Raw genomic sequence first — 66524 nt, forward strand, 5'->3', positions numbered from 1 at the left:
TGTCTCAGGTCAGTGGATCACTTATACAACCGTAACTTGAACCAACCAATCAGGTTGGTTCATACGGATCAATTCAGTGAACTCTTTCTCCAAAGAGCACCCACTATCTATCCTTAGTGTCGCCACACTAATAGCCACAAGATCTGCTATACTTATCAAATAAGTATGATCAGCTAGTGTTATTCTATTCGGCTAATTCGATGTCTGTCTCGACTATCCATCGAATAGGAATATTTAGAATACATGTTTAAAAACTAGTGATCACCGTATTATGATCTCATCATAATTCACTAAGTCATTGCACGTATTCATGGACTTCATTATAAACATCACACGAAATAATAATGAATGTAAATGTTTTATTCAATGGACTTAAATAAATATGGTAGTGTGATTGGCTTGACAGCCACATAATATCCATCGAGGGGCTGGGTCGAAGGACTCCAGCACATAACATCACGGTGAGCGTCAACGGTAGTGACAATTTCTTTCTCTCTTCCTCTACCAGTCAAGATTCTGTGTGATCCGCAGCGTGGGAAAGATTCAATTCCGTCGTGTCCTTTCGTTCGGCCGATCAAAGTCCTAGAAGGACTCAATTCCCCGGCCCCACAATTCCTTGACAGCCTTTGAGGTCGTCGATCGCGGTTCAACGGCTTGGCCACCAAGCGCGAGGACGTCGGCTGATTTCACGACACCCTTTTGACCTTGACGAGTCAAGGAGGCTGATCAATCGTGCTGCTAGGCATGACGCTTGCTCAGATTGGCCGCCGCCGATGTACGGTGACAATAGGAATTTGAGCCAGGCCTGAGGAAACTCCTTGTTCTTGTGACAACCGTTCATCAAATTGGGGCTCAAATTTTGCCCAGTGAGGAGCCAGCACATCCCCTGCGACTAGGAAGCAGAATAACCTGCAAGCAGGTAAGATCTCCTCCTATCCCTTCTCGATCTTCCTCTTCTCCCCTCCCTTTCTGATATTTCTTCTCTGAACGAAGGGGTGAGACCAAGAATCTGTTGAACAAAACACTTCTTGAAAATTCCTGGTCTGAGTCTTAGGCACCCCCCCCCCCCCTTATCCCCTTATAAAGGGGGAGGTCAAATGAACCCCTAAATGGGTCAACAAAGGGGAATAGGGTCCATTAGGTGGGGCCCTTATATAATGGGCTCCCCCATTACAAAATAAAAGAAAAATGAAAACATAGAAAGAAAAGGGGAAAGGACTAGGGCCCCTCCCCATGACAACGAAAACAGAGGTACGGGACGCGTCGCAATGCGATGAAAACAAAATGACGAGTGCAAAAATCACAAAATACGACTAAGAAGACGACAAAAATCAAAATGCGATAACGAGCATGATTTCACCCCACGGTCGACGAAGTTGGCAGGCGGCGCCGATGACATCATCAACGGGTTGAGATGGTGTGAGCTATCAGTGAATTACGTTCAACTTTGTATCTAAAAAAATGAATAATTACGCTCACAATTCGTTAAGAGAAGGTTAATGTATAATGGAGAGGGTCACCATTTCAGTATGTTACGATGATCCACTCAACACAACATCGTCACCCCGAATGGACGCCAAAAGAAAAATGCAAAATGGCAGAGAAAATGACTGTATGACACTTTAATGATTGGTATGGAGCCAAGGGAAAAGATAGCAAGTCAAACACCCCAAAAAAACTCTCTACAATAGTCGCTTCATCGATTATGGCATCTGCGCAAACTCACATTAAAAGCTACAACAAAACATTATATCAACAAGATATATACTGCCCTAGGTTGTGCAGAATGGATTAGAAGAACATGGAAAATATTCAAGAAAATTCCTCTCAACATGAAAAGTTCGGGTAATGAAGTATGCTATGGAAAAACAATCTTCAACATGCTCTAATGCCATAAGAGCTTAAGGATAGTCAGACATCGTGGTGGATCAACTGACGTTTCATGAAATTGTTATACTATGGCTTAGATCATGAAATTGATGATAAATATGATGAAGAGAAATACTTAACACATTTAAATTAGCAAAAAACAGTGCCATATCACGACTAGATTCAACTGGACTGGGCAACTGAAGAATTTGAATGTAAGATATAATAAATTAGAACTCAAATGCTAAATAGAAAAAGTTATTATATTTAAGTGAAAATCAGTCAATACAAACATGTGCATTATAGATGCAAGGATTATCAAGACACAGAAAATAGTCTTACTCTTGAATATCGGCAAAAGCTAATACTTATAAGTTCAAAATAAACTAATAGTAGAAATGAGTAAGAAAGCAAAATTTACCCCTGATAAACCAGAATTTGGGTTAAATAAGTCGTTTAAGGCTCTGATTTATACAACAATATGTATACAATTTCTCTTACATATAATAGGGTAAGTAAGGGTCGAATCCTCAAGGAGCAGGTAATGAGAGAGTAAATTCTAATTCAAATATATTTTGAAATAAATTTCTTTGGTGATTTTATTTTTTTTGGATTTTTAACTACTTTGTAAAGAGAAAATCAACCAAATGATAGAAAACTAGTTAAATAGATAAAATAAGTATTTATATTGTTTATTATAACATTTAGTAATGTATTATGATTTTTACGAATTTTTATAGGGCAAGAAAAACTTTAAAGATAAATAGAACCTTAGCTGGCATTTCCCGCGGTGAAATTGCGGTAGAAATGAGTAGTGGACGAAAATCGTTGTATCTTCTACTACAGGAGGAATTTTTTTATAGCATTGATGTGTTGGAAAGCTTGAAGTATAAGCTATTTTTTAGAATGTTTATCTAGAAAAATGGTGGGAAAATTAAAAGTCAAACATTTAGGAGATCACACGCACCTTGTTGTCACTTCCCCCAAGGGCCAAGTGATGTTGTTTCTCCAAGAATCTTGATCACCCTTGAACTCTCTCTCCAACACTCTTGTAAAACAAGAATGGATCAAAGATAAGATACAAAGAAGTTGGGAGCAGAAATCCAAGATAAGATAAAAAGAGAGGGGAGAAGAGAATAAATAGAAGTGGCCTAACTCTTCCAGCCATTGGATTTAATTCCAAGGTATTGGAGGGCTATAATTTCTTAATTTCCAGCCTGGACCCACATGCCCTCCTCAGATTTGAAAACATACAATTCAAATTCAAATTGTGGGTTAGTTCCACAATTCTTGCCTTTGGTTGACCTGATATTCAAGGAGGTTTGAATGGACTTCTAGAATGGGCTTCTTGTGTATTGGGCCTCCTCTCATTCTCCATTTGATTTCTAATTTCCTCCCATTTGTATCTCAAATTCACCATTATATTTACCTAAGTCTTGTCTATCAAATAAAACTCCAAGAAGATGTGAGAAATCCACTTGACTCTTTAGAGTCAAGTGGGGTTAGTCTCAAAAATCTATAAAAAAATAAAAATAGAGCTTAGGAAGATAAATCATAAATTTCTCATTTTATCCTTAAATGGTGAATAATGCTAGTGCAAATCTAAAAATATGAGGTAACATTAAGTATAAAACCATTGTTTTACTAATCTAATTTGACAGTATCAACCCCCGAGCTAGAAGCTTAAGGACAACGTCATCTATTACACTCTTGAAAATCTCAACCTGTTTTTCTTCCAAACGTAATTAGTTCCCGAGTTTGAGAATAGTGTCAAAATAATTGTGAGCAAAGATTAATACTGTCGTTAAACTTTTAGTCATGACGGTAAACATTTTAGAAATCACATAACTTATTTTTTTGAGAAAATATAAGATATTTCTCGCTGAATTAAAGTTCCGTATTCTGATTGCATTTCCCATATCAATATGATGATGATAGAATTATTCTTCTTAACTGATGTCCATTGTGGAGAAGAAGGATGTCCACGTCACATAAGAAGCTGAGTAGAGATGCTGCGGAGAAGAAGTTGGGTCAGAGACGAGCGACGACGACGATCTGCAGTAGAATGAGGGATTTTGGATTTAGGATTGACGTATTTGTGATTTTGATTTTCGAATGGGGATTTAGCCTGAATCATAAATTTCTACTTTCTAGTAATATGTTTATAAAAGGTTCTATTCTGTCATCCACACGTCTGTTATTCGTTCCATTTTCTGTAACAGATGAATGACGGAACGGGACTGATGACGGACTTGTGACGATGACGAAACCTAGAAGAATGATGAATCTTGCGAACAAAAAAGCCCTAGATGGATAACTGAATGGAAGTCCGTTCAATCTCGTTCTGTCCGTCCAAGATAGTCATCTGTCCATGTCCAGTAGCTCTAGGCTCGGTTGGATGGTTTGAAAAAGTTCTCGTCCTGTCCCACCTCCCATTTTTTAATTTTCTTGAAACTGTCCCGTCCAGGAACCTTCCTGTCTGAAACCAACCAGTCTGGGGCCAGCCCACCTCGTTGGGAAACTGGCACCTGTCATGCCAATTATCCGACGCCGAGAACAGAAAATGATAAATATTCTGGATCATGGAGACACAACACAATCATTCCGTCTGCCATCCAAAGCTCGCAGACGGCAAGGTTTTTTTCATCTTATAATGGAAAAAATGTCTTGTCCTTCTATCATACATAAATTTTTCTGTCTCATCAAATTTTTGAGGCCATGGATAGAATGTTTTTCATCCTGAGACGAAAAATATTTTGTTCGTCCATGAACCTTACCTGTAGCTTCGGTACACCATCTATTTCGTCTCTTACTGTTATCTGCCATCCGTCATGGCTTTCATGCCTTACATCCTGCCCATTGGGTGTTAGTACTTAGGGAAAGCCAGGGGGGACAATTACCAGGGGCAACCCTCGGAATTGAACTTTTATGTTTTTTGCCACGGACTTACTAGATTTTATAATATACTATGCCTCGTATTGGAATATCATATCAAAATAATATTGCATCAATTCCGTGACCAAACATATAATTGTATCTTCTAATGTCAACACTTAATTTATCTTATTTACTTTGACATTGACCACTAGACCTGGATGAACCAAGACTACACCAAATCTACACCAGACCAAACTTTACAAAGCTCGGATGCGACTTTAAGAGTAGGTTTAGTTTTTTCCTAAAACTGAGACATAGACCTATGATTCCCTAATAGTGATACATTATAGTTTTATAACGTCCTCGGCCCAATCAGTCATCCATTCTGTCTAAGCTCCTCCGAGTCATTCCTCTCCATCCACATCTTCTAATGTAATTGCTGACTGAACAGATAAGTCATTCCATCCCCCTTGTTCATCCAAATTTAACATCCCTCGTTGTCCTCACATCCAAAAGCTGTCATCCCTCATCAGACATCCATCATCCATAATCATCTTTGCCATTTGTGATCCGTCACAACAACCCCTTCCATTGTTGGCCATCATCAACGTCATCCATCTTCATCAACACCATATGTCATCATCACTGTCATCCGTCATCAATAACATTATCAATACATTAGCAGCATCCATCATCAGCAATCATCAACGTATCAACTGTATCATTCATCAATGCCATCCATCATCAGTGTCATCAGTCATCCATCTTCAGCGGCATCCATCATCCATTATCAACATCATCCATCATCCTTCATACATCAAACTTCCATCATCAATGTCATCCATCATCAGTAGTGTCATCAGTCATCCATCTTCAGCTTCATCCATCATCCATCATCCATCATCTATCATCCATCAAACCTCCATCATCAATGTCATCCATCATCAGTAGTGTCATCAGTCATCCATCTTCAGCAGCATCCATCATCCATCATCCATCATCAGTAGTGTCATCAGTCATCCATCTTCAGCAGCATCCATCATCCATCATCCTTCATCCATCAAACCTCCATCTTCAATGTCATCCATCATCACTCATCAGCGTCATCCGTCATTAGTCATCAGTGTCATCCATCAGCAGTCATCAACGCCATCCGTCATCTATGATCCATCAGCACTCGTCAACATCATTCGTCATCAGCATTAAACGTCATCCGGCATCCGTCACAGGTCATCAGCGTCATCCGTCCTGATAAAAACCGGAGTAGATCCGGTCCTACGGAGGATGAATCTAAGCCGTCGATTTTCGGCAGGCCAGGTGAGCCGTTGGATCGATCCTCACGTTACTATAAATATTCAAGACAATCCTCTCCTGCCCTGTAATAATTCTTGAAGAACACGCCGTTGTCGATCTTCTAGATTGTTCTTCCCCAATTTTAGGGCAGGGCCGTCGCAATGGGAGCTGGCGGGAATCTCTTCGGTAGAGCCATTTCCTACGTCGTCAACGAGCTTGTAGTCGAGGGTCTCGCCAATAAGTCCGTATCTCTCTAGCGATTTTCATAATTGGTTCTCTCGATTTCTTTGTTTTTTCTTTGTTTGCCGTATGATTTCTGCTTCGCGATCCAATATCGTTCCTTCGTGCTTCTGATGGGTAGGTGCTTTTTTTGTTGAATCTCTAATAAAATCATCGCTATCAATGTTAGGGTTTTTTTTGTTGAAAGGGCGATTTTGGTGCTGATGTACAGAAAGCTTCTTAATCTGGTCGACGGGTAAATTTTATTCCCGTTTCGATTCGTTCCCTTGAAGCGATAATCAGATTACTGAATATTGCGTTAGTCATCTGCACATCACATTCAGGATGATGCATTCATCTGCAGGATTCAGAAATCTTAGAGATCAAGTTGAAATACATCTTTTAAATGGAATTATGTTATGCTTCATCATCTAGTCTTTGTGAATTATCAGTTTCCAATAGACTCGTTCCCTTGAAGCAAAATTAATCGTTGTAGCTGCATATCTAGAACTTGGGTGCAATTTTCTCCCTTTTTCTCATATTCTGCCGCTACATAAATTATTCGATAGTACTTCATTACGTAATTTTAACCAACGCTAGCGATGATGATCCTACAGACCTGTAATGATGTTTGCGAGCATGATCGCGAAATTTTTGAACATCTAAGGGACTGAGCTGCCAAGAAAAAAATCAATCTACCCATCATGTTTTCTTGATCTCAATACTGAATGATATTATATATTTCTCATAATCAATTATCGAATGATGACTCCATAGACCTGTACTGATTGCGAAGAAGACCGCAAAGTTCAATACATCTAAGGGGCTGATCGAACACATTTTCACTCTTAAAATATCGTTTTTGTCGTTAAACTTCGGAAGATTATCATTGGGTCCATGGATTTTTATCCTTTCCAAATGGGCAATTCAAAATCCGAAGTCAGATCAATAATCAGTTCCCTCGCTATCCATGGCCAACAAGTTTTAGTGTTACCATGGACGTTGGGAATCTACATTTCATCCAAACTGAAACAGCAAATTTCTTGTATAATGAAATAAAGAATTTCAATTTGATAACACTTAATTTTGATTTCAGCCAAGCATTTCAGAGATTTGCAGTCAAGACGAACCGTACCCTTCAGGACCTTACTGTAAAGGGTATATTTCTCATAACTCATATATAATTTAAGATTCGTATCTAGGCTGAGTCTTATTATTTTGAAACCTGCTACGCAGCGGAGGCGTCCAAGCGTGTGCTCATGGAGCAGGTTAAGAACACCGTTGAATCTTCCTCCAGGAACCAGCGGAGTTGATTGATCAAAGTGTAAAATTACATTACCAGCCACTTGTAATTGCCGACCACAACAGCAAAATGACATTAAAAACCTACTGATCATACTTCGGTTTCATCAACATTTGAATAGCCTTATGACATGGAAGTGGTGTAAATAATGATGGTGACGGTAATCGTGTATACCCTTTGTCATAAAAAAAACGGTGATGAAGAGAGAAACAAATGAAATGAACTCGCAAGAAGATACTGCGAAGAACTTATGAAGGATCGCTCCTGTCTAATCACAATGGAGCACGTTAGTAGCTCAATTAACTAATAGGTTTGGCATCTGGTAAAACACATGATTTTTTAACAATTTATAGGCCACATATATATGTATTTATGCCACCGTAAACTGATATCCGGATATTGGATATCTTTATCTAGATATAGTTTTTTGGTACTAATTTCGATGTTCAATCTTCTGATCTCCAATATCCAATAGCAGAAACTGGCCTGATTTCTACCAGATATCTGTTATTGGTTGTCTGATATTGGATATCGGACGAATACCAGACGGGCAACCACTATTTAGGGATGGTGATTGGTTTCTTGATTTAAATTTAGGAAAAAAGTAAGAAATATAAAAGGATGATGGCATGGCGAAAGATGAAGTAGGAGGATAATCATCATTCATTAACAATAATTATATTCCAGAATCAAGAATTTGATTTTGAATTTTGGAAGCAATTTTTTATTTTGATCATTACATAATAAAAAAGCGAGTGATACTTCTGTATCTTTATTTAGACGTTGAAGATAAAATTTGGGGATGTTATAGATCTAGGAGTTCAATTCTGTAGAAAAAGTTTGCCGAAATCAAGGCATTTTGCTTCTTCAAGAGGACATATCCAGTAATCAATCTTAAACCATATATATCTATATGAATTGTGTGAAAACCTTGCCTTGCTGCCAACCTCTACCATTGACATCTTGAAAATGAGTAGCGAGAGAGAGAGAGAGAGGAGGGAAACTTTACAATGTATTTGGAAATATTAACAAACAATACCACCTCCTTCCCTGATTTCTTCTTATTTCATTTCCTCCTTGTCTTGCATTGGTCGGCTGTCCCTAGAAATTTAAAATTTAATGCCCTCTGTATAGAAGTGAGTTTGACAGGTCACTGCCCCATTGCCCTCTGAGAAAATTAGTGCCCCATTACTTTTATCATATAAACTGTCATTTGATCGCAAATTCTACATCTAGTTAAAATACCTTGATACAAATCATTCATTATTCACTATTGTGTAAGTGCTCCTTAGAACTAAGACATCAACAAAAGCTCACAGATCTTCTGACTAAGATATAAGAGTCCCTAACTTGGGGGCTCCAAAAGACCATAGCCCAAATGCAACAATAAGTTTATGATTGTAATGTGATCAATATGGGATTGTTTGCTCTAAGAATAAGTACAAACATACTCTAAAATGAATATGCAACAAAGTTCTTTTCCAAAGTAATAGAACATTTTAAAAATGTGTTTTTAATGATATTCTAATGCAATTGTCCCAACTAGAATGAACAATAAGGTTTTCGCAATTGACCACTCACAAAGTCATTATTGGAGTCTCGGTAAAGTCTGGGATTACATTTAGGTGGTAAATACTGAAAAATAATTCCCACGAAAGGGATTATTAAATTCATTGTGCCTTTTGTTCCATACTTTTTAGCTTGGCATCTTGTGTTGGCTATTAAACTTATCAGCTGGCTTAAAATTGATATGATATTATTCCTTTATATTTAGATATAATTAATTGATTAAAAAGTTAATAAAGGGTCGTCAATATATTGGAATCATTTACTATAAATGTAAACAGGTAGAGAGGATCAAACTCACAAAATTCTTTAGGTGTCTAATTATATACCTAAATAATTGGGTTTTTTGTTTAAAAACTCAATTGAATATGAAATTAAACTAAGACCTACTTAAAATAACCAGTGAATGTTTCTTCCTTGGACATCATGATGGATTTGGTTTTCAAGTTGATGTCACATCCAGGTCTGGTTAAAATTCAATGATAAAAATCGTATTTATTATTATTCATGTGTGACGTTTATAATGAAGTACATGAGTTGTGTAATGATGAGATCATACTAGAGTGATCAATTATTTTTAAACACCCATCTTAAACATCCCGATTCATCAGACATATATAATGTCATCAAAAGAGTTAGACAAAACAGTACTATCTACTCATACACAGGTGATGAGGATGATTGATCACTGAGAAAGAAAAAATGGGGTGTTAATTTCATCATTGTATTGTTTTTACCTCAATTAAATAAATGTTTAATTTGTAAAATGGAGAAATAAAAATCGTATTTGTACTTACTCAGAAATGTATAGGGCAGAGTAAGGTTGTATCCACAGGGATTTGTTCTTTGAGGTAGAATTACTAATGAGTTGGGAGATGATGACATGATAAATGAACATATAGTTTCATATATTTTAGATGTTTTTAGTATTATTAATTTATAATTTATCATGTTATTATTTGAATTAACCAAATATTTATGCATTAGCTAGAAATTCCAACTTTTGCACATTATGATTATTTTTCACTAACTTCATTGACTTCTATGAAGTCAATCAGTTTGATTGCTGATGAGTATTTTATAGTTCTAAATGTGAAGAAATTTACAGGAATTAGAAGATACAATTCTTTGGAAATTGGAGGATTTTTGGGAGCTTAGTGATTATCAAAATGGGCTGCAAATGATGAAACGGTGTTGAAGGCTTTTAAAGGAGAGATCAGAAGGTCTTGGGCCACGACCTGACCTATCCATTGGGCCTTCAAACACCTTACAAAAGAAACAAACTGGAAATTACGAGGCAAAGCTCTCAATCAATGGAGAAAAAAGAGGCAAAATGGCAAGAAAAGAGAATAGATAATGCCCAAAGGGGTATTTTAGTAATTCTCCCCAATGCATAAATAGAATTTTTCTCCCTCATTTTCCCTCATTCAGGACGTGCTCTAGCAAGTGGATGGCCAGCAGGACAAGGCATTTTTCAGAATCCAGGTTCAATCTTCTTAATGTGAGTTTATTGAAGTTTTCTCTTAATCTCGTCTCTTGTTTGCATTGAAAAATGCCTAATCCTAGCAAAATATAAGGATCCATACTTGAGAGGAAGCATTGAGGGTTCAGTAAACTTGCATTGAGGCTTTAGGATCTTAGATTTCTACTTTCTCCATCACTTCCCATCCATTTACCCTTAAAATCCATCACTCTCCTACTCTAAACACTCATTTCCTCAACTTTCTCTCTCTAAAATAGGTTTTTCCTCTCACTAGACCTTCATCTATATCCATAGTTACTCCCCTAAAAATTTCATAAAAAATCTTCTTCATTTGCACATCCAAATTCTATCTCAAACTCCTTCTACACTCTCTCTTCATTTTCTCTCTCTATCTCCTCATTTCGGCACTTTATCTCTCTAGAATATGTTATTTCTATCTCTAGACCTTAATCCATATCCATAGTTTACCCCCTAAAAATTCCATAAAAAATCTCCTTCATCTACACCTTCAAATTCCCTCTCAAACTCTCCCTACACCATCTCTACATTTTCTCTCTCTATCCTCTCATTTCAACATTTTATCTCTTTAAAAACATTTTTTTCTCCCTCCAAAACATCTCCCTATATCTCTCTAGATCCTCAAGCCTGCCCTAATTCGAACCCCAAAAAAATTGCATTAAGATATCACTTTTTATCATTTCAAAACTCAAATTTTCTGTCTTCTAGCCGCCATCGTGCAATGCCGTGCGGTGCCTGTGCAGCAGGGACAGCCCTCTGCCTGCCGGTCCGCGCGCAGCCAGCGCACATGACCACAGGGCACAGGGTAGCCCTGTGCAGGACTTAGCCAAATCGGCTAAGTCCTGACCATTGGGTTAAGCCCAATATGGCTTAAGCCCAATTTGGCTAAGTCTTCACTTAGCCAAATTGGGCTAACCTTAGTGGGCTGACCCATTAAGGCCAGCCCTATACAGCCCACACCAGGCCCACCGGCCCATCTGGCCTGCCGCCGGCGCCGCCACTTCGCTTCCACCACCGCCACTCCGCTGCTGCTGCCGCCGCCGCAGCCGCCCCACCGCCACCGCCGTTGCCGCCGCTTCGGCGATCGCTGGAGTAGTTAACACCATATTTTTAGTATTTAAAAATTATTAAAAATAGAAAAAAAATCAGAAAAATTATTTTCTGCATTGAAAAAAATCCAAAAAAATTAGGAAAAAATCTAGAAAATTCATATAATCTATTTAAAGTCATTTTAACACCTAAAAAATTCTTTGAAAATCTCTATATCTCATTTTTAATATTTATAGTTGTTTTTTATTAATGTAAATTAATTCTAGAAAATTCTAAAAATATTTTTTTCCGATTAATTTGCTAAGAGAAAATAGAAAAATTAGTTTACAAAAATGATTTTGTGTTTATCCTTGTATTTTGGCTTAACTTAAATCATAGGGAATTAGGAAAATTACCTAAAAATCTAGAAAAATCCCAAAAATTGTATTTTTCACATTTAAAATCATTTTCATCATCCCAAGCTTGAGAAAAAATTCTAAAATTAAATTTCTGCCTCTCTGTGGATCAACCCCTTACTTGCCCTATATTAATTATAGAGTATTTAAGCCAAAAAATTTCATAAATATTGTTGGCTAAGTCTGAATCAAAACAAAGACATGAAACCCCTAAATTTGGACCTATCAGGAGAGTATAGAGGAAGGATCTTAGAAGGATAATACTACTAGGGAATTCAATGATTATTTTTATTTGCATTCAAAATAAGTAAGTGTGGTGAATTTTGAGAAGAAGATTAAGTTGAGCTTTAATATATGTTGAAGGAACTTTCCACAATAGTGATAAACAAACACCACTAAGAGTTCGTCGTAATGTCTAAGGGAGAAAAAGAAAGAATTTATAAATGATTTTATAAAGGAAGTTCCATATAAAAATTTTATTTAGACCTCAAATTTTATATATCGGTAGTGGAGGTATATTAGTGATTATTGATTTTTTAAAAAAATATATAATTAAATTTATAGGAGAATTTTGAAAATCAAATCTTGTACATGAGTGTTTGATAAAATGCCTAGAAGAAGAAAACGGATTTATAGGTATTTTTATAATGATCAAAATCGATTTTCAATGTATTTTTATCGAGAAGTTATGTGGAATATGAAGTATTACTTCATATATTTTACTAAGTATTTTTAGAGAGTCTTAATTGGTTCAAAATTATTTCAAAAGAGTGGTTAAAAATCATTTTAAGTCTTTGCACTACTGATGCTTGTTGAAATGCCTTAAAGGCTCTTTTTAGATTTTTATCCTTGCTCGAAATCAAATCATTTTGATTTCGAGGAAATGGATTGAGGATGATTCCTCAATCCTTATTTATACTATATAATCGTATGTAAAATTTAACTATGTACTTACCAAATTTCTACAGTAGGTGGAGGTCACCGACGGCTCCTGACCCCACTCTGTCCGCGTCATCCTTCAGGTAGGCATTTCACTTTCTCTTCTCTTCTAACCCTCTCCTATTGTTCTTCCTTCCGGTCACGGGCCTGTCACACCCGTTGGTTGAGAGAATCAAGAGAAAGGGCAAGAGAACGAGGATCTTCCCCCAAAATTTTATTTCAAAAAGATGGATTCAAATTTGGAGACAAAGATGACATTTTTGGCAAGCTAAAACTGTTTCTATAGGTCAGGAACAATCCAAAGACCTTCCTGACCGATATGGGACCTTTACACTGCAGTCTCTGGTAATGAATTGGCAGAAATCCATCCCCTCATCACTAGAATGACGTCTCTGCTGATGGAGACGGCGGCAACAGGAAGAAGTCATTTCTGCCAATGGACCGTCAACTCCACACCTTGGGGTTCAATGGCTATGATTAAATCATAGCCGTGTACCCCCTTTAGTTCCGGTGGACTTTGCACAATCAGCAGCACCACGTAAAATCCCAATGCCACATGTCCACAAGTGACTCATCCACATCGGCGCTCCTTGTTGAATTTTCGCGAATATGGGCCTGGGGTCGGGCCATGTGAAGCCCACATGACTGTCCATGTACAAAATTTATAAACGGCAGCCCAGGGGCCTGGTGAAGGCTTATCAACCTGCCCTGGCCTGAATCGTAACTTCTCTGAAAAATCAAGTTAGATTGATCCCATATTGGTTTACTCAGAAATCATAAAAAATATATAAATTCTGAAATAAGTGATAATTGGATCAAAAGAAACATAGACTTTCGTTAAGTGCGACTTTGTCACCTTAGGGCTGCTTTTAGGAGTTGTGGCCTTGACTTTGGCTGCGACTATGGCCTTGGCTTCGCGTGTGGCCCCCTTAGGAGCACTTTTTATTTTTTATTTTCTTTATTATTATTATTTATTTTTTATTTTGCTACTTTCTCAACGACTTACTTATTATATTGTAGTCATGCAAAAATATGGTTAAAAATAGGAAATTTTCATAATGAATGAATAATTGCATAAACTGGAATTTAACATGAAATATGAATGTTAATTCCATTATATAAACTTCATAAACCCTTGAAAATATTAAATTACAAGCACGATTTTGGATACATCAATCACAGAAACTTTTTTTGGAGACACGGAGGATAAATGATTCGTGCTCTTTAGTGTAATACTTCCATAATTTATTAGTATAAATACCTAGATGGGAAAAACTTTTATGGTAGTCTTATGCAAGTCTTACACTAGCCTCTCTATGGTTTCTGTCTACCATTAGTAATTCTAAATAAGTAGTCTTGCCCTGGAAAATTAATTTCTTCATGAATCTAAAGTTTCAAAAATCTGTAAAAATACCATGAAATCTTAAAAAATCATAAATTTACAATAAATGCAATTTTAATCAGTTTAAATCATGGTAACTTTTCAAATATTGACCTTTAGATGCAGATATTTATGATTATGCATGCTATTTCTACAATAATTTGCATGTTATCAGGTAGCTTGCTGTTTCATCATCCACGAATGAGAGTATTGGTGTGGGTATAAATTACAGAAAAAATCTAAACCTATACCTAATTTTTTCAGTATCATCTCTATTAAATACAATTCTTGGAGAGAATAGCTGGACAAAAAAATATGATGGGTATTCTGGTTATAATCAAATTTAAATACATGAACATGATCAAGAGAAAACCAGGTTCACTTGTCCAGTCGATATGTTTGCATTTAAAAGAATGCCATTTGGTCAATTCAACGCCCTTGTGACCTTTCAAAGGTGCATGAAAACTATGTATTCTGATTTAGTGGGTGATTTTTTAGAAATATTCATGGATGACTAATAACACACAAATTCAGTTGTAAAAGGATATAAATATGTGTTATCTGGGGGTATCAAAGTGATCTAAATGCACATTCTCATATGGAATTATCATTTATCTGCATTAGAACCACTTATTGAGCACTAAATCAAAATGAAGTTAATTTGGTGAGTATATGATTTTCTGATTTTCTTTGGGTATTCTTCCAGGACTTTTTGTTATCAGAATATATTTATATATTTGTCAAAAGGCTTATTTGGGACTAAATATTTTAGATGATAGGTTTCAGCAGGAGATTGGATGATTTTGGAGGGAAACATTTGGAGAAATAAGAACCAAAACGAGCACAGAACACGAGGAGGCGGAGGAGAGAGAAAACGGTAAAATGGGGAGACAGCCCACTTCGAACCCTCATATCTCGCAACTCCACCATTGGATCACGCTCAAATTTTGATTGTGGGTTGTTCACTTAATCTACTTTCAATCCCATGGTGGAAATTACCAGAAAATCTCTAGAACTCTTGTAATGAAGGGACAACCAAGGGCAAAAGGGGAAGTGACTTTACCCTTTCACCCAAGGTACTTGAACCCTTTTTTTCTTTTCTCTATGCCCATTCTGGAGTCTTCCATCCATAGCTGAGCAGACAGAGGAGGAAGTTCTTGGATCAAACAAGGTTCTGAGTTTATTTTATTACATTTTCTGGTCTTGATTTCTAGATTGTACTCTTCTAAATCCCCTTGGCTTGGGCGAAATGTTTTGGCCCTCTCTAGGAATTGAATCTGATTTTACTTGAGATGATTATTGAGCTATGAAAAAAAAATTAACTAAAATTTAGATAGATTTCATTTCCTTTTAGTTTAAAAATTAGACAGCTCCTAAAAACTCTTGAGAAAATTGAATCATTTCCTGTATAGATTATCATTCCCACGTACATTATCTTATTCCCTACTCTATTTCTGATTTCTTGATCTTGATTTCAAGATCAAGAAGCCTAAATAGAAATCTCACAAATACTATCCTCATTTCTTTCCTCCTATCCTGAGGCTCTTGATCTTCTTGACAAGATCAATAAATCCAGATAGGAATCACTCATCCTATTATCTCCTCTATATTCCTCTCCCAAATTCAGTTTAAAATCTACCAATCAGATTGAACATCTTATTTACCTACTAAGCCTCTCTTGGATGATCCCCGATATTCACACTATACATATAAGTATTGGGGTAAATTTATAAATTGGATTGGATAATCTGAATTGTACAATGACAGTAATTAAGGCATCTTAATCACCCAAAAATTCATTTTATCAATGACTTTTCAATTTTTGGATATTCTTTTGATGACATTTCAACTTGGTGAAAGTTTTGCAATGATATATCGAGAACAATCTGGTGTTCAGGTGGGAGGAATCCCACTTCATGGTGGAAAAAAGGACAGCTCTGGGGCACCAAATAAGCAAAGGTGGGCTTGAGGTGGCCATGGCAAAAGGGGAAGTCATCACGAATCTTTCCTTGACCATCATCCTAAAACAACTTAGGGGTTTCCTTGGCCAAGCCAGCTTCTACAGGAGATTCATCAATGACTTTGCATGAATCTCCAAATCTTTGACCCATTTACTTTCTAAAGACACGGATTTTATTTTGGATCATGATGCTGAAGTGTTTTTCATGAAGATTAATGAGACATTAATTCAAGCTCCTATTTTTCAGGCTCCTAATTGATGTCTCCTTTTTGAAGTGATGTTTGATGCTTCTGAATTTCTAGTGGGAGTTGTTTTAGGTCAAAGTAAAGATAAGAAGCTAGTGGCCATCTACAATGCCAGCAAAACCATAAATGAAGCTCAGGTTCATTAGTCTAAAATTGAAATGGAATTTTTAGTTATAGTTTTTGCTTTAGAAATTTTATTATTATTATCTATTAGATAGTAAAGGAGTAATTTTTTCTGATCATGCTGCTTTAAAATTTTTGCTTACAAAAAGGGAAAAAAAATTAAGACTCATTAGGTGGATCTTAATCTTTTAAGAATTTGATATAGAGATCAGAGATAGGAGAGGAGTGGACAATGTTGTAGCGGATCATCTTTCTAGATTATCTATTGTGGGATCCACACTAATCCCTGATGAATTTGCAGATGAACAGATCTTGGAACTTCAGAGGAAAAAAATGGGGACCACCTAGCTCCTAATACTGGATCTCAACCAACTCGAGGAGCCAGGGCTTAGGCGAAAGACCCGACCTTTAAGAATTTGGTCTTATCAACGGGTTCACAGAGGTTGAGGTTTTCTTCATTTGTATTTTTGGAACTTCTTCTCATTTTTTGGGCCTACGTGTTTGATGTCGAAGGTCGTCTAGGACGTTGTCCGGTCAGTACTGAGACGATGCTCGGTTACCTAGATAGTGACATCGGGCATCTTCAACGACGTCGTCCAACAAATAAACCCTAAAGGTTATGTAACTACTAAAATATGCGTGCCCTACGTGGACGTACTAAGTAGGCCCCGGCTCGAGGAGGTTGCCAAACTTCGAGCTCCATGGGAAATTGGGTGACAGTAACGATGGCTCCTGACCCTCGTCGGAGGGACGACGGCGTCTACTACCTTGAACAGAATAAATCCGTAGGGGCTCTCTCGGAACAGACGGGCTCGACCTGTATCAATACGACACACAAAATTGTAGTTTTTCTCTCAATCCTCTCTCACCTATCTCTAGCCCGAGCATGGTGGAGGGAACCGAAAAATATATTGCAAAAGATAATGTAATTGGCGGGTGGGAGGATGACATACCTCGTTAGTGAACAGCTTGGCGACACGTTAGTTGTTGATGTAGCGGTCGGTGCGGAATCGCAGGCAGAGATGAGCTGGAGAGGGGACCCTGCATAGCTTGTCTAACGTCAAGCGACTCAGAGGGCGCAATTGAGGACAAGGCGGCGCAAACAGGAATTTGACGTAGGCAATAACCAGTAGGTGGTCGGCTATGATGGCTCTAGTCGGACGGTGCTGCGACCTGCCGTTGAACGTGGCACCTAGCTGATCAGGGATCGCACGACACCAATGCACCTGGAATTGGAGCAGCGCCCTTCTATCATGGGGCAATTCCCTGATGGTAAAAGGAGCGTGTCTGGGTCATGTGACCAGCTGAATGGAGTCAGAGTGCACCTCCGGTGGCATGAGCACCGTCAATAGATACAGAGAGGATGCCATTTGCTGTCGAGACGGGATGGTGAGATCACGCTAACCAGTGATAGGGGGAGGTCCGAGACGTCAAATAACTCGTCGGGGCCCACCTCCCTTGAGGCTAGTCGTGGGGGAGGAACTGGTTGTCCCCTCACACTAGCGATCAAGCTTGACTGCGGTACACTTTGCTGAAACCAAAGAGTTGCGGAGATCTTGCTTTCTGGTGGGCATCGCGTGTGAGGTCGGATGACGCTGAGACAGTTCTGGCTCGAGCCAACGGAGGGTGACGTCTTTTGAGCAGGCGATGTTGACAGAGAAACCTCGGGCGACGTGGTCTTCTTGATCGAGTAATGGTGAGCCTCTTTGGCCGATGGACCGGTGTAACCTTCGGGCGATCGACGGTGGTCAAACCCGACGAGAAGGGGGGGGGGGCAGATGGCAAAGATAGCTTCCCTACAGCCTTCACCGGCGTCTTCTTCCTCTTGAGCATTGGCCCCTCTCCCCTTCTCTCCCACTCCTCCTTCCCCTTTTCCTCTTTGGTGAGACCTGAGCACTAAACCAACAATTCAATATGATAAAAACACAGGTACGTCCTTCTTAGGGTGCCATCCCTTCCTTTATAAATGTAAATTGAGATGGGCCCTAAGGGGGTACATTAAGGGGGCCGGGGAAGGGTCCATTAAGGGGCTCTTATATAAGGAGCCCCTATTACAACCAAATAAAAGAAAAGAAAACATAAAAGGGGTAGGGGGGGTCCAAATAACTAAGGACCCCTTTACAAAATAAAATACACTCACAAACAATAGTTGAAACGACAGACGACCGGCAGAATAAAAGAAGCAAAGAAAGACACAAAATAGACGATGACATAACAAACAAAACGACCGACAAACACACAAATGGAATGATACTAAAACACTGAACGATCACGAATGTACTTTCACCCGGGGTATTTGAACCTGGGCGCGTTCACGGTCACCTTGGTGTGCTGGTTGGGTTGAACTTGAACTTGCGGAGGCACTAATGACAATGACGGCATCTCCGAAGATGTCTCTAGGGACTCTGGCTGTTGCAAGCCATCCGTGTTTGGCATATGTGTTTGTGTGTTTGCATTTGGGTATGTGGACTCAAGAGTGGGCCTCTCTCTTCTAGAGGGCACATAAAGTGAATGGCCATCTCTCTTCTACAGGCCCATTAGTACCCCTATGCAGGGGGTTACCCCTCACTTGTTAGAGAAAAACTAATAAAAGAAAAAGTAATATTTATTTTTTAATTTTATTATCATTTTCCAATTTGATCATTTTTTTAACGTTCTGGCCCCTTATATTGGGAAAACCCTAAAGCCACTAAGGCCGCTGCCACAATCGTCGCCCTGATTGTTGAAAGTAGTTGCCATCATTTGCGTCGCCTCCACTCGGGGCCGCTCTCGCTGTCAAATACCCCGCCACTACCATCGTGCATTGTGCATCGCCAGTATTGCATGTCACCTTGTTGTTTGAACCCTTCTCATTCGTGCCATCGGGAAGGACCGACTTCCATCAACTCCCATCAAGGAAGGTCAACTGCCATCGTCCCCTCCCACCTGCCCGTTGTGTCCGGCTGCCCTGCTACTCAAAACCCCGTCGCCCAACACTGGAGATCATCGCCTGCCACAGAGCCCTGACTTTGTAAATGGTGCGGGAAAGAGGATGATTGTCCACCAAAAGCCACCCCTGCCAATGCCCTTTGCCATCTGCGCCCTTCTAGTTCACGCAGATTGTATGACACCATTGCCGCTGTTGGGGGCGTTGCATCGCTGCCCCTTGCACTTTCAATCATACTAGCCCGCTAATGCTTGGAGAAGACTGACATCATGCCACCATTGTTAGACACTGGCCGCGCGCTGCCAGCTTCTGCCACCTGTGATCACTGGACCTACACGATGGAGCGCACCCAAACGACATCGACGAGATGTCATCAGAGCCATCCTCGCCGTCATCAACATCACTGCCGGTCTGTGTCCAGCCAGACCGGCACGCCAAAGCATCTGTGAAGACGCCCGGGTTTAAGTACCTAGGGTAGAGCACGTCCGTGCACGTGTTTACATTTTAATTATCTGTTTTCATTCGTCCAATTTCATGTTTCATGTTCGTCATGACGAGTTCACTATACTCATCATGATGCCTATATCATATCATTTTAGCTATTTTTTAATTTTGAATCGTTTAAAAATTTATCCTATGTTTTCTAATTTTAAATGTTGTAAAAGGGGACCCTTAGTGGGCCCCTTATGTGAACTTTGTAATGGGCTCATCATGGCCTTATATAAGGCCATGATGGGACAAGTTATGTTCAGATCTGGATTTTCATTTTGTGGAAGTTACACGTCCTTTGTTCAGATCTCATCCAAGGAGAGGAAGAGGAGGAAGAAGGAGAGGAGGAGAAGAAGAATAAAGGGAAGAGGAAGAACGAGAAGAAAAGGAGGCCAGTGCCGCTTACCTACCACTGAAGTCCAACCCATTCTCGTCCCCCTCGCTATTCGCAGCTGATGGTGTTTTCCCCCATCGTGAGACACACTTGCTCTCGCCGTCAACGCCCAGCCAGAGACGTCATAATGAGTTGAACCAACAACATCGTCAACACATTATTGCATCACCACGCTGGGAGTCGGTGCCCCACAACAGGATCGCGAACGTTGAACGACTAGCAGTGCTTCTACCGCGATGCAGTGCTGTTCGCCTGATCCCACGGTGACTATTCGCATGTTGCTCGATCGTGCCAAGCGAGTGTAACTTTGGCGATGCCAACAAAACTTGCCGTCTGCAGCCACTAAATGCCATTACAAGTTTCTAGAATTGGGTACACGCCATCACGCTGACCCGTAACAGTCTGTCAGTCCACTCAATGGAGTATGACGGGTCACCCTTGCGAGTTCTGTGATTTGGCAGCCACTATCGAGTTGACACAGTTGGGTTCTAGAGGCCTTGACGTGGATAAATAAATGAAAGTGATTCGTAGCGAAAGACTTGAACAAATCGAACGATATCAACAAAACATGAAACAACGTACCTTTCCACAGATTGCATCCGTGATTCTTGGATCCTAGAGTGAGCCGAGTCGAACTGCTCACGTGTGCAGCCTCTAGACATATCCACGCGGTCCTTAGTACATTGGATCTCCTCCTTCTCATTGACGAGCCCAGTTTTCTCTCCGTCGGCGTTGTTACATCGTCCCAATCATATCAGGGAGGGAGATGGAGTGTTGGGAGATGGGAGAAGAAGGGGAAAGGCTCTTGAACAATTCTGGCCTGGGTGAATTTTGTTCAAAGCCTTCCCCTATTTATACTAAGTGGGTATTTTTCATAAAACCCCCAAAACTTAAGTATATCTTCCGACGTCCAAAAGACCATTTGCGTGTGACCCTCTAGGCCCATGTATCAGTCTAGTTAACTACTCCAGCAGCCCAATAACCTTTATTGGCCTTCCAAATTAATTAACTATATCATCATATAGATTAATTAATATCGGATCTACTTAACCCAATCAATAGGTTGAGTCTCCGACACGTGGGTGCCAAGCTACACCTTGTGTCCTAGAAGATACAAAGGAGTGTGTATCGACTCACCCATGGAACCTGTTCGTTAGCAGTTACCGTGTATGTATAATCCATCATCCACTTGATGCTCCTAGGACGACTTAGGGTATGGTTAACTGTGAAACCTTAATCGGTCATCCGAGTTAGTACTGATGCATTCAGAAATCATCAGAGAAATTTTCTCCGATATTTCACTGCCTTGGCCAAGGACTTCATCGCATCATCTTCCTTGAGTTGTCACCTCTTATACCGAGGGTGGACAATCCCATCTTGACCACTCCATCGTCTTTGTGAACTTCTTGATGTACCCGAACTAAGACCGTTTAAAATCCCATGATTAGAGACTCGTTGGCCATAGCCAAAATACAACCGTCTATCCAAAAGATGTCTTTGGTGTCTTAGGTCTAAGGACCACTTACACAACCATGATGTGAATCAGCCTGATTGACAGTTCAGTATAATAGCATTCAAGGATTTGTACGGATCAATTCAGTGAACTCTTTCCACTAAAGAGTACCCACTATATATCCTTAGTGTCTCCACACTAATGGCTACGGGAACGGTCATACTCATCATATGAGTGAGACTAGATAGTGCTATTCTATCCAGATACTTTGATGTTCTTCTCGCGTATCCTTCGAATAGTGATCTCCGCATTACAATCTCATCATAATTCACTAAGTCCAATCATGTATTCATGAACTTCATTATAAGCATCACACGTGCACTATAATGAATATTTTTCATGAACGAACATGGAGAAATATGTGGAATGTGTGATTGGCTTACGGGCCACATATATTTCCATCAGACACTGCGTGGTCAAACAACATCCCACCCCCGCTAGGTGATTGCCATGTAGTCTCATGACTTCTCACCGAAGACCATTGAGTCACCAGGCTATTCCCTGTGACCGCAAGACCTGTGTTGGTGTTTTGGGCCAAGGTTGCGACCGCACGATGTTGTTGCTGATGGTGTTGGTGCAATCATTTGCGCTTGTGCCGTGTTGTAATGACGCCGCTCCAGACGCCGGTGACAACCTTTGCGGTTGTCACTACTACTACTTGCGCCCAATGTTGGCGACACCCCCGCATCTGCTAGGCTGGCTCCACACACTCATGTTGGCACGAATGATCATCTCTTGGCAATTGGCCCCTGCGATTGGCATATTGCATGAAGCACAGGAGGCGGAAGCGCTCGCTCTCTCGTCTGACTGATGTCCTTGCCACGCACCTCATCGATCCCACCTTTCGACGACGGGGAGGTCTCCGCACACTCTATGCATCATCACCGCCGCGGGGGATCTGAAGAGACGTCGATAGGAACGACCTTCTCCGAGCACCTACCAGGGATCTGAGTGTAATTGGGATATTTATGCTTGCCCCACGCCTATAAACGTTTTTTATCAATCTACTTATCTATAAAATCCCCCTAGGTGGCATCCAGAGCATGGCTGAATTGGTCTACGGGCAAACTGATAGGTTGGATGTACTTGTCACCGTGTTTTTTGCCAAAAAAAATGTTGGCGACACCCATGCCTACGCTGCCACGATAAGAGAGTTTCTGCCGGCCCGTGATCACTTGCACCACACCTACTGTTGTACCTTCGAGTTGACGAGGCCAGCCATCATACTCCGCTCACGCCGTTCTCTCGTGACGGTCGTGGCCACCGAGCCCGGCCATTTGTCCAAGCCGCCTTGCCTCTGGATCTCTCTCTCTCTCTCTCTCTCTTCTTCATCCTCGCCTCCGTTCCGTCTACTGCTCTTGCGCCGTGACGCTGCCGCAAGTTGAGCCTCGTCTTGCCCCCCAACGGTATGCACTCATTTACCTGCCCGCACCGACTGATGCCCGACGAAGACGGGGACGATGAACGCTGCCACCGAAGAGGTACGTCGTTCCCTTGCTCGTTAGTTACATTATGTCTTCCAGTATATTTTTTAGCTGCACTCCACCGCACTCGGGTTAGTCTAGGTGAGAGAAGCTATCGAGAAAAACTTCATCACGAGTGATTTCCTAGGTGCGGGTCGAGCCTGTTCATTACGTGCGAGCGCTAACGGGAGTATTCCGTTAGATGTCGTAGTCGCCATTATTGCTCCAACGAGGGTCAGAAGGTCACCGTCATCGTCACTAGTCGCCCATCCTGGAGCTCGGAGCTCAGGGAACCCTACGAGTCGGGGCCTACACGTACATCCACCTTGGACTCATTGCATCACGTAGTTTCATTTCTGTTAGGAAACTACCCCTCGGAAGATGTCATCGACGACATCTGGCATCACTACGTCCCTGTAGAAGCCGAGGAAGCACCCCGAATTGTGACCCACACACACACCCTCTTGTATCATTAATTTCCATGTGCCCGTGGCTGACACTGATATTGGTGAATGGGAATATCCCACATGCCAATGCCCCCAGCCCCCCAAGCATGGCTTGTATCCCCGACAATTGAGAGTCACTAAGCCTGATCCTTGGATCGCTAACAGATCACCACCATTCATCGATATTGTTGAGGTTTACGGAGCACACGCTGGACACACATCACTGTTGTCATGACTAACCAGAATTTGGCCTCGCGGGTATGCACATAGTTTCCCCTTTGAACATTCATTTATTTTTGTTTGTACCTCTTGATTGCATCTCCATCGTTGGGGTTATGATAGAAGTAGATAGCATTATTGATCTAAGAGGTAGGTTTTCTTATGGTACATCCCTGGTCGGACTTGTCGAGGGTGCATGCACTAGCAACAGTAGCTGTGCTTGCACTGTCAGCCTTCAACCCAACGTTCGGATCATTGGGATCCTAGTGGCATTTCTAAGTACCTCTTACCATGGCATAGAGGTCATCAGTATCCATCAATGTCAGGTCTGTCCATCAACGTCAAGTCTGCATCTTGCACTTGCATTCGAATCACATTTACCAGCGTACTTGATGTCAGAATGGTCGTTTGATCCCCGACCCATCGTTCCGCATAAAAAAGACGTCCCATGGTATGCACACATCGTAAATTATTTAGTCATTGTTTTACTTCCAGGAAATTGGGATTACAATGACAGGAATAAAATTTTAAAAGACATTCATTTTTATTTCTATGATTATCCTGAACATTCTAAACTTGGAGTCGACCATGTGTTTAGAAGATGTGTGCCTAAAGAAGAACAAACACTCATTGTAGCTGCTTGTATTTATTCTCTATGATGAGGACACTATGCTCCTCGAATTATTGCATTTAAAGTTTTAAATTATGGTTTTTTTTTGGCCCAAGCTATTCTCATATGCATTTGAGTTCTGCTCAAGCTGTCTCAGCCCAACTGAATGAGATTATTTAGGTAGAGATCTTTGATGTGAGGGGAATCAACTTTATGGGTCCTTTGCCTAAATCTGATGTGCATGAGTACGTCCTCATGAGGGTGGATTACATGTCTAGATGGGTAGAAGCAATTCCCAACAGATCAAGTAGTCATAGATTCGTTCTTAAATTTATTCAAAAACATATCTTTTACAGGTATGGATGCCCACAAGCATTATGAGTGATGGGGGTAATCATTTTAGTAATTCTCAATTCTGTTTCAATTTAAGAGACATAGGGTGCAGCATCGTGTTACAACTCCATATCACCCTCAAGATAATGGGAAGATTGAGAATTCAAATAGAGAGATAAATAAGATTATTAAAAAGTTTATTAGGCTAGATGGGAAGGATTGATCAAGCCAATTATATGACACTTTATGGGCTTAACCCTCTTTTTATAAGACATCCTTAGGAATGTCTTCATATAGGATGGTTTTTGGTAAAGCTTGCCATCTTTCCATCACAATTGAGCATAGAGCTTATTGGGCCATCAAGAAACTTAACCTCTCTTTAGATGCAGCTGGCATGAAATGTCTTTCGCAGGTGCACGCGCTCCAAGAGTTGAGGGAGGAGGCGTATGAGAACTCAAGAATTTATAAAGCCAAGACGAAAATATTTCATGAAAAGCTTATAAATAGGGTTTGATGGTCTGAGTCTGGTCTGAGTTTTTGGCATGGATCTAAACCTTGTCTAAAGTGGGGTCCGGTCCAGCCTTGTCCAGTCCTGTTCAGTCTCGTTCCAATCATGTTGATTTGTCAAAGTCAAAGACAAAGATGAAATTTTGGCAAGAACTTAAGGTAAAAGAATATGGCATTACAAGGAAATTTAGAATGCCCATCTCAGAAAATCTAAAACATCATTTAGATGTCACTTCCTATGTCACTTCAGTTCAATCGTAGTACGACATCTCAACATAACATTGAGATAGGTTTCATAGTGGTAGGAGGCTTTAATTCATTGTGTTCCTTGATATGCCATGCTTTTAGGTGCATCCATAAATTTGATGTGCTCTCTTTCTTATCCCTAGTCACTATTCTATTTTTTCTTTTGCAAAGTTTGCATTTCCAATTACCTTCACTATTTTTAATGTAGCACAACAAGACAGGCGATGAATTTTGACGACGGGAAGCTGGGGTGTCATCTATTATCTCTAAATCCGTTCTTGCAGTGTAGATTACATAGTCTTCACCCAAATCCCTGAAGGCACAGCTGATTAAACTTGGAACTTAAAGAGGAAATAGTAGAAAAACTAGTCAAGATGACACAATGCAAGAGTATAAACCAAAATAATAAGAAAATAGAATACCAAAACAAAACCAAGAGGAACAGGAAGAAAAAGATAATAATAGTAAGAATACAATAAAGGAAGAATAAAAGAACAAGAAAATAAAATGAAAATGAAAAGAAGAAGAAGAGAACAAGAGAGGAAGATGAAGAGAATAGGAAAAAAGGAAGATGAATAAACAAGAATAAATAAGAAGAAGAGAACAATAAGAAAAGGAATATCAAGATAAGATGAACACAAAAAGAAGAGAACAAGAAGAAGAATAAAAAGAGAATAAAAGGATAAGAGAAAAAAATAAGAAAACAAAAAAATAAAAAATGAAAATGAAAAAAGAGGAAAATGAAAATAAAAGAAGAATAAGATAGGAGGAAGACCCAAAGGGAAGATAAGAAGAAAGCAACTTGAAAATTAGAAGAAAAGAAGAATAAAATAAGAAATGAAGAACAAAAGAGAAGAAAAAATAAAAGAAGAATGCAACGAAGAACAGAAGAACACAGAAGAATAGTAAAAAGAAGAAGAAGAAGAACAAGAAGAACAAGAAGAAGAAGAAGAAGAAAAAAAAACAAAGAAAGATGAAAACAAGAAGAGAAGAAGAGAAGAAGAGAAGAAGAGAAGAAGAGAAGAAGAGAAGAAGAAGAGAATAAGAATGGATCAAAAGAAAAAGAGATGGGCAAGAAAGGAAGATTAAATGTTTAATAGAAGGAGAAGATATCATGAAGGAAGAATAGAAGAAGAAAACAACAATATAGGAATATGAATAATAACTTACCACCGAGCATCCCAATGGGGATGCGGGCTTGTCTGCGGGGGAAGAAAGGGAGGGGTGGTGGTACAATCATGCAGCTGGCCAGCGGCGAGAGAGTAGGGTGATGGCCATCACGCTGGGATCCGCAATCACGCCAGGGGTTGCGAATTATCCGAGTTGGCAGTGATCGTGTGGGCCGGTGGCGAGCACGTGGGTGAGGAAACCATATGATGAAGAATGCACCTTGCCAGGTTCAACCTGGCCAAGGCCAGGATGCAGCTCGCCCACGTGTATGGTCGTGCCTCACGCGGGTGACCGCTGGGAGCACCTTGGGTGCAGGGTTGGGAGCGTAGGCCCGCGGGAGGCCTTTGGTACCCCATGGGTTCCTTTTGGGTGGCTGTGGGTGCCCTTGGGGGGTTGGAAAATGTCCTTAGGGATGTCCAAAATTTGGATTTTGAACGTCCTTTTGGACGATTTTCCATTCTGTTTTAACAAAGGCACTCAGAACCCGTCTACAATACCACTGTTGGGTTGTGCCTTGGTTCATCCATGGAACACACGATTCAATGGATGGAGAAGCATTTTGATCGATTCATAATCGACCTTTAAAAAAAAACATTGATTTTACCTTGTGGGAAACTCATTACACCCTTGACTTTGCTGCTACGATATCGTTCTGAAGCCGTTCACGCGTTCGGCCTCTACAAGTATCCACACGATTACTTGGCACTTGGATCTCCACGTCTTCTTCTTCAACTCTTCTTGAAAATCTAGAAGATCTTCTCACCATGAAGACACTCTCCTTGGATGAGTAGAGAAGAGAGTGGAGAAAGGGAGGGCCTCTCAAATTTGGCTGGCTGGGGTGCTTGAAATGACTGCCGTTTCCCCATTTATATTTTACCTTAGGTTTTTCTCAAAAACCCTAAAAAGTAAAATATATCAACTAATGCCCTTATGACCTTACGCGTGTGACCTCTAGGCCCAATTTAGTGGCCCAATAATAATTATTGGCCAATCTTATTAATTAACTAATATCACATATATATTAATTAACAAAGAATCAATTTAACCCAATCGATAGGTTATGTTTCCAGCCCGTGGGGTGCCAAGCTACATCTCTTGCTCTAGAAGATATCGAGTAGTGTTGAACTCTCTCATTTAACCTTTACCGTCATCGATTACCGTATATGTATAATCCATCCTCCGCTCGAGACTCTCGAACGACTTGGGGCATGTTTTATCATTAAACCCTAATTCGTCATCCAATTAGTACTGATGCGTAATGAAAATCATTGGAGAACTCCTTCTCCAATATCCTCACTACCTTGGCCAAGGATTTTCTGCATCATCATCCTTGATTCAATCTCCTTTTATACTGAGGGCGGATGATCTTGTGTTGACCACTCAATCATCTCCGTGAGCTTCTTACTACGTCCGAGCTATGCCATTTTTGAATCTCATGATTAGAGGCTTGTAAGTCATAGTCAAAATATAGTCGTCCTTGGTGTCTCAAGTTAGTGGATCACTTATACAACCGTGACTTGAATCAACCTGATTGGCGTTTAGGTATAATACCATTCATGGATTTTCACAGATCCGTTCAGTGAATTCTTTCTCCAAAGAGCACCCACTATTTGTCATTAGTGTCACCACACTAATAGCCACATGATCAGCTATACTTTTCGTATAAGTAGGATCAACTAGTGCTTTTCTATCAATATAATCTGATGTCCGTCTCGATTACCCATCGAAGAGGAATATTTAGAGTACATGATTAAAGACTAATGATCACTGTATTATGATCTCATCATAATTCACTTTGTGATTGTAAGTATTCATGGACTTCATTATAAATATCACACTAAAATAATAAAAACATAAATATTTTATTCAATGCACTCAAATAAACATGGTGGTGTGATTGGTGTGACGACCACATAATATCCATCAGTTGATGTGGACCAATGAAGAGTAGTAGTTTGAAGAAAGTTCTTATGTGGACGATGCTGGCTGGGAGAGGACCACAAAAACTTGACGGGGTCTACACCTACGATTTAATCGCAGCTGTTGAACCCCCAACAAGTGGATCTAACAGGCCAAGGGCAGGCTTGACCTCTTCCTACCTTTCACCACCATCTTTATCGTCGGGGATCAGACCCTGGTGACAAGAGGGTGGATCTCTGCCCATTCACTGCCGAAAAGCAGCAAGGAGTAGTCCCACATCGCTGCGAAGCTTCTTGGAGCATTTCTACCCTATAAAATCGTATTTCTTGCTCCAAGTAGTATCTTTCTCACCAAATTTGAATCTGAACATTGAAATAAGAAAACAAGGGAATATCTGTTTTTTTATTTTCATTTTTCTCTCGATTCTTTTGGTCAGCTATGGTGACCGGGAAGCAACCTGAAGGGAGATCTGGGAGTGAGTGATAGAAGAAGAGAGTCATGTGACAAACTTTGAGGACGACACTGCTGATCAGCTGAGGTCTGAATCAATGACAACCAAACCTCATGAGGACCAGGTCTGGTAAGTCACAATTTACATTCATATAATTATTATATTGATCAAAACAAAAAGAACCATTAAATAAATAAATACAAATAATTTTTATCTTTTGGAAATTTCTTCAAACATTTGACACGCGGGTTTTTCTAAACCAACTTTCATCGATTTTACAAATATTTCTAATTCAATTAAAAATTCCTTAAAAGTACTTAATAAACTATAGGAAGTTATGTGTCTTATTCTATTGACTTCCTAGATATAAAACCCAAAAATCATAGGCGTTTGACATTAAAAACATTATATGACTACACTCCATTCATGCAATTCATCGAATACATCATGCTCATAGTCTTTTCTGAAAATTTTCTGTGAGTTTTATACACGAAATAGAATTCTCAAAATTCTGTAAAAATTACCCAAGTAATGTTCTTTTTAATATAATACCATGATAAAAAACTCCATCTTAAAATTAAATCAAACGATAAAGTTATGTTTGTAAAAACATATATAAGTGATTTATACTAGTCATTTGTACAAACACCTAATGGGGTTTATCCTCTTCTCCAATTGACATCTTGATCTTATTCATTTCTTGCTTATCTTCGCACATTAAATCCCTTCTTATATTTCTCTCATCCATCTCATCCATATTTTTCTATCTGGAATTTGAATAATAATAATAATATCTCTTATAAGTTTTATTATCCTGAAAGATAAAAATTAAAAAATAAGAGCAAATTACCGAGGAGACGACCTTACTCTCTGATTTACATCTTCAAGTGCGATTACGAGTTCAAAAATATTATTATTTGATAGAAGTGAAAGTAATAAAAACCACATTAATACACCCATTTTTGCTCTATCATGTATCCATCAACATCCCAAAACCTTGTGTGTGTGACCTTATAGGCCCATATTTCAACCTATTTAATAACTGCAATGGTTCGATGAACTTTATTGGGTTGTCCTTATTAATTGACTACATGAGGTGCCAAGAAAAACCTTGTGGCCCATGGGCTGCCAAGTTAAACCTTGTGGCCTAGGAGATACAGTGGAGCATTTTCGTACTATTGGTACTAATGCATGGCAAAATCATTGAAGAACACCTCCAAAATTTTCATTACCTTGGCCATGCATTTAATTGCATGATATTCCTTGGTTAAATCTCCTCAAACATCGAGAGTGGACGATCCCATCTTGAACTCACAATCACTTTCGTGAGTTGTTGCTTCATATGAGCTAGGATGGTTTGGAATCCCCTAATTAGATAATCATAGGTCATAGTCAAAACACAATCGTCTATCCATAAGGTGTCTTTAGAGTCTCAGTCTAAGGACCATAACACAACCATGACATGAATCAACCTAATTAATGATAGGTATACTACCACTAAGGTATTCATATGGATAAGTTTGGTGAACTCTTTCCTCAAAGGGCACCCACTATTTGTCCTTAATGTGTCCACACTAATGGTTGTCACATCGGTCAAACACATCATATGAATGAGACTAGATAGTGTAATTCTATCTTTATTTTTTGATGTCCTTCTTAAATATCCTTTGAACTGAATGTTTATAACACTCATTTAAAACCTAGTGATTACTGTATTACGATTTCATCATAATTCACCTAGTCATTGCATGTATTCATGGACTTTAATTATTGCACATGCATTAAATTGAATATATTATATCCATGAATATTAAATGAAGTGGATGTGGAATATGCTTCAGGACACATATATTTCTAACGATATCCCACTTGGATAAAAGCCACTAACTCTTAGAAAACAAACATGTTGAGTTAATGAAATTGCCTATGGATCTGCCATATAGCCAATTAATAGAACTTTTCCATCATGATATCTTATTTAGACACGATCTTTTAAATCAAGTAAAGGGCCTCAGAATGTTCTTTAACTTATGATGAGACCTTGACCATTTTAATTTTGAAATCTTACTATTGTTGTTTCACAACAATGAATAGGATCAGAGATTGAAGGAACAAAACCAAGACCATTTATTAATTTATTTGACCATATGGCTTCCATGGAGTCATAAGGTGTAGAAATATACTCAACTTTTGTCTTCAAGTCTGTAATGATACACTACTACAGATCTTCCAAGTCACTTTACCTTTGTTCTGTATTCAATGGCTTGGAGAGGGTGACAGAAACACATGTTTCTTTCACACCTCGATTTGACATAGAGCTCGACCGAATTATACAACCCTATTAGGGAAGTATAATCAAAACCCCAACCAGTTAGCAACAGCTAGGGTCACTTACTTGAGTTCCCTCCTTACCTCACAATCAAATGGGGTGGATGAAGATATACTACCCTCCATCCCACATGAAAATGTCATACTAACGGCCCTTACTACACACAAAAATCAAGGAGGTGGTCTTCTCCTTTAGTAGGAACAAAGCCTGGGGGCCGGATTAGTTTTCAGTGAAATTCTACATAGCTTTCTAGGATATCATAGGCACAGACTTAGTGCAAGATATTACGTTGATCTACACATGTAAATTATTTCCTAGAAGTTGGACATCCACTTTTCTTGTGCTTATCCCAAAAGTGGGTAGTCTAATTTCTTTTAAACACTTTCTCCCCATTAGTCCTTGTAATTACGACTACAAAGTTACATCCAAAATCATTACAACTCAACTAGGGACCTTCCATGATAGACTCATATCTCCCGAAAATGTCATTTTGTGAAGGGTTAACAGATCCACGATAGTATCATGCTAGTTTACGAGTTAGCACAGTTAGTCGACACTCATTGATGCCGGAGGTCGTCGATGGCATCGTCCAACGGGTAAATTACTAAATGAATGTAACTACATGGATGCAAATGACCGAGGTGAAGAGTACGCGCAGGACTGACGATTGAGAATTCGCTGAGTTTCGAGCTCTAGGTGAGCGCCCGGTTACAATGACGGTGACCTTCCGACCCTCGTCGAAGTGATGAAAGTGTTTACGATGCCGAACGGAATAATTCTGTAGGGCTCGCACGTAACGGAAGGGCTCGGCCTGTACCTGGAATAGCTCAAATCGTAGTTTTCTTGTTAATTTCCTCTCACCTAATCTAACCAGAGCGTGGTGGAGTGCATTCGAAAACACATTGTAGAAAGTAATATAACAGACGAGCAAGGGGAACGATGTACCTTGTCGGTGATGGCGTTCTTCATCATTATCTCTGACAGTGCACAAGTCGATGGGGGCAAGTCGGCAGAGGCATGCAGTAGACAGGCACCGGGTAGCTCGAATAGCGGTGGTGACACAGCTTGCTGTTGTGATAGCTGGAGGTTGGATGAGAGAACGAGTTGGAAGAGGCGTACGACGGTAAGCAGCTCAACCAGTTGACCGGGCCCCGCAAGATGATGCAGGATGGTGAACTGAAGTGATGGTCCCGAGATAGGTAGAGCACGAAGGTCAACCGTCCGCAACTACTCAGAGTAGATAGCAATCGTCTGGTAGCAAGAGGCAGCTTCAACAATGCACGGAGGTCGGTCATTTTGCCGCACTCTTAGGCGTTCGATGACACTAGATGATACTCCTGTAGCCTTATGCAAATCCGCATGAAGAGTTATGTGCGGGCATATAGATAATATGGCGGCAGCAAACGTTACCCACGTGATCCTCCAAGTTATCACGATATGTTCAGAAGGGCAGTCAAGAGTTGATCGTGAAAATAAGGTTGTCGCGCAATAGTCCACAGCCAGAACATGGACAGATCGCTAATGTCGCGCAAATATAACCAGAGAAGACCAAGGCCCTTGCGGGGAACAACCATACGCGATTGGGTTGTGCATCGGGTGTCGCAAACTGTAGTAGTTGACTTGGCGGGTTGAAAACTTGGGCGCAAGCGACGACAAGGAATTTTGATGCATTGTTGGTGAGGAAGGGACCACGGCCGTCATCCGCAGGTAGTCGTTAGCAGTTATCAAGTAGAGCAGAGTGATGCGGGGTCATCGACTAACAATGCAGAGATAACCAGAGAAGACCAGAGCTCTTGCCAAGAACAGCCAGGGCCGATCGGGTCGTGCGTTGAGCATCACAAACTACAGTAGTTGGCCAGGTGGGTTGGAAACTCGGGCACAAGCGATGACAGAATTCTGATGCGCTGTCGGCAAGGAAGGGGCCACGGGCGTCATCCGCAGGCAGTCATTAGCAATGCTCAGGTAGCGCAGGGCGATGCGGGGTCATCAACTGACAGCGCACTTGGAGGCTAGGGAAGCATCCAATTTCCCCTTCTTCTCTTCTTCTTCCCTTAATCTTCCGCTTCTCTTCTTCTCTTCTCCTTCCTCCTCCCTCCTTCTCCTTCTTGTTTACCTCTCATGAGATCTAATAACTGACTCAAGAAACTTCCACTAATTCCAGATTTGAGGAGGACGTGGTCCCATCATGGCCTTATATAGGGCCATGATGGGCCCATTACATAGAGTTTAATAAGGGGGTCCAATAAGGGTCCCCCCCATGTACAACACAAATAAGAAAATAGCAGATAAAATGACGTGAAGTTAAAAATGATACGTACGAATACAAAAACATGGTGATACAAATGTGTCACGATGAGTAGGGTGCACTCATCGTGAAAAATACAAAACAGAAATAGAAATGACTAAAACAGATAATTGAAACATAAACAAATGCGCTGATGTGCTCCACCCGTGATGTTTAAACCTGTGAATCAGCGGTCCCAATCAGCCTTGTGCACCTGGTCGACCCAGAGAACCCAAGACCGACCCAATCCACGACGGATCGATCTGAAGTGCGCCGACTCGTTCAAGATGTCCCAAAGTGGTCCTCCCAATGACGTGAAAGACTACGGTCCACTGCGACTTCCTGGGGTCTGGCCCGCAGGTCACTCTGGTTCCTTCTTTGAGTATTATCATCCCTTTCAGTATTGTTGACGCTTGGCCCACCACCGGGGACTAGATTTGTAGGACTTTATGATGTAATACGATGAGCGTGCCGGGATCGGACGGCTTGTATTACGTCATAGGATGAGGATGAATAGATTTGTAATTAATGATTAGAGATGAATGACGTTTAAAATACTCTTTAAATGAGCAATATGGACGACCACGGAAGAGGAAGGATGATCAACGTCGTCCATAGGGGAAGATATTGATCTGATTAAACTCCCAATGACCCTTGGGATCAACTAAGATGCCTAAGGAATGAGGGGCGTTTGACGACCCAAAGGAGTTCTGCGCCAAGGTCAACAATTAACCCTCTACCACAAGAAAATCCTACCCCTCGACGAAGGTGGCTATCCTATAAATAAAGTGATGAGAACTCAGCAGAGGACGAGATAGTGGACGACGGTACTACAAGATGTAATAATACCGAAATAAAGGAGAGGAGATGAGTTGATACCTGAGTCGTCGATAGTCCACGGCGTGAGGAGGACGTCGCATAGTTGACCGTAGATGAAGGCAGGTCCGTCGACGAGTAGATCGTGGCATCAGCGCTTGCGAGCGGGGTCGGCACGAGAAGTCTGGCACGTAGTGACCGGCGGTCGGAGAGCACGCGCACGCGTGCGCAGAAGAGTTCCACACACGCGGCTAAGGATGGCCCGCGTGGTCGTGCATGGACACGGAGAGGGCTGGAGGCCAGGAGGACCGTTGCGCGCAAGGAGGAGGCGCGCGCGCGCACGGATGAATCCCGTGTGCGGTGATTGGCAGCCGGAGGGGCACCCGCACGCGCGCTGAGGAAATCTGCGCTCGCAATTGAGGGTGGAGCGGGGGGGCCGTGCGCGAACCTGGACCGGCGCGCACCCACGGGTGGTGGGCGTGCGCAGACGGTGCTCCGTGCATGCGGCAAGCGTTCGGGCGTGGCAGACGGTGCGGGCTGGCAAGGGCCGGATGCGACGTGAGCACCTGCGCGCAGCGTGACGGCGAGGCGCGGCGTGTAGCAAGGAACGGGCGGAAGAGGTTGGGCACAGACGTGGGCCAGCGCGCTCCGAAAGGGAAGGTGCGCGCGGGGATGATGACTGGCATATGGTTGCCGGCGGGCGGAGGTCGATGGCGAGCGATGCATGGGCTTCCAAGAAACAGTTTCTTGAAGGCTAACCTCACCAAGAATCTCAAGAACTGGCGTTTCTTGATCTGGAGAGGGTTCTTGCTGGCGGTTGGCAGGCTCTTGGGAAAGAACGTATTCGGCACGTACCTGGAATGGTCTCGACGAGAACGACTGGGGACACTTCTCCCTCATAGACGCTTTCTTGAATCCTTGAGCCCTTCGGAGTGATCTCGATGGAGGGTCCCTTGGTTCCAAGAAAGGGTCGACTTCTTGAATCTTTAGATGTCTTCGGAGTGATCTCGACGAAGACAATTGAACGCATTCCCACGGAGTGGTCTCGACGTGGGGGGGCGCGGGCTCTACTCCACGGAGTGGTCTCGACATGGGCGAGGATAGCCAATCCCCTCCACAATCTAACTACGATATGGTGGAGACAAGAGTTGGAACTTTTCTTCAACAAATGACTCAAACTTTCACTTGGGCATGCTATCCCCTTATATAATGAGGATAGGTGCCAAGTGAGAATGTGGGGGAGGGCGAACCGTCGCAAGACATGGTTTGGCCTCTCTTACACGGTTACAATTGAAAGTAAAAACATGACAAGGACGAGGCCCAACACCGGCCCAGTCCATAAAATCCATAAATAAAAATAACGAAAAGATAAAACAAATAAAAGGGAAGATAGGGTGCTTACGCGGAGTACTTAAACTCTGGGTCACGAGCATCGGCGTGGGCAGCTCGTCGTGGCTGGAGACGTCCGGGCTTGGTGTCCGCTGGATGGTCCTCCATCACTTTCACTTGCTTGAGTTGTGAGGTTATCATTTGTGTATCGTCCGAGAGTCGTCTTTTCGTTGCACCTGTTCGTCTCACTTCAGTCGTGGGTCCTACCGTATTAGAGAGAATCACTTCTCTCAGGGTGGAGGAAAACTTCACTCTTTTCTTCACGACCACGCGATGTTTACGTCAAGGTGACCCTATCTCACCCACCCTTTTCATATTTATGGAGGAGATCTTAGCCGATCACTCACATGAACGATTGCCCGAGGATTCATCCAACTATATTTTTTAAAAATGGGGTTGCAATATCACATCACATTCTCTATTTGAAAATGATGTTATCATTTTCCTTAATGGATCTAAAAAATCCATTAAGGGACTTATGAGTGTACTCAATGCATACCAGTGAGCTTCTGGCCAACTCATTAATGTCTCAAAGAGTAGCTTTATAGTTGGCCCATCCACCACCTTGAAGTGCTCAGGTATCATCCACCAATATGAATGATAATCACGAGGATGCCTTCCTTTCGCATATCTTGGATGCCCTATCTTTCTCACCGAACTGAGAAAGAAAATAGACAGAGGAAAACTTTACTTACTATCCCATAGGGGTTGCATCTTACTAATCTGACACATCCTCATGAGTGTTCTGCGGCATGCCCTATGGTACACTCATTATCACAAACTATTCTTCGCTTTATGGAGCATCTACGCATGCATTTCCCATGGTCGGGTCACCTCGAGGGAGGCCACAGACACCATTAGGCTTCTTGGCAGAAAGTATGTTGACTGACGAAAGATATTCAAGACGTACTTCAAAAGAAGCTTGTGTGGCATATGCATACAACGAGCTCCCCATTGGGGAGTCTAGGGATCAGCCGCCCTCAAGACATTCAAGACGTACTTCAAAAGAAGCTTGTGTGGCATATGCATACAACGAGCTCCCCATTGGGGAGCTTCATCTTGTCCACGTGCGGTGAGTGAGCTTGTAGGTAGTTTGATATCAAGGGCCACAAACGGTGGCAGACTTGGCAGTGCCATTGGCTAGAGATATCCAATGTGAAATCATTGGCACGTTGTCCTAGGCATGATTAGTGTGTGGTATGATACCTGGCTCGCTGACATACCCTTAGCCTGCACCTCATTTTGTCCATCATTGGTCATGGTTGATTATGGCATAGTTGCTAATAGGGAACACGTGACTTGTATGGGAGCAAGCAATGGCTACTACCACAGGGCCATCTCCTAATCAACCTATTTAGGCGCTCACGATTGATGGGAATTTCTCTTATCGGTCCTCTTGGAGCCATTTTTGAGAGAGATTTGCTATATAGACTTGGGGCTGCCGCACATAGCATTTTTTGATAATCTCTCACGTCTCATTCTTCCTTTGGATGCCCATGTATTGTGGTGTCCCTAATGATGATCGGGTTACCCGTATGGGTTACTCACTCAGTTTGCGATGCTATTGTTGTCCTGTCTCTCCTCAAGTTGGGACTATGGAACACCTTTTCTTCGATAGTTAGATTGCTATAGAATGTTAGAGCCAATTTATTCATCATTATCATATGTTCATACACAAACCCACTCCACTTACACCATCTGATTGTTTTGATAAAATCTTTATCACGTCAACACACTCTAAGCAAAGCCCCTATTTACTTGCACATAACTAGAGCTTACTTACTATGGGAGATATGGAAAAGTCAAAATTCTTCTCCTTTTGTAGGGTTCCCCATGAGAGCACTGGATATTATTAGATGCATCAAGCAATGGTTACGACACATGCACCACCTCATACCGCCCATTGCCCCGAGCTCCTTAGTTACAAGCAATTTATTGTACACATGGGGAATTATGGTGGCTTTGACCCCCATCACCAATCGGCTACAAATTTTCTATTGGCAACCACGGCCAATGGGCATTCTAAAGCTCAATGTGGATGGTGCGGCCAAAGGAAATACAGGACTAGCCGGGGGAAGTGGTATTCTATGAGACCACACATGGAGTATTATTTTTGCCTTCTCATATTTTTATCGAGTCCAAACTAACACAACACCCGAGGCTATGGCAATACATGATGGTTTGTTCCTATGCAAGTGGTGAAATATTCACAATACTATCATAGAATCAAACTCATAGTTGTTTATCAACATGCTCCATGCAGGCTCATACTCATAATGGCATTGCTAGAGTGTATGGCAAGACATCATAAGGTGTTGCCCCCGCATGAATAACATTCGCCACTAGTTTCACGAGGGGAACTAGACGGCAGATGCCTTCGCCAACTATGCAGTATGCTCCCGCACCCCTTCCTATTCATTATTTAGCAGAACATACCCTGTGAGACCATGGTTGTCATCGTGTTGAGAACCTCGGCTTGCTTGCTCTCCACACTTGTCACCTCCTACTGAAGGCTAGCCCATGACAGGGGCGTATCACATGGAGCACTAGTGGCGGGAGTGTGTGACCTCCTGCCAAACTGATATCCTTTAGCACAACTCCATGCTCACATCCAAAGATGGCGCGAGGAGCTTCATACTCCATGTAGACCAACTCCATGGGACACACATACGACGTGGAAGCCTGCAGCCTTTTCCAACAACAACCTCAGTAACATCTCTTGTATATTTTTCATTTTGCACCATGAGGTGGGCGAGTAGGGGTCGTGTGTAATTGGGACATTTATGCTTGCTCCACGAACATAAATGCTTATACATACTCAAGTTAATTTATAAAACCCCCTGGAACATGTCCAGGTCACAGTTGGATTGGTCTACACGCACAACCCTTGGGTTAGCCCTACCCGACACTGTGGTTTTTGCCAATACAAAAAAATTTACCTTTGTTAAGTGTGAACAGTAATACATATGTAAATTTATTATCATCTGGGAGTAAATGTAAATTTTAGCCACTATTCCCTTGAATATTTAGTTTCTCTTCTCCATACATAAATCCTTAGTCCTTATTAAGTTTTTAAGGATGCATTTGATAACTATCTAGTGTTCCTATCATGGGTCAGCCTGAAATATTCTCATATTACTAAGAGGAATTGGCACATTGTGCCTTGTACATAATAATGAGTACACGATGGATCTGATATCAGAGCATATGGGATTCTTAGTGTTATGTCTCTCTTTCTCTGTCTAGGAGGATTAATTAATTACTCCTTAGAGATATAGACTCCATATCTCATGAACATGAGACCTTTTCTTGAGTTCACCATTCCAAAACCTTTTTGTAATCGTTTCTATGTACCTGGATTTAGTGAAGTTTAACAACATCCTTCATCTATCTGTATAGATTTGTACTCCTAATTATCACGTGATCAAATTTGGAGCTAAGAACAATGCTCAGATTGAACGTGTGTTGGCCTCAACACTTGGGCAGAAATGTTGAGCAGCCTTTTCTTGTGCAAAGGAAGTCCCTTGGAACAACTTTAGATGCATGGAAGTTAAGGAGAGAACGTAGGTCTAGGCCCATACATCAATTGGGACATTTTGACATAAGTAATGATATTAATCATGGGCAATAGCCATTGCATGAGGGACAACTCGAAATGCTACCTAAGTAACAAGATGGGGCACAACACTCGCCATTGGGTAGTGGCACCTCGTGCGCCTTGAAGCTCGTAGCCACATGTGTGCATCTACAAGCACCACAACTACAAGTGTACCCGAGGCTGAGTGTCTCGCACTTGTGGGTCATGGCTCCCAACGCACATGCTGATAGGTCGTAAGAAATGCCCGGCACCCATCCACCGCACCCATGTGCTTGTTCCTAGTCTTGCACTTCAAGTTCCACCAGCACCCTCACGGACACCTCTACGCTCAGTCCACATTAGCGCTGCCATGTTAGGTGCCCCAAGCTTTAAAATCATGCGCCAGAACACTACCCGCAAGGATGCCCCGTGCCCTACACCCGTCACGACACTCTCTACGCCATGCCTTAGCCTCCTGGTAGAATCTCTCCCTCCTGCGGCCCACACGCACATCGCTTGCGTCCAATGTGCACAGCTTGCACTTTCTGCCTACCCTAATCCATTGTGCTTACATGTCTATGAGCACAAGAACCTAGAGGGTATTGGCTTTAAATATCATTGTTGAACATCACCAGCCATGATGCATTTGGTGTCCACGCTTACGAACTCAATCTCCTATGCTGAGTCTAACTATGTGAATATGTCCTTAACAATTAGCATGCATGCCTCTATGGAGGATTTCTGCCTACTTTGTGGCCTTACACTAATACATAGGTTAATTCTCCTAAATTCCTTCATGATGAAGATTTTAACATTCATTCATTTATTGAGAATAACATTTACATAAATGGTTAAGAAGGCAATTACATGCCCACTAGTCATACATGCCTTGAATAAAGTAAATGTCAACCTTTAAAGTGATTTCAATTCACCAAAAGAGAAGAATTGTATCATGATGTTGAAAATAAAGAAGGTATAACAAGAGAATGTAATATTAAATAATCATATTTTTTGTATTTTCAACTATCTCCATGCCAAGGAAGAACAAGACCGTGCATAACAACACACATACCCAGCATGTGGATGAAAAACAGGGATAATATAACATCCAACTAGGAAAAATAGCTTAAAAAATTAAGATCACAACTTCAAACAAAACAAGTATGGAAACACACCCTGATTGATACCATAAAATTGGATCAATAAAATTATGCTTTTATACTTCTTTTTTATCACATATTTGCACTGGTATTATAAACCATTTAGGGGTAAAATTAGAAATTTATGATTTATTTTCCTAAGCTCTATTTTTTTATATTTTATTGATTTTTGGGAGTAACCCCACTTGACTATTTAGAGTCAGTTGGATTTCTCACATCTTCTTGGAGTTTTATTTGAAAACCAGGACGTAGGCAAATACAATGGTAAATTTGAGAAATAAATGGGAGGAATGTAGAAACCAAATCCATCTAATAGATAATAATAGGAGGCCCAATACACAAGAAGCCCATTCAAACTTCCTTAAAGTTCGGGTCAACTAAAGGCACAAATTGTGAAACTAACCTATAGTTCGAATTTGAAGTGTCTATTTTAAATTTTCAGAAGGCAGAAATGTGGTTATTGTAAAATAAAGAAATCCTAGCCCTCCAAGACCATGGAATTAAATCCAATCTGTGGGACAGTTAGGGCACTTCTATTTATTCTCTTCTCCCCTATTTTTGTATCTCATCTTGGATTTGTGCTTCCAAATTGTTGTTGGAGGCCTAGTGATGTAACACGACGTGCTGGGATCAAGCGACTTGGGTTACACCACAGATAACAGGGTAGGGATGCATGATGCGATGTGAGTAAATGATGCGAGAGTTTAGAAATCCAACAAGAAGGATGATTGGAGACCAAGTGACCCAGGACAGTAGGGCCAGTAGACGACACAAGATGTCGAGACATGATTGAGCTCCCAATAATCCGAGTGATCAGCTCAAGGGCCGACGGAGTGGGGGACGATCGTTGCCCGTGAACATCTACGCCGTTGACGTGAATGAGTAGATCCGACACCGACGAAGAAAAAAACTCTTAACATGTGAATGATGGCTAGTTCTTTCACATATTTAAATTCTCTCAAGGTAAAGCAGTAGTCAAAGACCGGCAGTGAAAGAAGTAATAATACTGTAAAAAGAAAGGGAGAGGAACGTGACTTGGGGGCTTGGGTGTCGGGCAACTCGTTCGTCAAGGCGAGGCACCAAGATCCTCCACACGGTCGAGATATCATAGGTTGTAGACTAGCGTAAGTAAATGCGGCAACAGTGAGCATCTCTGAGTGGCAATAGCCTTGGGAACCGACTACCTGCACATCCCGCGAGCACGTGGAGGGTGGGTGCTCAAGGAGCTACAACCATTAGACACTTCAGGGGCAGTGTCGTGGTGGACTGACGTGGACGCTCGAAGGTCACAGGGGCCTTGGTTGCGGTTGGAAAGGGTACCATAGGGAGCCCTCATTTCAAGTTGACTGATCACGAGTAGCATAGCCTCGATGATTCACTACTATAATGACCACCGTAATAGGAGGGATGAACACAAATGCAGTAGCCAGTAGTAGCGGAGCAGGGGGGCGCAAACGCCACAATTAGGAGCGGCCAGGGAGGCCACGACAGCCCAAATGTATACATTTTTGTTTAATGTATACAGCCCAATATTTTTTGTTTTCTTCGATATGGGATAGTAGGATTCAGAGCTTAATGTTAAACCCCAATTCCTGTCATCTCATATGGAAGAAAACAAAAATATTGGATTGTTATTAAACGAGGTAGTAATATATTAAATATATATAGTTATTAAAAATGTTACGTATTCGACGAGGTAATAATATATTAATTATTTATTAAATATATTATCAAATCATTTAATATATCCTACCTCGTTTAATGTATACAGCTCAAAATTTCTGTTTTGTTCCATATGGGACAATTGGATTCAGAGTTTAATGTTAAACTCCGAATCCATTTCATTTTTGCTATGATACCGTGAAATTATAATCATTTTAATGCAAATAAAATGCAATATGTATGAAAGTAATACTGTAAATTTCAGGTTATCAGTTTGGACTTGAACCTTGCATAAAAATAATATTTCAATGTTCCTTGTTAATCTTCACAATTTCTATCAATTGGAATTTGTTTATCGATTCAAATAAGTATTGTAAATTCTTACAAGATTACTTCATACATGATGATAAAACTACTAAAATATTATATACAAAATAAAATATTGATTGAAACTTTGATGTAGTATAATGATGGAGAATTCAACCATCCTCATTTTATGGGAAAGTTTAATGAATTTAGGGAATAAATTTTAAGGACAAATAAATGTTATTACTGACTGGTAGACCATGAAAAATTAAAATAACATATCTAAGATTCTCCATTAGTTCAAATTAAAAGGCTACTTTCATATATAAATCATAGTACGACCAACACTGATCCTGATTAAATTTATAAACCAAATCATAATACCAAAATAATTGTTTTGCACAAATTCATAAATAAAGTGTGATTGGCTATTAATGGCCTAGAAATATTTCTTAATCAACTACCTATGAATAAAAAAAAGACATTATAGAAAAATTAAATATGATCTTAACCTTTCAAATATTACTATTTGATTGGCTTGTCATAATTAGAAAAATTCTTCTATAACCAAAAATATAAATAAAATACATTACTAAATTTATCATATCAATTGTAAATGACCAGCTAATCGAACAATCCATTTTGAAGAACCCATTAAGCTAATCCCACATATCTCTCAAATATAAATTAAAATAAATTTAATAAGTTTGCCATTGCTGAGTGATTCTTAATCATAGGCATAAACTTCATAAAAAATAATTGAAATGTAAATATTCATGTTAAACAAGGTCCATTAGGCCTGATCCACTATCCCTCTATATCTCTTTCTTCTTTGTCCCACTGATAAGCCAAAAATAGGGTTAAATTTTATGCAATTTTCAACCCTTGTCGTTGTCAATTTTAGCTTATACAATAAAATTTATAAAAACTCTACTTAAGACGTGTAGTGATAAGTACGAGTGTCGTCCAAGGGAAGCTAGTAAGGAATCCAATTGATATTTTTCTTGAATAATTTGAATGTAATTGGGGTTAATTTAATCTTCCACAGAGATTAAATCACCCTAATTAGATAAGAAATTTGGAAAGGGGGGTAGAAGAGATGAGAAGAGTAGAAGAAATAAGGGGGCTCTAAGTTGAATTAATTGATCCAATTGAAAGGATCAAAGAATTCAATTAGAGAGATTAAGAAGAGAATTTTGATTTGGTTGGTTGGTTTTTTTGTAGGTTTGATAATTCAGAACTAACTACACTATTAAATAATAATAAAAAAGAAATTTTAATATCCTAGAAATTGAAGTTTTTTTATAGTTTTCTTTTAAAATGCACTTGAATACCCAGTTAAATCTCTCAATGACTCCTCTCAATCCTAATCAGGGCTTGTACATGCCGCTCAAGCCAAGCGATTTAGAAGTTCAGCCCAAAAGCAAGAAGAACAATCAAGAAATTAAACTAACATCATCCAAAATGCACCAAATATTCGAATACAATGAAGGGAAAGGTACCAAATAGGTTGATCCAGGCTGGATCTCCTCTCTATCTTGCAGCTGTGATAGAGAACCATCAAGAATGAGCTCCCCCTCTCAAAATTTAGCTTTTATACTTAGGTTACATGGTCAAAATTACCATTTTACCATTAATTAGTAATTAATTTTTATCTATCAATGTGGGCTTGGTTTAAATACAGATAGAAAGAGGGGATCAAGATGAGAAAATCCATAAAAAAGTCATCTCAATCGGACTTCTGGATCAAAAGTTATTAATAAATGAATTTAAACCAATTTTAACCATTGGATTTAAATCCATTTATTTAATTTTTTTTTTGAGACACAGAATGATGTGTCGAGTGTTCATTGGCCGGCGACTTTCCAACTTCTAAAGGCGGGTTCATCCTTGTTGCACCACGTACCCCCTCTGGCAAAAATAAAACAAAGGAAAAATTCAAAAGTCGCAAATTGTGTACGTTTTGATACGCACGTACGTGTGTTTTATCTTCACTTTAACGAATTGGAACGTGCCACATCACCGTCCGTGCATGCGCGTTGTATGTGCCATATGGGCGGCAAACTTACCTCCCGGTGGTGATCCTCATCAAGCGCCGTCGGATTCTCATTCGACGGCCACGATGCGACCACGTCGACACCCGAAAAATGCCTCTGAACTTTTTGCGGACAAACCCTTTTTAAAACACGCAGTTACAGATGGACGCCACCCAAAAAATATTTGCGTATGTGCCCTTTTGCACTCTCTCTCCTCTAGTTTCTCCCCTAAAAAACATTAAAACAAATTTTAGATAATTGCAATAAAACCCTGGAACATTTTAAATGATATCTTTACGCCTGCAACCACGACCGAGAGCTATTTTTGGGGGCATCCTTGCAACTAACATTTACGAAAAGCCCCTGGAAGAGCGAAAATTGTTGTAAAACTCATTTTTTTAATAAATATATCCCTTTTCCCCTTTCAAAATTCATTTCTCACTTAAATAAATCTCAAAAAATCCAATTAAATCTTAAATAAATCCTAGAAAATTCCAGAAAATTCAAGAAAACTCAGTACTTCATCCCCATAATAATTCAGTTGGAAATTAAAATTTAAACCTGCCATTTTCATTTAAAATAATTATTTTAATCTCAAATAAATCCCTTAGAATTCATAGAATTAACAGAAAACTAGGGAAAAATAAAAAATCACTTGAAAACAGTATTTTTATGTAAATACATGATAACAACCCTATTTTAAGCTCTTTAAATGCATAAAATTGTGCTAGTAGCATGAAATAAAGACCGAAGTTAGGGTGTTATCACCCACATAGTATTAATTCTATAATCCTTCCCTCATTAGTCTATATAAAGGCATGTAATACTCACTTATCAGATATTGGAATATGATTGTTCTCACTTTTACACATGGTACCAGAGCTTCGATTGATCCTAAAATTAATTTTTTACTGATAAAATCCAGTGTCAGCTCCTCCTCTCTTCCATTGCTGTCATATCTCTCAATTGTTGTGTGTCCTCCCGGTGATGGCCATACTCCTCAACGATTGACCTCCTCACTAGCCTCTCCAACGCTGGCCAATCAGGTGACAGTATCTTCTCAACGTCCTCCTCCTCCTTGTCGATCGTAGGGTCACCCACAACCGCTCCTCAGCTGCCCGCCGCTTCTCCTACAAACCCACCGCGGCCTCCCCTACAGCCTCCACCATAGCCCCATCGTGGCTCCATCGTGGCCTCGTTGCAGCTCCCCTGCGGCCCACCACGCACTCCACCGCAGCCTCATTGCGGCTCCACCACGGCCCACCACCTGCTCCACCGCGGCCCTGCCATGGAATCCTCCACGGCCCCATTGAGGGCTCCGCTGCAGCCCCACTTAGGGCTCCACCACAGTCCTGCCAAGAGCTCTCCCGCGACCCCACTGCGGCCCACTACGGCCTCACTGTGGCCTCCACCGTGGTCTCCACTATGACCCCGCCGCAACCTCCCCGCCGTCGCAACTGCTGCCCTCAGATGCTTGCGTCACTCCTTAGGTGCGCAGCTTGCTGCCGTATTGCCGAACTCTACATCTACGACGTCACTGCATCCAGATCCGCCAGTCTCTGATGGTGCCTCGACACGTGCCTCTCCAGCCTCTTAACCTTCACCAACGCTATATGTAGATCCCTCAGTCCCCGATGGTGCCTTGATACCCGCCTCTTCACCACCCCCAACAATGATCTTCACCCTCCCACTGCCCTAAGCAAAGGTACACCTATGTGCACTCAACATCCTATCTCTAACTTTGTCTCTTATAACCGCCTCTCTTTTTCCTTCCGCACCTTTGCCCTGGCCATGGCCTCTGAGTCATTACCCAGGACGTATGATGAGGCAGCTAAGGTACCTACGTGGAAAGCCATCATGGGTCTTGAAGTAAATACGCTTGTCTAAGGGAGCACATGGACATTAGTCCCTCGTTGATAAGCCGAAAAAATCACGTAAAATTACGTGGTCGTTGCGCTTTTTAGACTTATGCAATAAATTTATAATACCCTTAATTACTAAATAAGAATATAGAGCAAGCAAGGGGTCGATCCGCAAGGAGGCAACAATTCAGAATTTTCAAACAATTTTTATGAATCAAGTCAAGTAATTTTGAATTTTGCAATATTTAATTCAATTAATATTAAATAATATTCTTAAAATAATCAAAATTAAGTAAAACTTAATTTTGATTTCGGTCAGATAATTCCAGATAAGAATATTATTATTATTTTAAGCTCATAAAAATATAAATTATTAATTTCCCAATTTAATAAAATTTATAATAATTTTCAGAATTAAAATTGGGAAATTAATAATCAAGAAAGTGATTTTTGAATTGGAGTTCAAAATGGATGAATTTTCGGTTCAAATTTTATTTTTGGGTTTTTTATATATTAAATTAAATTCCTAAACAATAATAACCGAAATCTAGAGAGAGAAACAAATCAAATTAACCTAGAGAGAGAAAGTGAAGAAATTGGGGAAAGCCCCAATTTCGACCCTAAATTAAAAATGTAATGAAGCAGAAATGTCCTAAAATGATTAAGAATTAATTATCAAAAGTCAGATCTCGAATCCAAATCAAAAAGAAGTGCTGATGCATTCAAAACATGAATCTAGGGCATGTACATTTCGCCCATGCCAAGGCGTTTTCGAATCGTTCAAGAAGATGATCAAATACAATTCAGAAACTTACAAATTTGATAAAGAGATCCAGATCTGACGACTTCCAGAATGCCTCCTGTGTCCTTCCTGGCCAATTGCTTGGGGAGAGCCTCCAAAAGTGAATTTCGCCTTTTTTCTGACCTCTATTTAAAGATCCAACCGTCCAGATTGTAGAGGAGGAAAAGACGAACCTGCCCTCAAAATTTCAGCCCAATCGGAGTTGTAGATCTCAAGATATCGCAGTTTTAGTGAGATCAAATGTGGGCCATTGGATCTCTTTTATTTTCTCTAAAAAATCGGAATTTCCTATTGGCTGGGCTTGATTTTCTCACTTTCCGTGTTTCGGGACACGTGCACCCTCGTTGTCCGCGTCGGCCGCACTTTTTTCGCTGCTTTTTAAGAAAACAGAAAAGGACAAAATAGTGCTTTTTTTCTTTTTTTTAATCTCTCTCCTCCTAGACGCTTTTCCTGACTTTTCTATCTTCTCTCTCTTCCGCCTTTGTTTTCTCTCTCCTCTCTAGCCGCTCTTTCTGACTTTTCAAATCTCTCTCCTCCTATTAAATATCTTTTCTTCTCTCTCCTCTCTTGCCGCTCTACTCTCTCTCCTCTCTCTTCCGCTTTTCTCTCTCTCTCTTTTAATCACTCTATTTGACTTTTCCTATCTCTCTCCTCTCTTCTCTCCTTTCTTATTTAATTAATATATCCCTTCATTCGCCCGAATTTTGGGCGAATGACGTGGATATTCATTTTAAATGCATTTAAAATGCAAAATAAATAATAAATATATTATTTAATTAAATAAAAATCATTTCTTGCCTAAATAATGGTCAGAAAAATTCAGAAAAATTCATAAAAATATGGGAAAATTTCAGAAAAATCAGGAGATGATTTACTGACCTTAAACCAAGCAAATAAAATCATGTAAAAATATTTCTTCACCGAAACAATGTCAAATTCCATGTAAAAAATGATAAAAAATATGAAATAATAGAAAAACGACATGTTAACTGATTTCAATGTATTTTATCATGATAACATGCAAATATGACCATTAAAACACATAAATAGAATGTATAATTCAGTAATTAAGTATATTAATTTGCATGTTATCATACCCCCCCACTTAAATCATTGCTAGTCCCTTAGCAATGTATCATGAATTCTTTAGATGATTTCTTCATCCATTCATCCTTATTCATCTGCATGAAGTGTTAGAATTATCAATAACATGCTTAAACGAAACTCTCTTCGACAATTCGGATTCCACCTTGTGAGGAATATGAGTGCCGTCCTCATGGTTTGGATAGAGCTAATGAAATGAGTAGAAAGATGTACTTCTCTCTAGATATTACACTATGATCCATAATGCTCCTCACTGCACTCATCAAGTGGTGGGCCTTTCCCTCTCATAACAAGATCACTCTCTCACGGGTAGTGGCTACTTGTGTTCAAATTCTCCACTAAGTTTCCTCCCACTATAAGATGAAATTTAAACATTCTCCGCCTCCCAGTTAGCACAGAATATCAAGTGGTGTGATGGCATGGGTAAGAGCATAAGAATGAATGAAAAACGTAGGCTCAAAGGTGAAGAGATGGGTCGTGAATGGAGGGTATATCAAAGATGTCTCATTTCAAGTTGCCTTCTCCCAAGACTTAGACGAAGTGAGAAAGAAATAGAAAGAAGATATAGTGAAAAATGCCCTTACTAGAATCAATAATTCAAAGCAAAAATCAATCTACCAATAATCCCTATCACAAAAAACCCCATTTGTTTTCTTTGAATGAATTTTTTTTTTTTTAATTTTTCTCATATTTTTTCTTGAGCTTGAGGACTTCCACTTTTTTTTTTTTTTTTTTAAAGGGGTAAAAAAAAACTAGTAAATATTTTGAAGAAGCAAATACAAACATATTTATCATTGACTCTAATAAGGGCATGATTTTTTTTTGTTTGAAAAAATCATTTGAGAGAAGAAGAGTTAATAAGGATATGAAGAGTGAAATTTAGACAGAATTGGAGATAGAGGTGGGATAAAAGTGATCCCATGGAAAGAGAGATAGAGTGGCTTGGGAGATGGTTACCATCCATGAAAGGCTGTTAGGTTAGAAAAAAAAATTCAACAAGTGGATAGGAAAAATTGGCTCATGGTTGAATAAATAGATGATAATGTGGATAGCATGATAAGTAGAATGGTATGGCAAATGGCATAAGGTAGATCAAGAAAAGGGAGTTCTGTGCTTAAGGACTTGGAGAAATGCCTATCTTCCAGCCTACAGTAAGATTGACTCAATGGAAGAATGAAAACAATCAAGTAGGATCGGCTCATTGATTGGTGGCGCGATGGGGGTCCTCAATTCACTCAACTCTCTAGCATATTGAACCATAGTGCTTCAATCCTTTGATTTTCCTATCCCCTACACACCCACTAGATAACCTAGCCATTTGGAAATCAACTCTCATATCATCCACAATCAAAGTTTGTCCCATCTTTGCATGATCATGATCCGCTATAAAAAGCCAAACTTCCCTACACATGTAATTCGAATTCATGGATGAAGAATATCTCCTAAAGGTGGGTTTCATTTATACATGGAATTTATATGACATAAAGAAAAGTAAAGGTTTGCATTATGCAATGTAAACACATGAAATGTTCTCTCCCCCCCACTAAATTATGCAATGTCCTCAATGCATGGGAAAAAGATCAAAATTGAAATTCAGAAGTTCAGAATTGCAAACCTGCTTGGCGTGATCTTTGAAGGACTTAATAATGATGAGTCGACATCTCGTGTTGTTTCTGAATTGTACTTGATCATCTTCTTTATTCTGGAAAAGCTATAAACTGAAAACAAAATCAAAGAAAAATTACGAGCTAGGGAATTAGGTTAATTCCCCTTTATTTGAAAAATCAAAATTCAATAATAAAAAGAGAAAAGTAGTGAAATCAAAATCCTAGATTTATGCTTCCTGTATGGTGGTTTCGATCGGATTTAGCGTTATTGTTGCCGTAGGTTGCGATATATCTTCTGCTTCCACATATGGCTTAAGTCGCATACCATTAACTGTGAACTCCTTCCCTTTCTTAGGATCAAAAATCAAAACAGCTCTATTATCATATATGTCAGAAATTGTAAATGGCCCATCCCATCTTGATTTTAATTTTCCTGGAAAAATTTTCAACCTTGAATTATAAAGCCAAACCTTTTGTTGTTTCTGAAAATGCTTACGGTTAATATTCTTGTCGTGGAAGTGCTTCATCCTGTCTTTATAGATTCTTGAATTTTCGTAAGCTTCGTTCCTTAGCTCCTGGAGTTCATGCATCTGCAATAAACGCTGTTTTCCCGCTGCATCTAAAGAGAGATTAAGTTTCTTAATAGCCCAATAAGCTCTATGCTCTATTTCAACCGAAGATGACATGCTTTACCAAAAACAACCCTGTAAGGAGACATCCCTAAAGGTGTTTTGTAAGCAGTTCTATAAGCCCATAGAGCATCATATAATCTGCTAGACCAATCTTTTCCATCAGGCCTAATGATCTTCTTTATAATCTTTTAATCTCTCCTATTTGAATTCTCAATTTGACCATTTGCTTGTGGATGATATGGGGTAGTGATTCTATGTTGAACCCCATATTTTTTAAGCATGGTCCTGAATTGAGAATTATTAAAATGGCTTCCTCCATCACTTATGATTGCTCTAGGACAACCAAACCTGCAAAATATATGTTGTTGAATGAATTTAAGCACTACTTTATGATCATTTGACCTAGTGGGGATTGCCTCAACCCATCTGGAAAGATAATCCACTCCCATTAAGATGTACTCATGCCCATCTGAATTAGGAAATGGTCCCATAAAATCAATCCCCATAGGTCAAATATTTCTACTTCAATGATAGGCTGTAGTGGCATTCTATCATTCTTTTGATATTCAGCTGCTTGACATTTTAAACAACTAGAGCAAAACTTAAAAGCATCAGAAAATAGAGTTGGCCAGAAAAATCCACAGTTTAAAACTTTAAATGCAGTCAATTTAGGAGCATAATGTCCAGCACATAAAGAAGAATGGCAAGCATCTAAAATGCTCCATTGTTCTTCCTCCGGTACACACCTTCTAAACACATGATCAACACCTAATTTAAAAAGCTCAGGTTCATCATAATAATAGTAATTAATATCTTTATAAAATTTCTTTCTATCATTCATATCCCAATCATTAGGTATTAATCCTGTGACAAGAAAATTCACAATATGAGCGTACCATGGAAGCCTTTTACTTTGAATTTTTAAAATATATTCGTCGGGAAAATCATCATGAATAGGAATAGATAATTCTGTAGATAATCTAGAAAGATGATCTGCAACAGTATTATCTATCCCTCGTTTATCTTTTATTTCCAATTCAAATTCTTGCAAATGTAAAATCCACCGAATTAATCTAGGTTTGGTTTCTTTTTTATTCAGTAAAAACTTTAAAACTGCATGATCTGAAAACACAATTATTTTACTACCTAAAAGATAAGAACGAAATTTTTCTAGGGCAAAAATAATAGCAAGCAATTCTTTTTCAGTAGTTGAGTAATTTACTTGTGCTCCTCCTAGAGTCTTGCTTGCATAGTAGATGGGAACTGGTTTCTTATCCACTCTTTGTCCTAAAATTGCTCCCACTGCATTGTCATAAGCATCACACATAATTTCATAAGGCTTACCCCAATCTGGAGCTTGCAAAATAGGTGCTTGAATTAGAGCTTCTTTAATCTGCAAAAAGGATGCTTTAGCATTTTCATCAAAAACAAATAGTGTATCTTTAGAAAGTAAATAAGTTAAGGGTTTAGAAATTTTAGCAAAATCTTTTATAAATCTTCTGTAGAAGCCAGCATGCCCTAGAAATCCCCTAAGTTGCTTTAGGGTTGTGGGCAGGGGGAGGTTCTTGATAACCTCGACTTTGGCCCTGTCCACCCTTAGCCCATCCTTGCTGATATGGTGGCCTAGGACAATTCTCTCCTCCACCATAAAGTGGGATTTCTCCCAACTTAGAACCAGATTGTTCTGTACACATATCTGCAAAACCTTAGTTAAATTAGATAGACAAATATCGAATGAGGAACCAAACACTGAAAAATCATCCATAAAAATTTCCAAGCAGTCCCCTACTAATTCAGAAAACATGGCAGTCATACACCTTTGAAAAGTAGCTGGAGCATTACATAACCCAAAAGGCATTCTTTTAAATGCAAAAATACCTACTGGACATGTAAATGTTGTTTTCTCTTGATCACTTTTGTTAATTTCAATTTGATTATAACCTGAATATCCATCGAAAAAACAATAAAAATTTTGACCTGAAAGTCTTTCAAGAATCTGAACAATAAATGGTAATGGATAATGATCTTTCTTAGTCACAGAATTAAGCTTCCTATAATCAATGCATACTCTCCAACTAGAAGCTACTCGAGTTTGTACCTCATTACCATTTTCATCTTTAGTCACTGTTATTCCTGTTTTCTTAGGTACTACATGAATAGGACTTACCCATGGGCTATCTGAAATGGCATAAATAAAATCAGCTTTTAGCCATTTCATGATTTCCTTTTTAACAACCTCCAACATGTGCGGGTTAAGTCGCCTTTGGGGTTGCCTTGTTGCCCTAGAATTTTCTTCTAGAAAAATTCTGTGCTCACAAATATTTGGACTGATGCCTTTAATGTCATCAATTGTCCATCCTATAGCAGATTTATAAGTATATAAGACATTCAAAAGCTCTAATTCTTGTTCAGACGATAACAATGATGATATGATTACAGGAAAAGACTTGCATGGTCCTAAATAAGCATATTTCAGAGATGATGGTAAAGGCTTAAGTTCAATTTCAGAATGCAAAGAAATATTTGTTGGTATGGAAGATTTTTCATTCAAACATTCATTAGATTCACAAGAAAATAAATCATAAGAGCATGGATCAAAATCAAATCATCTTCTTCTACCAACCCTAGAAAGCAAACATCCTCACTTGTGTCTTTAGGGTATTTCATTAATTTGGAGATAGATAGTTCAATTTTTTCATCTCCTACTTTATCCCAATCCGTTGTGGTTTTCGCCGTAGCTAGGAATGGTCGACCTAAAATGATAGGGGCATGGCTCAAATTTCCAATTATTTTCATATCTGCAACTATGAAATCAACAGGAAATTTACAATTCTCCACTTTTACTATGACATCTTCTAATTTTCCATAAGGTTGCCTAATTGAACCATCGGCTAATTGTAATTCAAGAAAAATAGGTTCAAGCTCACCAAATTTAAATTTATCATACAAAGCTTTAGGCATTATGTTTACACTAGCTCCTGAATCAAGAAGTGATTTACTAAAACCATGCCTCCTATTTCACATTTAATGAGAGGGCACCGGATCTCTTCTTTCCTAGGAATATCATTCAATAAAATTGAACTGATATTTTCAGAAAGTTGTGCCCTTTTCTGCTTTCTAGAAGGTGTACATAGTTCCTTCACATATTTTGCATAAGAAGGAATATTTTGTATTGCCTCAGTCAGTGGAATAGTGATGGTTGCATTTTTAAATATTTCAAGCAAATGAGAATTTTCAGGTTTTTGCTTGGATATATTTAAAGCACTAGGAAATGGAATGGGTGGTCTATAATCAAGTGGATTAGGGTCTGCCATTCGTGGATGCCTTTCCTCATCCTGGCCACCCTTATCTTGTTGATCATTTTCCATCTCTCCATTTTCTTTATCTTGATGCTCCGACAATCCTACATTTTTTTATGAGTATCTAACAAAACCTTCCCACTTCGTAATTTTGAAATCACACTCACATGTTCATCATTAATCATATCTTCTTCAAAGCCATGTAAAATATTATTTGTAAAATCATGACATGATGCAACATTATTATTTTCACCAATGCAAGATTCATTTAAAATTTCGGAAGACACACAACATGATGATTCTAAATTTCTATCTACACACAACATGATATTTCTAGGATTTATATTAGGTTGGGTAGGGAGTTGACCTGGATGTCCTTCTCTTAGAAGGATTTCTTCTGATTTACCTTTCATCCTGAGAGCAGGTTGTTGTGCTTGAATCCCTTGTCCTCGCTTGAGCATCTCAATTTCCTTCTTGTGCTCTTCTAAAGTTTGCATCAACATCTTCCTTTCCTCATGCATGCTTTTTCTCTCTTCCTGCATTTCCCTGATAAAATCCATTAAAGTAGAGTTAGTGTTGTCATTATTGTTGTTAGGACGAGAGTAAAAGGGCTTAGAAAAATTTTGAAAATTTTGCTGATATGGTTGCGGGGCGAATTGCTTTGAGGCGAAATTGTTGTTTCCTCCTTTGCTCCAATTTTGATTAGGTCGTGCATTCCATTGGTTTTGACCTGCATCTTGTCTCCCAAATGCATTAACCTGTTCAACCATAGGACAAGCCTCGTCAGAATGTTCTTCACTAGAACAAAAACAACAAGGGTTGTTAGTGGAATTGTTGCCCTCGTTTGCATTCGCCTTTCCTTTAGACTCCTGCAAAAAAGATTTAATATCATTGCTCATATCTTTAACTGTTTTACCAATATTGCTCATTTCTCTTTCTAGCTTATCAATCCTGATCTCCGGTTCAACTGCCTTGACGTCAATGATTCCTCCACGCTTGGGACCTGCACTTCGTCGGTTAGTGTACGAAAAACTTTGACGGTATGTCCAATCTTCTACGAATTTTTCCATCAATTTGATGGATTCATCTGCATGGGTATCAAGGAACATTCCTCCACTAGATATATCCACTAGATGCCTTTCCTGATCATTCAATCCACCATAAAAAATTTCAACCAATTCATGAGATGGTATGCCATGATGTGGGCACTTCCTAGTGAGTGACATGAATCTCTCCCATGCTTCTCCTAGAGTGTCAGTTCCTTGACAAAAATCTCTTATATGTTTCTTAATTTAAGATGTCTTTCCATAAGAAAAGAATCTCTTTAAAAAGCAAGCTTGCATTTCACTCCAAGATTGAAATTCTTGACCTACCCCTTTAAACCAATCTTTTTCCCTATCTTTCAAAGCAAACTGAAATAACCTTAGTTTGAGAATTTCCTGAGGAACACCTGCATAACTATAAGCAGAACAAATCTGGTTATACTCTTCCAAAAACTCATAAGGCTCCTCATTAAATCTTCCATAAAATGTAGGCAATTGATTAATCATATTCGGGTCAATTCTAAAATTAACATTTTCTGGTAAAGGAGCAGATATTTTAGTGTAGGTTTCACTCTCTATAGGGTCAGAAAATTCTCTCAACCTCATTCTTCTAACACCCTGTTAAACCCCAAAATTTTGATTATTCTCCATTAAGTCACAAAAATGCTGATTTTCACCTTCGGAGCTTTCAAAAATACAATCAAAACTAGGAGTTCTACTAACTGTTTCAAGATTCACGAGATGAGGTTTTAAAGATCTCCTACCGAACATGCAATGTTAAACACATCAATATAAAAAATAATCAGTTTTGATGAACAAGAAAAATTAATTATGCAATGATGAATTTTTTTTTTCAATTTCACTATTTCATCAAAATTCACAAAATAATTGCAAAATTCAGCTCAATCCAAGACTTAATATAAAAAATAAAGAGTAATGAATCCACACAGAATAATTTAAAAATTCAAACCGTGCGTCCCCGGCAACGGCGCCAATTGATAAGCCGAAAAATCACGTAAAATTACGTGGTCGTTGCGCTTTTTAGACTTATGCAATAAATTTATAATTCCCTTAATTACTAAATAAGAATATAGAGCAAGCAAGGGGTTGATCCGCAAGGAGGCAACAATTCAGAATTTTCAAACAATTTTTATGAATCAAGTCAAGTAATTTTGAATTTTGCAATATTTAATTCAATTAATATTAAATAATATTCTTAAAATAATCAAAATTAAGTAAAACTTAATTTTGATTTCGGTCAGATAATTCCAGATAAGAATATTATTATTATTTTAAGCTCATAAAAATATAAATTATTAATTTCCCAATTTAATAAAAATTGTAGTCTGTATTATTATACTTGTAGTCTGTGGATGATATGCTTATTACCTGCAGCACCAACGAGGGTATTCAAGCCACCAAGGCCTATCCCATGCAGCATCTTAGTCTGTGACTTGGGGACTCCTCGGTACTTCCTTGACATTGAGTTTGCTTATCAGGGTGATAAACTCTCTCTCTCTCTCTCAAAGAAAGTATGCCCTAGATATACTCCACGAAATGGGACTTCTGGGATGCAAGCTGACATCATCTCATATGGAGGCTCGTCCATCTTTTTGGGATACTTCTTTGCCACTCATGGCTCATGCTGACCAATATCATCGATTGGTGGGGAAACTCATCTATCTCATAGTGTCACACGGTCAAATCTCGAGCTAAGTTTCTTGCTCGGAATTGGCGCGTGCCGGCCTCAGTGCTTGGAGTAGAACACTGAGCAGCTTTGATCTCTTGTAGCGGAAGCTTTTGCAATTGCTTAAGATCGCTTAGAAGGGGATAGAGGAGATGTTGGTGCTAGGCGCCGTTAGTGAATAGGGTCATTGCATTGATATCTTAAAGAGTACATCGGGGAAGACGAGGGGTGTTAGAAGGAACGAGACGAGGTGCCTTGCGCTGAGGTAATGTCGCCACACCGCCTCATGGGTGCCGCTCAGCGCGTGCGCGCGTGCTCTGCTGCTAGACACATGCGCCTGGCCGGCGCCGCGCGCCTGCGGGCGTGGCGATCACACACGCCACCCCTGCCTTGACGATCACACACGCCACCAGCACCCATGTCTACACGCTAGCGCGTAGTCTGCTCGACGCCGCCGCATTTGACGCCCCCGAGCTGGGCGCTGCGAGCCCAACACTACCCGCAGGAGCGCTGCGTGCCCACTGTGCCGTCTCGGCGCTCTCTATGTGCCACATGCCTTAGTCTCCTGGCTAGATGTCTCCCCAGCGGCGCGCCCCGCACATGCAATGTGCGCATTGCCCGCGTGGCCGCTGCGCGGCACCCCGCACAATTCCGCGCTCTGGGCATGCCGCCCGGCCAACGCGTCCCACACCCGCGCACAGCGCCGTAGCGTTGGCGCCCGCGTGTGGCGCTTGGCTTTGGCGCGCGGCGCTTGGTGCGCGCGCACACACGCCGATCAGCCCGCGCGCCCAGCATGCGCGGACCGTACCTGATCCGTCCCACCTTGTGCGTGGACGAGCACGTGCGCAGTCTGCCGTGAATCACCACCGATAGTGGCAATGGCCTAATAGATCAGGTATTTGTGCATCGCTACCCATTATGACTCAGTCCTTAAAAACGTCGTGAGCCGAAATACAACTGACACACCCTCCCAATAAGCACGCAGGCCTCTGGGCAGGGAATGCCGCCTAGTTAGGGGCCTAACACACAGTGATACGCCCCAACATTGCATATGCGGTTATTCTCCTTAGCCAGTTCATGTAGGAGACACGCAAAGTTGATTGGGCAAGAGCTTTACAAGTACTTGTGTATATCAAGAGTGTGCCTAGGAGAGGACTTCTTTCGAAGCCATTGTCATCTTCGAGTTGAAGCTTATTCAGATGCGTCATACGCAGCCGACCTAGGGGATCGCAAATCCACTATTGGTTATTGTACTTTTTGTAAGTGGTAATCTGGTCACATGGCGCTCTCGGAAGCAGAAAGTGGTTGCATGCTCTAGTGTGGAATCCGAATATTGTGCCATGGCTTCCACAGCTCGAGAGATGGTATGGCTTCAGCTTCCATTATACGGGCTTGGCGTAGAGTGTCCGACACCTATGCCTATGCACTACAACAATCAAGCCGCTATCTTCATCGCCAAAAATGAAGTGTTCTTCGAGTAGACCAAGCATATTGAAGGAGACTGCCATTACATTCGCAACAAAGTAATGGCAGGGATCATTTTGATTCCATTAGTCACATCACCTCAGCAGCTTGCGGATGTCTTCACCAAGAGCCTGCCAAGAATCTCCTATGATGGGATTAGCACCAAGCTGGGCATGATTGATCTATATGCTCCAGCTTGCGGGGGAGTGTGAAACAAGGCCCATTAGGCCTGATCCACTATCCCTCTATCTCTCTTTCTTCTTTTGTCCCTCATAGTATTAATCCTATAATCCTGCCCTCATTAGCCTATATAAAGGCATGTAATCCTCACTTATCAGATATTGGAATACAATCATTCTCTCTTTTACACAATTCAACTTAGTGAAAATAATATTAATTAATACTTAAATATTCATATTTCAAATTCAATTTCTTAATTTGACCAACCAAATTCAACCAGGACATAAATTTTCACAATATGCTGAAAAAAGCTTCGAACTTGTCAAATAACCAATACTAATACTTATTTTAAAATTCTCAGGTTTAGAATTTTATAATATTAAAATTGCATTCAAATCAAGTTAAAGTTAATAATTTTATGAATGCTTCAAAAAAGGACCTGTTTTAGACTTCCAATTCACATAAATTTCTATTTTTATGTTAAAACAGAATAAAAGTTTAAAATATATTGTAACATATAACCTAAGTATCTTCAAATTTATTTTAACATATTATTCATTTTTATATTTTAAAAAATTGAAATATTTCATATAAGGATATCTGAAATTTTCCCATGATATAAATTCTCACAATAATGTAAATAAAGTTTCAATAATTGTTAAGGAAGTGTACATATACTTATTTTCAAAATATCAGGTATATAATTTAATAAATTTCAAGTTATAGCCTAATCACGCTTATGTTGTAACTTTAATGGTATATAACAAGTGATATCATACTTTTGATGTTCCTCTATTCCCTAAAATATCCAACATCATTTTAAATTTCCGGAGTTATATTATTCTATTTTTTAAATAGTTTCTTTTTGAAAAAAATTAAAAACAAATTTATCATTTCATAATTAAAGGGGAAATTTTGCTGTTTAATAATCTAGCAGATAGAACTATCTTAATCTAATATATCATCCAATGGTACTATTTTCCTTTGTCATGTTTTGGGGTTGAGTTTCAGGCTATTTTTATAAATTTATCTTAATAAATCAGTTTTAAGATAAAAAAATTGTGAGGCTCTTAGAAAAATGGAAACCCTACTATTTATGAAAACCATCATGCCCTCAGACTAATAAAAATATTTTTTATCAAATATAATGTAGTTTTTAATGCAATTTATGCGAATTACATGTTTACTGAAAATTTTAAGAAGATAAATTTCATCTTAAATTTACATAAAGATTGTTTAATGATAATCTTTATATATGAAAATAAAAAAAAAATATTTACATTAAATAACACTGACATAACATTTACCTTTGATAATTTAATGTAATGCAATACTTTTCTGAATTTAAGACCATTAATACACGATATAAAAAACTCAATGGAGGTAGAAGATGAGTAGGAATCAAGAGTTTTTTTAATGTTCAGATAATGTGGTGCCTTCTTAAGCCTTAAAGGGTGAATCCTCCCTTCCTACATTCCGAATCAAAAGCTCTACCCAACAAAACAATAAAAAGTTATGGCATAAAACATTAGTCAAACCAAAATTGCATTCGTCACAAAAGCATGATCCAAGTCAAATGGGGGATGTAATAATCTTACAATGAATTTACGAGTTCAAAATATCAATAAAAATGCTTAAATATAATATAGATAATGGATTTTTGACATATGATTAGAATGAGATTGGCATGGGGTAAATGCGTTGTGACACAAAATGACCCAAAACGATTCAGAGTTTAGCATGAATTTTCTAGATTTAAGATGTCATAAGTTTAAGGGAACTACAACAATCCATATGTGATACAACAACTATCCACTTGTCATTTCAAGTTGCCTGCCTAAGCCATCACTGGATGTGTCCCACCATGATGGTTAGCTAGTTTATGGATGTTGTGTTGGCCAGCTTAAATTTCTAGACTACCATATCAGTTAGATGTGTGGTCATCCACTGTGTGGCAGTTCGGCCCCTAACTTGTGCATGATAGATATTATGTGGGCATCAAGCCAATCAGACTTCCATGTCATTTTTAAGTTCATTCAAGTGAATACGTATTAATTATCAATAGCATTTGATGTTTATAGCGAAGTACTAGAATACATGAAATAACATAGTGAATCATGATGAGATCATAATACAATGATCACAAATATTTAGAGATGTACTATAAATATTCCTATTTGAAGGAGACTTCAAACAAATATTGATTTTCCTAGAAGTAATAGCACTCTTTTATTGAACTTATACGATAAGTATAGATGATCCTTATCATGATCATATAATTGGTCCTTACACGAGAAGTGCGAAATACATATTTTGGATGGATGGCTTTGTTTCGAATATGAGGTATGAGTCCTTTATCATTGGATTAAAGCGAGCCTTAGATCAGTTATATCAAGAAGTACACAGATGCAAGTGAGTGGTAAAGGAGTCATCCACCCGTGATGTAAGAGGAGATTGACTTGGGAAAGAAAGATGCATTAAATACTTGGCTGGGCTAGTGGAATGCTTTCTCTTATAATTCTTGTGTTGCATCCATACAAACTGAAATAATGGACTTGATTTTGAAGGTATTTATTCCTAGGTCATTCAAGAAACTATACCCCAAGTCTTTTGGGAGTCTTCTACGGAGGAATGATTATACATAAATGAGAACTGATGAGTGTAATGGTTACAGTAGGTATTAGAATGACTATTGTGTCTCTTTTAGATCACAAGGTGTAGCTTGTCATTCCATGTGTCCCAAAACATAACCAACCAGTCGGGTTAAATTGATCCTTGATAAATTAATTTATATTGATACAATTGATTAATTAGCTTGGACAATAACTATTATTGGTCCATTAAAGTAATTAACTAGAGTCATTTATGAGCCTAGGGGGTCACACCTATAATATTTATGGACATCAGTGGATATACTTAAATTATAAAGACTTTTCTGAAAATATCCGAATTGAGTATACTTAATGGGGATACCCATTTCAGTTCCTATGGTAGCCAGATCTTCCACTTGTCTTCTCTTACTCTCAAATCACTCCTCCCATTAGAGTGAATTGATAGTCAGAAGATTTGTGAGATCTTCAAGGAGTGTTGGAGAAGTTGAAGAGGAAATTCAATGTTGCATCAATCATGTGGATTCATCTATAGGCTGTACATGTGAATGATCTGAAGAACATCTTACAAGGAGAAAAGTGAGAATGGAACCAGTTCCACATAAGTTGATGTCATTAACCATGACTTCTTATATAGATTATCCAATGATTTTGTTCTTCTAATGAATGAAAGGAAAGCCAAAACCCCAACATTCTGTTCTCCTAGCAAGAAGTTAGTGAACAAGTAATAGGAAGGTGGCTTAGGTCCCCGTCTAATGGGCACAGTTTGACATTAGACAATTTATTAATAGACATATTTTCCTATTCTTATAAATTAATCAAATTAATAATCACATCTTTGAAAACATGAATTAACACTAATGTCAATTATTTGCCTTATTTCAGATTGGTTGAGGATCAACCACTGAGCACAAATTTTTCATCATTATCATTAGAGTCCATTAAATACATGATTATTATCAGGAAAAAACAAAATTTGGTATCATACACACTTGTCATTTCAAGATTTCAAGATTTTACCAGTGGATCGGTCAAGGGTTTAGTCCAATATTGAGGAAAGCTGAAGAGATGTCAATGGGGGAATGTATATCTTATCAATCCTCAACTATGAGGGTAATCTCATATTAAATATTTCAAAAAACCTTAGTAAAATTTTTTGTAGCCATTGGATATGACAATATAAATACGACTTGAGCATATGCTCCATGTTGGGCCATGAGCCTGCAAGTCAGCAGACAACATGGAAGGCACGAGGATAAACCCAAAAGTTAACATTATTTTAAATTAACAATCCGAAAAGATGTGGTAAAAAAAAAATTCAAGGTAATATTTATAAATATCTAAAATTTATAGCTAAATTCAGTTTAAAAAATCCTTGATTATCAAATTAAATGCATGGATTTATCTAAGCTAAATATTTCTTTTATGTTCTATTTTGTGTGCATAACTGGAATTAGCTAATTAAATATTAACATAGATACCATGTGAATTTCGAATGACTTGAAATTTGATATAGTGATGCGCATGTGCCTTATAGTACACAACCACATGGTATTAGCATGCATGTGTGTTTAACTCTAGAGATTGACTGTTATGTCATCAGTAAATCATTCTTAATCTTTCTTAAGTAAACAATTTCCTATGAATTTGGAATTGAAACATTGCAGAAATGAGAATGCCTCAAGGAGTAGGTTTGTCACCATGAAGAAACTATGTAAAAAATATAAATCATAATTTAATCTTTAACCATAATTTAATTTTAAAGCATATTTCAACTTTAACCATAATTTAATCTTTATATGAACCTTGGTGTGTGTAAATGGATGAATAACAAGATCATGTGTGAGCATACTGTGATTCGACAGCTGATGTGAAATGCAAGACATCCATCAGCTGTATGATGGTAGGACACTAAATTAGAAAACTATTCACTGCATCTTACTTCAATATACATTTCTTTGTATTGTTAAATTGTAATGACACTAACATGTGCCATGGGGGCTCAATAATTCGTCCTCATTGGCACTTCTGAATGACGAAGCAAAAATGGGGTGTTAATTTTGTGTTGTTGCTATTACTTTGCTTCAATCAAAAAAAAAATTTTTATGTGTAATCTTACTCAGATATGCATAGGGTAGAGTAAGGTCGTCTCCATAGGGATTGGCGCTTGGAGGTCGAATTAACTAATGAGTTGGACGAATAGGGAGGAGGGATTTTACGAAGGACGTTCCTTCAAAGAATTTATTTAGACCCCAAATTTAATGTGTGTGTAGTGGAGGTAGGATATTTTTAGAAAATTTTTTAGAAGTTGATTTATAGGAGAAAAGGCAGGGTCAAATGCACGGAGGAAAGGTGTTTGATAAAATGCCTAAATGAAGAAAATGGGATTATATGTATTTTTTAGAAGGAATGAAATCAATTTTGAATGTACTTTTATTTTTGTATGTATGTAGACTAGGAATTTTATCTTCCTATATTTTATTATACATTTTTATCGATTTTAATTGGTTTAAAAATATTTAAAGTAGTTGTTCAAAAATCTTTTAGCAGATACACCCATTAAGTGTTTGAGGAAACGCGTGAATGAGTTTTAAGTTCTTTTTATTGTTTTGCTCGAAATTGAATTGCTTTTATTTCAAGAAATTGATTAAGGATGATTCCTCAATCCTTTCTTATACTAAATGAGACATCAATTAAAACTAAAGTAAAATCAAATTACTTACCAGATTTGGCGGTGGATGGAGGTCGCCAATGGATCTAGACCTTTTTCTGGCTGTGTTGTCCAATGGATCTAGACCTTCTCGTTCTCTATCTTCCACTCTTCTCTCTTGCTAATATCCCTTTAGGCAACAGCTCTGTCACCACCGTTGATCGAGAGATCGAGGAGAAACAAGAAGAAGACAAAGGATCTTCCCTCCCTCGTTTTTTATTTCAAATAGGTAATGTGAAATTCGGCGGCGAAAGATGGTTTTTACGGCAATTTACAACGTCTTTATATCTCAGGAACGATTCAATGACCTTCATGACCAGCATGGGAAAATTCCGGTGCCGTCTCCGGCGATGAATCGGTGGAAATATGCCTTCTTGTCGCCGGAGTGCAGTCTCTGACAATGAAGACGATGGCAGGAGGAAGAAGATGATCGAGAATATTCTCAATTGTCAGATCATCTGTAAGAGGGATCAATAGCTACGATTAAATCGTAGCCGTGGACCCCCTTTAGCTCTGGTGGACGGTGCTCCATCGGCAGCGCCACATCAATGCCAATTGCCCATGTATGTGCATCTGATTTGTCCACGACATCGCGCCTGCTGAGCTGTCACTTCAAAATAGAAGAACAACAAGAAAAACATTTACGGAGCTGATCTTGACCATTTGATCTTCAAAAAGAAGATCGATTGTCAAGATTATATCAACAACTTTAAGAAAAGCCTGACCTAATACGTGCTTCGGGCTGGGTTGGCTCGAAGCCCGGTCCGGTTTTATTTGAATTTTTTTTAAGATCACAGCCGATGGGCTGTGATCAAATCCTCTCCATTTATGGCCCGGCTCGATCGTGTTTGAGATGTTCGCTTTTAAGCATCCCATATTGCCGATTTTAAAACGCAGGATTAGTATATAAATTGCCGATATCTTTATCACAATGAATTGGAAGTAACTTTCACTTACCTTGGGCGTGGGTTACTGATAATCTCAATTTTAGGGTTAAAATTTGTCATTGGTGATTGAGATTATTCAATAAAAATATATTTAAACATACTTAAAAATACTTAGTTAGAGATGAGTACGGATCATCTCCACAGGGAACAACAATTAAGGAATTGCTTTCTTATGCTAGTGATGATATACGAGAGGATTGATAAAAACAAGATTCGAGGACGAGCTAGTGATATCGATCAAAAATATGTAATTTATAGGTTAATTTAACTTAAAGAAAAGAGTAAGTGAACTTGACGGACACGAGGATGGTCGATGGTATGCACGAGGGTAGTGGTTGGATGTGGAGTGGTACAATGGAGAGGATTGAAAGACGAGATAATGGGGACATAATTGAGTGGAATGATAAATGAAAAGATGATGACAACTATAATTATGATAACGATGATGTCGAGAGAGAAACAACGTAAGGCAAAGACACTTACCTTAGATCCTTACATTCTGCCAAGATTACGGCAATTTGCGAGTGCCAGTAATCTCCCCCTCTTATCTTATGCTTCTTCCCACACACCCAAGACACCAAGAACACAATTGATGGATCTCAAAACTCATTATCTTTCAATCAGCCTACACAAGTGGGAAGCAAGTTCAAGATGAATTTTACAATGATCTAGGCCTCTATTTATAGATCAGAGGTATGAATAGAAAGAAGAGGGGAGGACGAAGCAATGCTGAAAGTTTCAGCTTAATCAGAGTTGTAGATCAAAAGTTATGGCCGTTTAAAGTTGCAACAATCCTAGCCCTTGATTTTTTCTTTCTCCTCGTCATCGTCTTTGACGCTTCCTCGTCCGCTTGTATTCCATGTGGGCGCTTTTCGTACTCCACGCCATGTGTACCTGAATAGATTAAAGAAAACAAAGAAAAAACAAAAAAAAACCTATTTCTCGAGGCTGACGTGGGAGCTCATCAGCGCGCCGCATCACCCGCTTTTTTTCTTCTATTTTCTTTGTTTGAAATGAGTGGATGTGAGCGTGCCGCGTCACCCTGTGCCAAAAAAAAGCCAAAAATACTTTCAAAATTCATGTTAAATAAAATAAAAGCCCAAACATATGTATAAATATATTTTTTGAATCATAAAAATCATATCTTTCCAAATTCGATGTCGAAAAATGCCAAAAAATCATATTATGTCCCAAAACTATATTCTTTTAGAATCTATTGTCAGAAAATTCTTTAAAAATACATAAAAATTATAGAAATTTCTGAAATTCATTCTAAAAATATATTTAGTAATTTTAATCTTGATAACATGAAAATATGAGAAATTTAATGAGATAAAGTTGTTAATATGAATAATTGCTTAAAATGGAATTTAACATAAAAATACATGTTTATTTCATTATATGACTTTATAAACCTTTAAAATATGTTGATTTGCGTGCATGATTTATGGCAAGTCACTGAACTAGCTGTATTTATTTTGATTCAAGAGCCTTATTGTGCAAGAGAGAGCAAAAACTATTGATTTGGTAGAATGATATTAACCCTGAAGAGATTGTCTTCATGGTTATATTCAAGGAAACCAATATGTAAGGTGATAACAACCTAATTAT

At 39.3% G+C, this 66524-nt stretch overlaps 1 protein-coding gene, 1 non-coding gene and 1 pseudogene across 2 annotated transcripts; all 3 read left to right on the forward strand.

Annotated features, from left to right (window-relative positions):
• The first annotated feature begins 6127 nt into the window (after positions 1–6127).
• On the forward strand, positions 6128–7673 carry LOC144703523 (UvrABC system C protein). The gene is made up of 3 exons (XM_078575700.1): positions 6128–6280; positions 7355–7416; positions 7495–7673. Exons 1-3 carry the CDS (start codon positions 6201–6203, stop codon positions 7569–7571), a joined length of 219 nt encoding a protein of 72 aa, XP_078431826.1. The 5' UTR covers positions 6128–6200; the 3' UTR covers positions 7572–7673.
• Positions 6854–6938, forward strand: LOC144704004 (small nucleolar RNA SNORD25). The gene has a single exon (XR_013581700.1). It is a non-coding gene; the product is annotated as a small nucleolar RNA SNORD25 (small nucleolar RNA).
• A 47791-nt stretch (positions 7674–55464) lies between the features above and the next one.
• Positions 55465–55561, forward strand: LOC144703978 (small nucleolar RNA R71; annotated as a pseudogene).
• The last annotated feature ends 10963 nt before the right edge of the window (positions 55562–66524 follow it).

The sequence above is a fragment of the Wolffia australiana genome, chromosome 5 (assembly GCF_029677425.1).
Source record: "Wolffia australiana isolate 7733 chromosome 5, ASM2967742v1".
Taxonomy (NCBI): Eukaryota; Viridiplantae; Streptophyta; class Magnoliopsida; order Alismatales; family Araceae; genus Wolffia; species Wolffia australiana.

Excerpts from the sequence above, each read along its gene's own strand:
- LOC144703523 (XM_078575700.1), top strand. The coding sequence starts at position 6,201 with ATGGGAGCTGGCGGGAATCTCTTCGGTAGAGCCATTTCCTACGTCGTC. Across the intron at positions 6,281-7,354 it reads GTCGAGGGTCTCGCCAATAA|CCAAGCATTTCAGAGATTTG; the intron begins GTCCGTATCTCT and ends TTTTGATTTCAG. Across the intron at positions 7,417-7,494 it reads TCAGGACCTTACTGTAAAGG|CGGAGGCGTCCAAGCGTGTG; the intron begins GTATATTTCTCA and ends CCTGCTACGCAG.